Source organism: Schistocerca piceifrons, chromosome 1, assembly GCF_021461385.2.
Source record: "Schistocerca piceifrons isolate TAMUIC-IGC-003096 chromosome 1, iqSchPice1.1, whole genome shotgun sequence".
In the NCBI taxonomy this organism is placed as follows: domain Eukaryota; kingdom Metazoa; phylum Arthropoda; class Insecta; order Orthoptera; family Acrididae; genus Schistocerca; species Schistocerca piceifrons.
The window spans coordinates 859,453,063-859,521,190 of NC_060138.1; the positions used below are offsets into that span (position 1 = coordinate 859,453,063).

The following is a 68,128-nucleotide window of genomic DNA, read 5'->3' on the forward strand; positions in this document are numbered from 1 at the left end:
TTCTGATTAAGGTCTATATTTATTAATGGCGTCATACCATTTACTGTACGGAACTGTATGTACTGTGTCTTATCAAAATTCAGTGAGAGTCCGTTTACAAGGAACCACTTAGTAATTTTCTGAAAGACAGTATTGACAATTTCATCAGTTAATTCTTGTTTCTCAGGTGTGATTACTATACTTGAATCATCAGCGAAGAGAACTAACTTTGCCTCTTCATGAATATAGAATGGCAAGTCATTAATATATAATAAGAACAACAAAGGACCCAAGACTGACCCTTGTGGAACCCCATTCTTGATAGTTCCCCAATTTGAGGAATGTGCTGATCTTTGCATGTTACGAGAACTACTTATTTCAACTTTCTGCACTCTTCCAGTTAGGTACGAATTAAACCATTTGTGCACTGTCCCACTCATGCCACAATACTTGAGCTTGTCTAGCAGAATTTCATGATTTACACAATCAAAAGCCTTTGAGAGATCACAAAAAATCCCAATGGGTGGTGTTCGGTTATTCAGATCATTCAAAATTTGACTGGTGAAAGCATATATGGCATTTTCTGTTGAAAAACCTTTCTGGAAACCAAACTGACATTTTGTTAGTACTTCATTTTTACAGATATGTGAAGCTACTCTTGAATACATTACTTTCTCAAAAATTAAACTAACTTCTCAGGGGATGTGATGGCAGCTCGTAACACTGTGTTCCTTTCAGTAATTCTGGATGTAACTTGACGTAACAAATGGAAAATCTAATGCTTACATTTCCCAAAATATAAAATGCAGATTACTCTTCCTCAAGCTCTTTGTATAATGTGGGAAATTCCCCTTGTGTTCGACTTAATGCCTTTTTTTCGGACCCACGCACTTTCTTTGTGTTGTTTTGCACTTCCGTGTTCCTTCCCTGAAAGTTGTTTTGCACTTCTGTCTTCCTTGCCTGCAAGTTGCGACCATTTTAGTCCAATAAATGTCATTTTCGTACAAAAAGTGCGCTCCAGCATCCATACATATAAGCTACCATGTTGTGCAAGTGCATTGTGCAGTTCACGCATAAAAACAGTTGAAAATGGCCTTGCGAAGATCGCGATTCTCGCGAAAAGAACAGTTGAGGACAGCAATTCAAGTTGACGGTGTTGTGACGGACAGTGTGGATTGGCCTTTATTAAATAATTGTATGTTTCAAGTTTTTGAACTTGTAAACAGAACGACATACGTACCTAGTGCGAAGTCAAGTGAACATTTTAATTTAAATCTTCAGTGCTAATCTTTCATACGGTCGTTATCATTTCACATAATCTGATTCAATTTCTTTTCAATTTATAACAAGTGTTACGATATCAGTAGCGCTGCTATTAACAACATCTCTATAGATACATCGAATAAATTGTGTATGCCTAAACACTTGCAGTTAAACATCAAGACTAGTGAATAGAAAAGGAATTGGGGACTAATAAACATGAAAAGAATTTCACTGGCATGCTGGAAAGTTCACACAATCGATTTGGCATCGGTGCAAAATGTAATATATGCCATAAAGTAATCTACGGTTCCCAAGAAAAACGTTTCAAAACAAGTTTAATAATTTATGTATTTAATTTATGTTTTGCAAGTATTCATGGTGATACGGAAATCAACTGCAATTGCTGCTAACCGTAGTACATTTTACACAGCAGAACTACTTGATATAGTGACGCACATTATATTAATTGCAATTGCTTGGCAAGTCTCTCGTGTGGGGGTGTCGAGGCGAGCGACCGATTGCAGGTGACATCGCAGGCAACGGATCGCTGTGATCCTCCGCTCGTGTGTGGGGCCCTTTTAAGGGCGTCCCTCGAGTGGCTCCAGAGGAATTTGGGCGTCTCCCACGCAACTTCGATTACGCCATTTCACTACGAGCTACGACACCTCACTTTTGTTGCATGCAGGGGGATGAAAATCATATAGGGATTTCCTGTAATACGACTTATTTTGCTGCTAGGCCATTTGGAGCACTGCAAGCTTATCAGCCCTTCCTTATTTAGTTCTTATATTAATTTAAAGTTGTCCGTATTTGTTTTCATCTTGTAGTAAAGAGAAAGTGATTTCATTCCACTGTTTTTATGACTACGACTTCTTGTGTGTATTGTACTCTTTGAACTGCATTGTTGCTGGTATTCTGCCACATTTTTCTCACATCCGTAACACTGGGCGAAGTAAAGCATTCCACATTTGTTTTTGTTTCATATGTAACAGAATTTGATTTCGTCACATGATGTCTTGTGGACTCAAGTATAATTTATCCCTGATGGTGTATCCGTGTGTCAACTGCTCGATTTAAATATTTTGTTCTAGTCTGCTTTATTTTTGTTCGCATCCACTTTCCCAAACCCTCTCACACTTAAACAGGGTTCACTCAAATGCAGATTTCAGTGGCGCAACTTAAGAGACGCAACTTTTGTCACGCCACAAAAAGTTCAGCTATTTGTATTAACATTTTGTTGCGCCACTCTCCCACCACCATTCTCCTTGGTGGCAGTATTTCGAAACACGAGCATTCTGTCGCAGATATAGTGCAGTAATTGCTGTTCTACGCCATGCGATTTCAATGTGTTTTTATTTTATTTCTGGAAAAAGTTAAAACAATGGTCAGCAGGTACAGGTACACTTCCACAAATTCTAGAACTTCAATAACACCAACCTGTGTATGTGTGTGTGTGTGCGAGGATATCCCACAGTCTTAAAAGGTTTTTGAATGAACAAATAAATAAATTTAATATATGTGCCCAAAAAAGTGAGTCGTACTAACTTCGTAATTTGTGAGCCCTGGTCATAGGTTGTGTTCCAAAAATGGACAGCATGGAGACAGAAGTGATGACACTTTCAAGAAGACCTGTCCATCATTTTGCAGAGCAATGCTCAAGCACGTACAATGAATGCTGTTGCTGATTTGTTTGACTGATGGGGCAGCTAACTTGTAAGTGCTATACCACTTACTGCACTCCCCAGACGTAAGCCCTCGTCATTTCAACTCGATTTCTAAACTGAATGACACACTTCACGGCATTCGCTTCAGAACTGCTACAAATCTGTAGGGCAATAGACAGCGCTGCTCGAACTGTTAACACAACTGGCAATGGTAAGAGTATCCTACGATTTCCACATCGCTGGCAACGGGTTACACACAATGCTGGTGATTACTTTGAAGGTCAGTAAAACTTTGAAACATGTATCTATTTTGTACGAGCCGTAAATAAGTAGTTGCTATTATTAAAGTTACAACCCTCGTGTTTACATGCCAGCAGTTGGTTAGTTTGCCATTGCAGATAGCATTTTCGTCTATGAGTGTTATTTCTTCTAGAAATGTATTTGTTTCCCTTGATTTATCCCTGTGCGTAATCTATTTTCGGATCCAACATTTGGGTTTACTCTTCCCTGTATTTAAATCTTGTCACAGCTCTAAGACCATAACCATCACTATAACATTTATACCCGCCTACATGATATCAGATGACGTCAAAGCGGAAGGTGTGCAACTATGTAAAATTTGCAGCAGCCTGTGTGGACAGAATTGGCGAAGAGGCTTCTGACAGGAATGGCATTCGGTTTTATTACTTCTTCACGGAATGAGTATGTAATTCTGCTTTGTATGGTGTTGCTTCTTTCCCAGAGTCTTCGTAGTCTTAATGACTAGAGCATTCTTCTCTACAAATTGTGTACGTGCAACAGTAGTTACACAAATTTGTTCACACTGTTAATAACAGATACTGCAAACTCTACATTTTAGCGAGAATAAATGTATTAGTATCATCTGCTCACTGCAATGAAAATTTCGTTGGCAATCATGAACAGCGAGAAAATACGAAAAGCGTATGCAAACGTATATAATGTATGAGTAGATCCCAAAACAATGATAAGATTAGGATCGAGTGTTATATCGATATCGACTTCTTAATAACATCGATGACTTCTTATCGATATCACGATTCTTTATTAATTTTTTGTAGTGTTTTCTTTTCTGTTCACTCGCTACCAAGTGCCAACCTTGCGATTGGCGTCACTCATTATTTCTCGATGTGTTCAGATTCATTGTGAAACAATGAGTGCTGAAGCCAGTTCCTGATTTGTCTGAGCGTAACACACAACTCTTTCTCGAAGAAGAAAGGTTACCATCACCTACTGTCAATGTTGCTTGGTGTGAGACGAAATGAATCATGAGTTTGGTGGCTATTCTGCTTCAAGGAGGTGTGCCTCGTTTCTTCTGCAAAGTTGCTCAAATGCTCAGTCAATTGACAACCTTTTTCTGCCACCACTAGGGACAAATGCGTGTCTGTTTCTACAGGTTCACGTAAATGGGACTTGAAGTCTGCCAAGAAAAAAAATGTTTTTTTTAATACCTGAGAAAATTTCCCATATGAAATCTGCTAATAGTATACACGACAGCTAACAACATTTGTATGCTACTAATAAAATTAAAAGACAATCAATGTAATATACGAGTGGCTAGTAACACCACATCAAACATTAAAGACGTTATTAAGGTTTCGACAGAAACCGCGGTTTTGTGAAAATTGTTTTAACGAATAACAAACAGAGAAATGAATGCAGTATCATTAAGACTGGGATACGTTACAACTTAGAACCACGAATGGGCATCATTTTAGTTGATCGTCAGTAAACGACAAATGCTGCACACTTTCCACCTCAAGGTCATACAATGAATTTGCGCGCTACGGAGGTAGATATTAACTAGACTGACAGTAATCTAAGTAGCCTGAAGGCCTCGCTCTTGCGTAATTGAACGAGTTTGGTAGGTTTCTAGTACGACAAAAAAAGTGTAATTAGTGGGCGTCTGCCATTCAACTGTGAGCAGCATTATCCTGTACGAAATCAGTCTGTTATCTTTCTTATAAATTCTAACAATAAAAACAGTCAAATGAGGTCGGTGCTGATTACTGGTTGTAGCAGAGGCATTGGTCTCGAGCTGGTAAAGCAACTGACTGCCCACAAATCAGCCCCAGAATTCATAATTGCAACATGCCGCAAACCGGAGGAAGCAAGGGTAATGTTCCACAATGTTTTATCATAGTAATTTTCAAAGCTGTAGCACAGAAATCGCAATAGGCGTAGCTACAGAAACATGTCTCTACGTGAACTATAAAAATTGTAATTTTTTCCCCCTTCTGTGTATAATCATGGGGTGTATCACTTTCTTTCTCTTTCAGGCTCTTCAAGATCTGTCTAAGAAACATAAATCTATCCACGTGTTAAAGTTAGGTAGGTGATCTAAAAACTTACCTGCACGTCTATAATTTTCGCTTCTTGTACCTTCCCAGTTAACTGCGGAACACCAATTTCCGGGAAGAGGGGGGGGGGGGGGGCGGAACAGTCGCATTATTACCAAACCATCGTACCGCAAATTTTACTCCACATATTATTAAAAGGAATCATAACTTGGGTTTGCCATTATAAGGTCTCCTGTGGTATGTCACATGCAAAATAAACTGTTTAGCTACTTATATCGACACACAAAATTGGTAAGAATTGCAATCATATATTTTACAAGAGTTAGTAATCTGCGGTCAAAAATGCTGGTTAACGTACCAATAAAATAATAGAAACATATTAATGTACAAGGACTAGGCAACAAAATGTGTGAGCTGGAAGTAATTTTTAACTGTAACCTTAAGGAGGTTTCTGTGCTGTTCATTAGTGAGCACTGGATTCAGGACACCCAGATTTGTGCAGCAAATATACCAGACTTTGATTTAATAAGTAGCTTTTGCAGGGAAACTTATAAATGTGGAGGTGTATGCATCTATGTTAGAATTAATGTTAGATCTAAGGAGGTAAAACTTAGCGAGACGAAGTGCGCAGAAAAAGATTTTGAATGTTGTATTTGCGAACTTACACACTGTCAAACTATCATTGCTTGCATCTATCGGTCCCCATCAGGTGACTTTACCCAATTCTTATATTATATAGATGATCTTTGAAATGAATTGAGAGGCAGGTCAAAATGCACAATAGTTCTTGGTGACTTTAACATTAATTTTAACAAAAGTATTAAGAACAAGGTACAATTATTAAATCTGTTTAATACATACAACATGCAACCTACAGTGCAGGAAATTACCAGATTTGGGGATGGGTCTGAAACAACACTTGATCAGATACTTACCAACAAACAGAGCTGTGAGTACAGTGTTGAAGTTATAGATACAGGCTTTTCTGACCATATGGCTTTAAAAATGATGATAAGGAATGAGAACAATAAGAAATACACAGTCACTGAAAAATATGCAAACAACATAAGGGTATTTAATAGTATGCTAAAAAGGGTGCAGTGGGGCATAGAACAAACTGATGATGCAGACAGAAAGTATGACAGTTTTCTCACTGATTATAAATGTTGCTACGGTGTAGCATTCCTGTTATAAAGAATTAAAGGCAGTGAGATGACAAACACATGGGTAACACAAGGGATTAAAAAATCAGCAACCACCCTTAGAAACCTAAGCTAAAATAAATACAACAATAAAACCATACTATAGGAAATATAGAAGGGTCTATAGGAAAGTTTTACAGCCAGCAAAAAGGGTAACCAGTGATTCATACATTAATAAGGGAAGCAATAAATCAAAATCGATTTGGAAGCTTATAAACAATAGCTTAGGAAAATGTAAAACCAAGACCCATAATTTCAAAATTAAAAGTGAGGGTAAAGTGATAGAAGATGGTCAACAGGTAGCCAATATATTCAATGAACATTATGTGAAAATAGCACCAAACTTAATTAAAAGTCTGTGCAATTCAAACAACAAAAACATAAAAGTACCAACTTGTGAAAAGACAATGTTTCTGTACCCAGTAACAGAATGTGAAGTTACAAATGCTATTAGTAAACTACAAAACAAAATGTCTTGTGGGACTGATGGAATTCCAGACAAGGTAATCAAACATAGTTCTACCAGTATAGATACTCACCAAACTGACATTATTAATACTTCTTTCAGGATAGGGGTGTTCCCATCAAAACTAAAACTCTCCATAATAAAGCCACTTCACAAAAAAGATAGTACAGCTGACATAAATAATTATAGGCCAGTGTCATTACTGTCAGGTTTCTCTAAAGTAATTGAAAGAGTAATGTATGAAAGGCTGGCTGACTCACTGAATAAAAATAAAATACTGACTAATGCTCAACATGGGTTTAGAAAGAATAGATCAAAAGAAACAGCAGTCTTCCAATTCATGAAAATGGTTCTAAATGCCTTGGACAAGAACGAATTAAGCTGTGGAATGTTCTTAGCTTTATCTAAAGCATTTGATTTAATCAGCCATGACTTATTGCTTATGAAATTAGAATGTTATGGGGTCCGGGGACTTGCCTTCAAAAGGTTCAAGTCTTATCTCTCTGACAGACAACAGAAAGTACAAATATGTCACAAAGGCAAAGAGTATCTTTCAGATTTCAAAAAAACTAGCTATGGAGTGCCCCAGGGTTCCATGTTAGGCCCTCTGTTGTTCTTGGTGTACATAAACGATTTGCCAAACCATCTGACAGTTGCAGAAACGGTGATGTTCGCTGATGACACTAGGATTTTTATGAAAGGATACACTGAGGATGATCTACAGTAGAGTGTCTCTAGGACAATAAATGTCACAGGAAATGGTTTAGTGATAACGTTTTGATCATAAATAAGGATAAAACAGTATTCATGAGTTTCAGCAATATTAAAAGTAAAACTAGAAGAAGAGTAAAAGCTGAGTTAGGGAACTGTGTTATTGCACAAGCTCCTTACACAAAATTCCTCGGTATATGGGTGGATGAGCACTTGAGATGGGAAAAGCATGTAGAATTTTTGAGTAAAAAATTAAGTAAATGCTGCTACGTGCTAAGAATGCTTCAGGAATGTTGCAACACTGCTGTGTGCCTATTATGCTTACATGAACAGTTTGCTAAAGCTTTCAAACTTCAAAAATGACTATTAGAATAATGAAAGGGGTACCTTGCAGAGTGTCATGCAGGGAAATATTTAAAGAATTCAAAATAATGACTCTTCCTAGCTTATACATTTGTGAATGTGTATGCTTTGTGAAAACTCACCAGGAATTTTCAACATTAAATAATCAGGTTCGTAACCATGAAACAAGGAACAGGGATGATTTTCACAGAGACACCCACAAAGGAGTGCTCTACCAAAAAAGTGTAAACTACCAACCCAAAATACTTTTTAGTGCATTGCTTTCTACAATAAAGAAAATTAAAGAATGTCATAAATTCAAGGAAGATCTTAAACAGTTTTTACTAACACACAGTTTTTATAGCATTGAAGAATATCTGAATATGGAAAAGTAATATTATTTATATATACTGATATAAAATATTTGTATTTATTATTCACATTTTGAAACAAATTTAAGATAAGAAACTATATAGTAATTGACTACATCCATACAATGTATATTGTTAACGGATGAATAAAGAGACGGATTGTTTGATTGGTTGCAGTATGAAAGGAAGCGGAATGTTAACAGAATTAGTTACAGTAAAAGTAACGAAGATCCTGTGTTTAGAACAGTTATCCCTTGGGAAAAAATGTTGATTTACAGTAATGAGCCTGTATAAAAGGATTATGCTATTCCTGCTACCAACCACAACTATCAGCAAAGAGTAGGGCACAAATCATTTTACGTTATCATTATTAGTATACAAACAGCATAGTGAACACATTATTGTGGCCAAGATAGACACGAAGCCCACGCCTACTACAGTAGTACAAGTTTATATGCCAACTAGCTCTGCAGATGATGAAGAAATTGATGAAATGTAGGATGAGATAAAATAAATTATTCAGGTAGTGAAGGGAGATGAAAATTTAATAGTCATGGGTGACTGGAATTCGAGAGTAAGAAAAGGGAGAGAAGGAAACATAGTAGGTGAATATAGATTGGGGGTAACAAATGAAAGAGGAAGCTGTCTGGTAGAATTTTGCACAGAGCATAACTTAATCATAGCTAACACTTGGTTCAAGAATCATAAAAGAAGGTTGTACACATGGAAGAATCCTGGAGATACTAGAAGGTATCAGATACATTATATAATGGTAAGACAGAGATTTAGGAACCAGGTTTTAAATTGTAGGACATTTCCAGGGGCAGATGTGGACTCTGACCACAATTTATTGGTTATGAACTGTAGATTAAAACTGAAGAAATTGCAAAAAGGTGGGAATTTAAGGAGATGGGACCTGGATAAACTGAAAGAACCAGAGGTTGTTCAGAGTTTCAGGGAGAGCATAAGGGAACAATTGTCATGAATTGGGGAAAGAAATACAGCAGAAGAAGAATGGGTAGCTCTGAGGGATGAAGTAGTGAAGCCAGCAGAGGATCAAGTAGGTAAAAAGACAAGGGCTAGTAGAAATCCTTGGGTAACAGAAGAAATATTGAATTTAATTGATGAAAGGAGAAAATATAAAAATGCAGTAAATGAAGCAGGCAAAAAGGAATACAATCGCCTCAAAAATGAGATCGACAGGAAGTGCAAAATGGCTAAGCAGGGATGGCTAGAGGACAAATGTAAGGCTGTAGAGGCTTATCTCACTAGGGGTAAGATAGATACTGCCTACAGGAAAATTTAAGAGACCTTTGGAGAAAAGAGAAACACTTGTATGAATATCAAGAGCTCAGATGGAAACCCAGTTCTAAGCAAAGAAGGGAAAGCAGAAAGGCGGAAGGAGTATATAGAGGGTCTATACAAGGGCGATGTACTTGAGAACAATATTATGGAAATGGAAGAGGATGTAGATGAAGATGAAATGGGAGATATAATACTGCGTGAAGAGTTTGTCAGAGCACTGAAAGACCTGAGTCCAAACAAGGCCCCGGGAGTAGACAATACTCCATTAGAGCTACTGACGGCCTTGGGAGAGCCAGTCCTGACAAAACTCTACCATCTGGTGAGCAAGATGTATGAGACAGGCGAAGTACCCTCAGACTTCAAGAAGAATATAATAATTCCAATCCCAAAGAAAGCAGGTGTTGACAGATGTGAAAATTACTGAACTATCAGTTTGATAAGTCACAGCTGCAAAATACTAATGCGAATTCTTTACAGACGAATGGCAAAACTGGTAGAAGCTGACCTCGGAGAAGATCAGTTTGGATTCCGTAGAAATGTTGGAACACATGAGGCAATACTGACCCTACGACTTATCTTCGAAGAAAGATTATGGAAAGGCAAACCTACGTTTCTAGCATTTGTAGACTTAGAGAAAGCTTTTGACAGTGTTGACTGGCATATTCTCTTTCAAATTGTAAAGGTGGCAGGGGTAAAATACAGGGAGCAAAAGGCTATTTACAATTTGTACAGAAACCAGGTGGCAGTTATAAGAGTCAACGTGTATGAAAGGGAAGCAGCTGTTGGGAAGGGAGTGAGACAGGGGTGTAGCCTCTCCCCGATGCTATTCAATCTGTATATTGAGCAAGCAGTAAAGGCAACAAAAGAAAAATTCGGGGTAGGTATTAAAATCCATGGAGAAGAAATAAAAACTTTGAGGTTCGCCGATGACGTTGTAATTCTGTCAGAGACAGCAAAGGACTTGGAAGAGCAGTTGAACGGAATGGACCAGTGTCTTGAAAGGAGGATGTAAGATGAATATCAACAAAAGCAAAACGAGGATAATGGAATGTAGTCGAATTAAGTCAGGTGATGCAGAGGGAATTAGATTAGGAAATAAGACACTTAAAGTAGTAAAGGAGTTTTGCTATTTGGGAGCAAAATAGTTGATGATGGTCGAAGTAGAGAGGATATAAAATGTAGACTGGCAATGGCAAGGAAAGCGTTTCAGAAGTAGAGAAATTTGTTAACATCGAGTATAGATTTAAGTGTCAGGAAGTCATTTCTGAAAGTATTTGTATGGAGTGTAGCCATGTATGGAAGTGAAACATGGACAATAAATAGTATAGACAAGAAGAGAATAGAAGCTTTTGAAATGTGGTGCTACAGAAGAATGCTGAAGATTAGATGGGTAGATCACATAACTAATGAGGAGGTACTGAATAGAATTGGGGAGAAGAGGAGTTTGTGGCACAACTTGACAAGAGGAAGGGATCGGTTGGTAGGACATGTTCTGAGGCATCAAGGGATCACCAATTTAGCATTCGAGGGCAGCGTGGAGAGTAAAAATCGTAGAGGGAGACCAAGAGATGAATACACTAAGCAGATTCAGAAGGATGTAGGTTGCAGTAAGTAATGGGAGATGAAGAAGCTTGCACAAGATAGAGTAGCAAGGAGAGCTGCATCAAACCAGTCTCAGGACTGAAGACCACAACAACAACGTGGTAATGAGAAGGAATTTGATATCCACATCCATGATCTGGAAACCATATTTTGATCTTATAATTTGATCTCTGTAAGTAACTTTACAACGCTTATGGATAAAGACAGCAGAGCCTTAATTCTAAACGCAAGAAATTAATTGTTTATTCAGTAACAAATGCTCTCTCTGACCACGGTGCACAGTTATTAGAATAAGTAAGATAGTGCTTCGTAATGTGGATACCTTTCAGTAGAAATCAGTTAGAATAATTAATGACTCTTAAGAATAGTTACAAGAGATGACCTGGGATGAAATTTATAATGAACCAAATGCTATCAAAAAATTTAATCTACTCCATGATAAATTCGTATCATTATTTGAAAATAGCTTTCCACATAATCTAATCAGAAAGGAGATTAAACAACCATGTAAAAAAATTATCACAAGAGGTATTTAAGTACCTTGTGAAAGGAAGAGTGAAATGACTGGCAATAACCAGTAGTTACGCACTACAAAAACTATTCAAAATGATTAAGAAAAATCATTAAAAACCTAGGAACATGCACAAATAAATAAATACATGATGTCAGAAATCTGTACTTCTGACAACAGACCTAAGGCTGTATGGAATGTAGTGAAATGAGAGACAGGACAACCAGCCGCAGAACAGGACAACATCACTATTGTACTGAATGGTAGGGCTATAAATGAAGAGTCACAGGTAGCAAATATATAGTGTAGGGACTAACAGTTCAAGAGAAAAATCGCGGCAGTATGTTGAAAAAGCAGCTCTCATAAAATTCAAGCATCACCTACTTCTCCTTCGCGAATTAAGTATATTATATATTTTCTCAAAAATAAAAGCTCGCCTGATATTGTTGGTGTTTCCAATAGAGTACCAAAGATTTGTTCCCTTACAATAAGCCCCGTCTAATGTGAAATATGTAATGCATCACTAATGTAAAGCATTTTTCCAGAGAAACTGCAATATGTCCTTGTTAAACATCTCTTTAAGAACTGTGATAAGAGAGACATTAATAACTACAAACCTGTTTCCCTTCTGTCATCCTTTTCCAAAATTTTTGAGAAATATATTCCAGAATAGTATCTCACTTAAGCAACAATAATATCCTCAGCAAATCACAGTTTGGATTTCAGAAGTGTTGCTCTACTGGAATGCCATTTACATGTTTACTCGCCAAATTTTACAAGCATTAAGTGGCAAAAAGAGCATCAGTTGGTATTTTCTTTGAAGTATCTAAGGCATTGACTGGATGAATCAGTATTCTTCTAGATAAATCAAAGTTTTATGGTATTGATGGTATAGCCAACCAATGGATAATGTCATATTTAACCAATAGAATGCTGAAAGTTGTACTTACTAATGCAACCAATGTTGTCTAGGGACATTCTGACTGGGGAAAAAATCATGTATGGGGTTCCCCAAGGTTCAATCTCTAAGTTCCACATGTATGTAAACCATCTCCCAAGCAACATAAAACAAACAAAATTAGTTCTTTTTTCAGATGACACTAGTATTGTAATCAATCCAAGCATCCATACATAAATGAAGAAATTGAAACAGTTTTCAAAAGTATCATTGACTGGTTTTCTTTGAAGAGTCTGACTCTTAGTTTCAAAAGACACAACATATTCAGTTCTGCACATCTAAGGGTACTACACCAACAATAAGTGTAATACCATGTGAGGAAATAATAAATAGAAATTCTTAGCTGCCCATACTGATGAGAATTTAATCAGGAAAAGCACATTTTTGTATCTCCTAAAACAACTTGGTTCAGCAGCGTTTGCACTTAGAATCATTGCAAATCTTGGGGAGAGAAAAATCATTTAGTGACTTTTTATTGCATATTTTCATTCAGTATTGTCATATGGAATAATATTCAGGGCTAACTCATTGCTAAAATATGTGCTATAAGATTAATATATGGTGCTCACCTACGACAACTTGCAGACATCTGTTTAAGGAGTTGGGCATTCTGACTATTGCTTCACGGTGTATTTAATCTCTCGTGAATTTTTTTGCAAACAGTCCACTGTAGTTCAGAAGGAACAATGATATACATAGTTAAAATACGAGAAGGAAAAATGACATTAATTACTCCACATTAATGTTGTCTTATGCACAGAAAGGGATGCACAATGCTACAACTAAAATTTTTGATAAATTATCCTGTGATACCAACTGTCAGACAGCCACCGAAGAAAAATTTGAAAACATATTGAAAAAGTTTCCAGCTTGACAACTGCTACTCTGTAGAAGAATTTGTATTATTGTAATTTGTAAAGGATGGTGTGTAACAATTACTAACTCACATCTGTAAATAATGAATGTTTAGTAAGTAGCCTTATTTATAAATTAACTTGCAATGTACGGTGACTCCTTCCATATGCAAATGATCCACAGAACATGAAACTAACTAACTCATCCATGACTGAGGACATGAACCTGCCCAATAAAGTAAGGTGGCACATTAGTACGCACTACATTCACACGTGGGAGGATAGGTATCCAACCACTGTCTAGCTTCTGGGTTGTGTGATTTCCCTTAGTCATGAGCACACATATTTCACACGGCTATTATGGTAAATGTACATTCTGATGTTGGTGATATAATATAGGACACACTTGGTAGATACCTGAGTACTCCTGCCCTGTCCTTGCTTAATCCAGTCCAAGTTTGTATATATTTTATATGTAGGTATTATATCTGTGATGTATCTGACACAGACACAGATACACACACACACGCACACACACACACACACACACACACACACACACACACACACACACACGAGTTCACTGTGGGATATAGAAAATATTAATATTGTGATGTTGGTAGTGTTACATTCAGTGTTAAGATACAGGAGACTCTTGATTGATAACTATGGTTGACTATGTTTGTCACAGAGACCACTATAAAAATTGTGTTAGAACAAATAAGCCCTCGGTCACAAATATAAAGTCAAAATTGACCAGGTTTCGACACTACTGTGAGTGTCGTCTTCAGAATTAAACTAACTGTTCTAAAACATATTAGGTATATAATACATTAATAAAATTAAAGTTTGTACTGACTGGAAAGAGTTGCAGTACTTACAAGTCACATTTTAAAAAATCTAAACCGGAAAGGCGATGTCATGAATAGTTGTAAATAAGATGGCGAGCCGCTAAAGGCTGTTCGTACTTGAGTGAACAAGGGTTGCAACAAGACCCTGTCATATCCTGGTGTTGTAATGTTGTGGGTGAGGGGTGAGCAGAGAGAAACTGGAGGGGAGAGAGAGAGAGAGAGAGAGAGATAGAGAGAAGGATTAGTGAAATGTATGCAAAATTTAACTACATATAGCTATTTTGGATATCATTGGTGGACCAACACAGTATTAAGTGAATCTTCACTGTTGTATATGGAGGCTCATGTACTACAGCCAAAAGATGTTTGTAATCATGATGTTTGAATATAAATACAGATGACAGGAAGTAATTGACTAATATTGTTAATTCAGACTGCAGGTAGAGGTTAGCTGCTTGAAGCCACTGATGTGTGTCTTTTATTTGTTACATGAAGAACTCATAGTAGAATCTATAAGTTAGAAAATTTTTGTGTAATTGGATGAAATAGACTATCAAAGAAAATCACATGAACATTTAAAATTACTGAGCTTTCTATAACTAACAGTAACCTCATTACTGAAAGTTTACAGTACATGAAGCATCTTCTAAAACTTTGAAATTGTTGTTATGTTTCCGCACTTATTGAAATAATCTTTTTAATCCTTTAAATTTTTAGAAAGACAATTAGATAATAAAAACTGGATAAGGTGCACTTACAGTGCCTGTGACTCTTGCATCACATGCAATCTGTTTACATTGGTTACAGACAGTCAGGTGACAGTATATGGTAGCCGTTGAGAATCACTGACTCTAATGATTTCTTTCAGTGGAAGATATGAATTGATTAAGTTTGTTTTCAATATGAATGAAAGGAAACTACACTCCTGGAAATTGAAATAAGAACACCGTGAATTCATTGTCCCAGGAAGGGGAAACTTTATTGACACATTCCTGGGGTCAGATACATCACATGATCACACTGACAGAACCACAGGCACATAGACACAGGCAACAGAGCATGCACAATGTCGGCACTAGTACAGTGTATATCCACCTTTCGCAGCAATGCAGGCTGCTATTCTCCCATGGAGACGATCGTAGAGATGCTGGATGTAGTCCTGTGGAACGGCTTGCCATGCCATTTCCACCTGGCGCCTCAGTTGGACCAGCGTTCGTGCTGGACGTGCAGACCGCGTGAGACGACGCTTCATCCAGTCCCAAACATGCTCAATGGGGGACAGATCCGGAGATCTTGCTGGCCAGGGTAGTTGACTTACACCTTCTAGAGCACGTTGGGTGGCACGGGATACATGCGGACGTGCATTGTCCTGTTGGAACAGCAAGTTCCCTTGCCGGTCTAGGAATGGTAGAACGATGGGTTCGATGACGGTTTGGATGTACCGTGCACTATTCAGTGTCCCCTCGACGATCACCAATGGTGTACGGCCAGTGTAGGAGATCGCTCCCCACACCATGATGCCGGGTGTTGGCCCTGTGTGCCTCGGTCGTATGCAGTCCTGATTGTGGCGCTCACCTGCACGGCGCCAAACACGCATACGACCATCATTGGCACCAAGGCAGAAGTGACTCTCATCGCTGAAGACGACACGTCTCCATTCGTCCCTCCATTCACGCCTGTCGCGACACCACTGGAGGCGGGCTGCACGATGTTGGGGCGTGAGCGGAAGACGGCCTAACGGTGTGCGGGACCGTAGCCCAGCTTCATGGAGACGGTTGCGAATGGTCCTCGCCGATACCCCAGGAGCAACAGTGTCCCTAATTTGTTGGGAAGTGGCGGTGCGGTCCCCTACGGCACTGCGTAGGATCCTACGGTCTTGGCGTGCATCCGTGCGTCGCTGCGGTCCGGTCCCAGGTCGACGGGCACGTGCACCTTCCGCCGACCACTGGCGACAACATCGATGTACTGTGGAGACCTCACGCCCCACGTGTTGAGCAATTTGGCGGTACGTCCACCCGGCCTCCCGCATGCCCACTATACGCCCTCGCTCAAAGTCTGTCAACTGCACATACGGTTCACGTCCACGCTGTCGCGGCATGCTACCAGTGTTAAAGACTGCGATGGAGCTCCATATGCCACGGCAAACTGGCTGACACTGACGGCGGCGGTGCACAAATGCTGCGCAGCTAGCGCCATTCGACGGCCAACAACCTGGTTCCTGGTGTGTCCGCTGTGCCGTGCGTGTGATCATTGCTTGTACAGCCCTCTCGCAGTGTCCGGAGCAAGTATGGTGGGTCTGACACACCGGTGTCAATGTGTTCTTTTTTCCATTTCCAGGAGTGTAGATGTTCTGACAGCCTGACCTGCACAAAGTCCAATGTCTTGGTTGGGATGAAATGTGACCATTGGCTTGTTAATTGGCAAAGATAACAAATCTCAGCCAGGAAAAAAGATTATCACAATAAACTGATGTGTAGTGTAGGCCCAAGATACATATTCATCATTCCAATAACTTACTTGTATGTCTTATTTCTGATTTTAACAATAATTTCAACAGTATGGTTAGGATTAATTACCAGTTAACTTTACTTACGAACTATAAGAGATTGCGAGTGAGAAGTTCTGATTGTCAGCTGACCACTGACTCATTGCTTGATGTAATCAGTTTCCATTTTTCACCATGCCAGTTGTTACCAATATTGGTGCACAACACAACCAGCACCTGCTTGATGTCATCAGCTGCATACCTTATCTGTCTAAATACTATTAATTGGTAACAGTAACAACAGTATTATGAGAAGGAAAGTTGCTATTCACCATATAGTGGAGAACCACACCTGGTTTCAGTTGCATGAGACTGCAGCCGTGTGTGTGAGTTGCGTTTGCGTGAATGTGTGTTTGTGCGCTTATGTGTGTCTATTGTTGACGAAGGCCAATGGCTGAAAGTTTCAATTGTGAAAGCCTTTTTGTTGTGCGTATCTCCGACTCACCATCTCCGTTATATGGTGAGTAGCAACTTTTTTCTCATAATATTGTTGCTATTAGTTGGTTTTATTCTCAGCAGATGGAACTAAAAACTTGATGATGTAGGGCCTATTACCTTTACAAAAAATTGACGATTTAACAGTGTTCATTCTACTGATTACAAATACCCATTTATTGATATGTTGAAGAATAATTCTGACTTTACAAAAGAAATAAGACTTTTTGCTTTGTAATTAATGGGACAAGAAATAAATTTGGAAAAATGGTGTCATTTAAATACAAAAGTAGCTTCTGTCACTGGGCGAACAGAGGAAACTGACTGAAATCTCAAGTAGGACTCATTTTATAGATTTAATATGGACAGATAGAAAATCATCTTACCTAACAGCAGCAGGAGAAAGGCATAAAATATGTGGAAATACACAAGCTTTCAGTGTCAGTGGCTCCTCGTTCTGGAAGAAGTGTGGAAGGGAAAGGAAAAGGAATGAAAGAAGAAGACTGGTGAGGTTTAAGAAATGGGAAGAGTTACAGAAAAGTCAACCAGAACTATGGGTCAGGAGAGACTTACTGAAATGGATGATAATTGAAGACTTTATAGCAAGCTAAACTATACTCAGCAGGAGGAAGGGGTTCATAATAGAAACAGACAAGTTATCTTTATAAGTTGAGTTAAATTCATTCAAATAAAACAGAAATAATCAGTTGGGCTGCAATTGGAGAAATACAATGACATAAGGTATTATCTATGCAGAAATGCCTAATCTGCATTGTAATGAATATGTCCTGATAAATGAGAATTTGCTTCACACAATTTTTCAAACTTGGATTCTACTTATCACAAGCTTTCACCTTTACACTGGCCATCCATGTTTCCTTTCAGGAATGACACAAACATTGGTCATTTTCCTGCTATCTTTCCGAACTAAGCCGTGGAAGTTCTCCTATTGGAAGCAACATTACCTGGGGAACGTATTTGGCTGGAGCATTCAAGACTGTTCATATACTAGTAACCACATAAAAGGGGCTGCTATTTTACAAACTGGGTTTAGTGGTTGTGTGATTATTTCCACCGTGTGAATGAGTGTAATGTAATTTGTCAGGAATAAGTAGCGTAAAATATTTTAGAAGGAAAGGAGATCATTAGCTGAGAAGCATAAGCATTGAGGCATCGACAGGTACACGTGCGCGCGCCCACACACACACACACACACACACACACACACACACACACACACACACACACACACCTCTCTATCCCCCTAACACACACACACACCTCTCTATCCCCCTACAAGGAGCCGACTGGATGCACAACACCATTGGTGCATTTTGGCTGGCAGGCTAGATTGAAGTTGGGGAAGCATCAGGTGGGATGGGTAGAGGGAGACATTGTTGGGGGTGAGTGGCTAGTAGCTTATAGGGGGGCAGCTAGTTTGCCAGCAAGGAAGGCCAGAGGAATGGGTGGCAGGTGTAGGGGCTATGTGTCTGATACATGAGTGTTTGAGCTGGTAGGGAGCAGTGCACAAGGTGACACGGTGATGTGAATTGGGAGGGGGTGATTGGATGGAAGATAGGGAAACTGTTGGGTGGAGGCTGGGGGGGGGGGGGGGGGGCAATGGGTGACTAGAGACTGAGGCCAGGACAATTGCGGAAGCAAAGGATATGCTCCAAAGATAATTCCCATCTGCATAGTACAGGGAAAGTGACGGTGGAGGGAAAGATCCAAATGGCCTGCATTGTGAAGCAGCCACTGAAATTGATCTGGTTATGCTCACATACATGTTGTGCTACTGGGTGATCAAGATTGTTCGTGGTAACATTTTTGATAGTGGCCACTGATGGACAGCTGATAGGTAATCATACCAATGCAAATACCTGTGAAGTGTTTACAAGAGAGTTGGTTTATGACATGGCTGCTTTCACAGGTGACCCGGCCTCTGATGGGGTATGATGTGCTTGTGACAGGACTGGAGTAGGAATTCTTGGTGGGTTGATTGGGCAGGTCTTGCACCTGGGTCTTCCACAGGGATATGGTCCCCTGTGGCAAGGGGCTGGGAATGAGAGTGGCATAGGGATGTTGTAGAGATTGGGCGTCTCACTCCCTTCCCAACCACTGCTTCACTTTCATGTCCCTCAACTCTTATAACTGCTATCTGTTACATTTGTCCTCTAGCCATCCCTGCTTAGCCATTTTGCACTTCCTGTCAATCTCATTTTTGAGACGTTTGTATTCCTTTTTGCCTGCTTCTCTTACTGCATTTTTGTATTTTCTCCTTTGCTCAATTAAATTCAGTATTTCTTCTGTTACCCAAGGATTTCTACTAGCCCTCGTCTTTTTACCTACTTGATCCTCTGCTGCCTTCACTATTTCATTCCTCAAAGCTACCCATTCTTCTTCTACTGTATTTCTTTCCCCCATTCCTGTCAATTGTTCCCTTATGCTCTCCCTGAAACTCTGTACAACCTCTGGTTCTTTCAGTTTATCCAGGTCCCATCTCCTTAAATTCCCACCTTTTTGCAGTTTCTTCAGTTTTAATCTACAGTTCATAACCAATAGATTGTGGTCAGAGTCCACATCTGCCCCTGGAAATGTCTTACAATTTAAAATCTGGTTCCTAAATCTCCTTCTTACCATTACATAATCTCTCTGAAACCTTCTAGTATCTCCAGGGTTCTTCCATGTATACAACCTTCTTTCGTGATTCTTGAACCAAGTGTTAGGTATGATTAAGTTATGCTCTGTGCAAAATTCTACCAGGCGGCTTCCTCTTGCATTTTGTAGCCCCAATCCATATTCACCTACTACGTTTCATCCTCTTCCTTTTCCTACTGTTGAATTCCAGTCACCCAAGACTATTAAATTTTCGTCTCCCTTCACTACCTGAATAATTTCTTTTATCTCATCATACATTTCATCAATTTCTTCATCAGCTGCACAGCTAGTTGGCATATAAACTTGTACTATTGTAGTAGGCGTGGGCTTCGTGTCTATCTTGGCCACAATAATGCGTTCACTATGCTGTTTGTAGTAGCTTACTCGCACTCCTATTCTTTTATTCATTATTAAACCGACTCCTGCATTACCCCTATTTGGTTTTGTATTTATAACCCTGTATTCACCTGACCAGAAGTCTTGTTCCTCCTGCCACCGAACTTCACTAATTCCCACTACATCTAACTTTAACCTATCCATTTCCCTTTTTAAATTTTCTAAGCTACCTGCCCGATTAAGGGATCTGACATTCCACGCTGCGATCCGTAGAACGCCAGTTTTCTTTTTCCTGATAACGACAGCCTCCTGAGTAGTCCCTGCCCGGAGATCCGAATGGGGGACTATATTACCTCCAAAATACAGGGTGATTCAAAAAGAATACCACAACTTTAGGAATTTAAAACTCTGCAACAGCAAAAGGCAGAGCTAAGCACTATCTGTCTGCGAATTAAGGGAGCTATAAAGTTTCATTTAGTTGTACATTTGTTCGCTTGAGGTGCTGTTGACTAGGCGTCAGCGTCAGTTGATGCTAAGATGGCGACCGCTCAACAGAAAGCTTTTTGTGTTATTGAGTACGGCAGAAGTGAATCGACGACAGTTGTTCAGCGTGCATTTCGAACGAAGTATGGTGTTAAACCTCCTGATAGGTGGTGTATTAAACGTTGGTATAAACAGTTTACAGAGAATGGGTGTTTGAGCAAAGGGGAAAGTTCTGTATGGCCGAGAACGAGTGATGAAAATGTAGCACGCATCCAGCAAGCATTTGTTCGCAGCCCAGGAAAATTGACTCGCAGAGCTGGCAGAGAGCTGCAAATTCCACAATCAACTGTATGGAGAGTACTACGAAAAAGGTTAGTTATGAAACCTTATCGTCTGAAATTGGTTCAAGCACTGTCTGCAGCTGATAAGATTAAAAGAATCGATTTCTGTGATTTTATCCTTGCTCAAATGGAAACAGATGAATCTTTCGTTTCAAAGATTGTGTTTAGTGATGAAGCAACTTTCCACACTAACGGGAAAGTCAGCCATCACAATGTCTGTATATGGGGCACTGAGAATCCGCGGGAAACAACTCAGTATGAACGTGGCTCGCCTAAGGTGAACGTTTTCTGTGCCATTTCAGCCAATAAAGTTTTTGTTCCCTTTTTCTTCGAAGGTGCTACTGTAACTGGACTACAGTATCTGGAGATGTTAGAGAATTGGCTGTTCCCTCAGCTTGAACAAGAAGCACAACAATTCATTTTTCAGCAGGATGGAGCGCCACCACATTGGCACTTATCTGAACGTCAACTACCCAAGGCGATGGACAGAGCACTTCATCACTGGCCTCCAAGAAGCCCTGATCTTACCCCCTGCGATTTTTTCTTATGGGGGTATGTTAAGGATATGGTGTTTCGGCCACCTCTCCCAGCCACCATTGATGATTTGAAACGAGATATAACAGCAGCTATCCAAACTGTTACGCCTGATATGCTACAGAGAGTGTGGAACGAGTTGGAGTATCGGGTTGATATTGCTCGAGTGTCTGGAGGGGGCCATATTGAACATCTCTGAACTTGTTTTTGAGTGAAAAAAAAAACCTTTTTAAATACTCTTTGTAATGATGTATAACAGAAGGTTATATTATGTTTCTTTCATTAAATACACATTTTTAAAGTTGTGGTATTCTTTTTGAATCACCCTGTATTTTACCCAAGAGGACGCCATCATCATTTAACCATACAATAAAGCTGCATGCCCTCGGGAATGGCAGAAGGAAATGGGGGCCAGCAGAAATGGCACAAGAATACTCTGAAGTCTAGTGAGAAGTGCCACATGAACACTGATAACTGGTAGAATATTACTCCTGTTTGTCCAGGTTGGCATCAGCTCACACAGAATGACTGACAGCATTTTGGAGAACAAATGCAAAAATGTGAATCAGACAAGTAGACTGCTAACTAGAAACAGAGGCAGTGTCCCCTGAACAACCTCCTTCAACTACTACCAGATGCACCCAACACAAGTCACTACAGTAGACAAGTTTTCAATTCGAGACTTTGACTGCATAATCACCTAAAGTGTCATAAACACAAGAGGCAAAGAAAGGTTACCATTTGCTGGGTTTACAATATTACTTTATATCAGAAATTATAATTAACATTCACAACCAATAGAGTAAAAGCCATAGGAATGAAATTTTATTTGTCACCATTGAAATTTGATAATGAGAGAGAGTCTTTATATCAACCAAGAAGTGTTGACCTTGCCTCAATCCTAAACACAACTGCACATATCAGTAGTATTTGGGGTTAAAATGAATTGCTAGTGGAGCACAGTCAGACTGCCTGGGTGCTACTCATGTGTAATGTCTGACCTTCTTAGTTTCCTGGGCATACATTTCCACTGCAGTGAAAGCTGGTTTTAATCCATTAATTGAGATCATGGTAGTCAAAACTTATGTCTTGTTATCAATTATTTTTTCACAGAGAACTTGAAAGGGCTCATCATATGGGGACTCGATCAACTTAAATGTCACATCATGTATGCACAGGTCTTTGATGGTGGAAGTGGTCCAACAGTATATATGTAGACATGCTCAAATTATTTGTTTGGCAGAACAAAAGTTTCCTAATAGGGAGGGGGGGGGGGGGGGGGAGGGGAGGTTATATGCTATTTCAGCTGGCAAGCATCTCACTGCCAGATATAATTCAAGCAGTCCTTTTCTGTATTCGGCCAAGCAATATATTGTCATTTTAAGTCCTGGATATGAGAGATTGTGAAGTGAAGAAATGGCCTGATGTCACAGCTCTGTGGTAATAAACATATGTCCAGTGGATACTGAGACATTGAAATATAGTCTTGAGTTTGAGTCTGGTATGCTTATGTGCAGAAGTTGCATGCAGGATAAAGAAGAAAAGAGTAACTTTAATTCTTCATCATCCTCCTATGCACTTGAAAGTGATTCAGAATTTGATTATTTTGCCGTGACCTCATTGTTAGAAAGGACATGTGGTGGTATACTCCGTGCACCATTAACACACTTCATTGTTAGAAAGGACATATGCTGGTATACTCTGTACACCATTAACACACCTGACATCAGTAGTAAATTGAGCTGTATAGTCTTGATGTTGTGGCTGGTATGATATGCTTTCTCAAATTCCGAGTGGAAAATGCATATCAGCAGTTTGTGATATGTGTAAAGAGTGAGCTGTCGATCTTCAAGCATGTATCAGCTTTTTCTTATACTAGTACATAGTTGCTAATGTGTATTGATTTATGTATTAACACGATTCATGTTGTCCGTCGCACTTCACATAGTGTAGACCGGGAACTGTCTGCTAGGCATGCCCGATGTAAAACTGACTGGGCACGGCCCATGCTGCCTGAGTTGTTCTTGTTCCACTGGCAGAGGGCGCAGCCGAATTCTCGCGTGCCCTCTGGTGGACGGGACTTTACATGCGGCAACTACTGTCCGTGACGCGCCGTGCCGATGTGTGCCTCCCGCGATCTTTCTGGTGGCTACTGCAATTTATCATGATGATCGTGGGCAGAAGCTTGTGTGTCATTGTAAGCATCTGATTCCACCTGTCAGTTTTGACCCATTGTGTAATGACAGTGTAGTGTGTGACGTCACTTGGCATGGTATTTTTGAGTTGGTTTGTGTTTGTAGATGTTGTGTTGTTGTATTTGATGGCACTCTCTGGTGTCGGATGTTGTGCTGAGTTTAGCGTGTGGTATTGGGTTCATTTAAATTTTGGTTATCACTGTGGTAACCTGAGTTTATTTGAGTCTGGATAGTCATTGCTGCAACATGGATATGGAATCATTTGCTTTGTTTTCAGTGAGGTTTTTTTTGTGTTGGTCTGATTAGTTTGGTGTTTGTCATTGTGTGTGTGTGTGTGTGTGTGTTTGTTTGTTTGTTTTGGTTTTGTTCTATAGTAATTGTGATGTTTTGTCTGTTTTTCATTTATGATATGTTGGTTGTGTTTTAATTGATCTCATGAATATGGGGATTTTTGGGTTTCTGTGTTGTTGGGGCTTAGGTTTCAGTGATGTTTTGTGAGTTATGTAAGTGTGCAAAATTTGTTGTTTTTTTATTTGTGGTTTGCCAAGAGGTATCGAGAGTTATATAGGTCAGGGGAAATGTCTGATTCTGTTTTTCATAGTTGAGGTTGTCATTTTTTCGTATTGTGGGCTTTGTTTGAGCTATATAGGCCGAGTGAAGTGTACGATTCCTATTGGTTTTGTGACTAGCGTTATGTGGTAACTTGAGTTTTTTTTTTATTATTGATAATATTTGCTCTGGAATGCTGCAGTCTTTTGCATTGTTATATATTTAGCTTGTCTATGCCCTTAATCCCCTTTTTCCCACAGTTGCCCCATTAGTTTCATTTTATTTTTGGAGTGAGAAGTTCTTGTGCCAGTTTTATTTTTGTTCGCATTTGTTGTCATGTGCATGTAGTGATGACATCGTCAACATTTTATATATGTTGGAAGTAGGTGTTTCTGCCATAATTATGATTTCACAGGTCAAAGCAGTCAGCTGGAATTGGATGCTCCCCTAATGCCCAACTTGTAAATAGTTTACCTTTGCTCAATTGTGAGCTAAAGAAGCTAATGCTGAAATTTTCAGCTCTGAATCTGATTTGTCTCCTAATTAAAGTACATTAATATCAAAGTAATAACAATAATGTAAAAAAAAGCTTTCAAATTCTGTTTTTCTGACAATAATTGGAATTGAAAAAACTCTTATTAAAATATGTACTGCAAACGTGTTGCTGTCAAATAGTTAATATGTTCTTGTAATTTCAGATGTTACAGATTTTTCCAGCCTAGGGGGGTTTGCAAAAGATGTTGAAGGAATTGTTGGTGATGAAGGCCTAAATCTGTTAGTAAATAATGCTGGAATAAGTGGAAACAAGACTGCTAAACTAGCAGATCTTAAAGCAGAAGAACTTGCTGAAATATATAAAACCAACACAATTGCTCCCATCCTGTTGACCCAGGTAAGAAACTTTTTTTTATATCTGGTGGACAATCTTAGCATAAATGGTCTAGTTAGTATTTATGACACAGTATTGTAGTGATATGTATCCTGTAACTACAGAACTAGTTTGTCACCATAATTATCTCTACATGACTATGCTCATCATTAGTTTCTACAAAAGCTTAGTAGTACCAGGGACATACAACTTTATACTTGTTTCAGCTAAGTGATGGCAAAAAGATTGTTTGTACAAAATTAAGCTGTGAAATTTAATGTTGGTTGTTAGTTTACTTGTGCATTGAATGAATGGACATATTTTGCACTGTACATTACAGCCAAAAATTACATTGTCATTCCCCCCTTCCTCCCACCAACTTCACTGTCTTTACATGTTTTTGCCAGAATGTGTAAATCCAGAACGTTGTAACACCTTCCTAGTTCCTTGTGTGCCTCATCCCTAATGATCTAGAAATGTTAGTTACAAATCCCCTACTGGAATGCCCTCAATTAAAGATACTGCTTTGTTTCTGTGGTTATCATAGGTATAAGTCTATTGGATAATACTGAATGATATTTAATTATGAAAGCTCTACTATGAGTGCAAGACTTCAGTGAGTACTTGAAAGACAAAATTATACACTACGTTAGTATTTCCTGACTAATTCTACAACAAAAGCAATATGTATGTGATCGTGCTAGCTACCAGCCTTTTTTTTTTTTTAGATGCAATACTTATGCATTTATTGCACTTGATTTACCCCCAATATGTCTCCTTGAAATATTATTTTAACTTTGTGTATACATCTCTCAATACTTTTACATCAAGCTTGTGCTTTTGTTTCTCCACATAGCTGTAAGGCAAAGATCAAACCCGCTCAGTAATCAGAGATGTTACATCCTACAATAACTCCCTTTGTAGTTAGAATTACATATAAACTTTTTCTTCTTCCTTTAAAAAATGCTTCCCTTCATCTGTTCCTTTCTTTCTGTTTGTTTTACTTTTTATTACTTCATCTTTCCTTCTTCCCAATACATTCTTCCAGTTATCATTTGACTGCAATGAGTATTTCTCAGCTCTGTTGTTCTCACTCTCTTTCAAGTAAAACCAGCCTGTTACAAATGGGTCTGTCTGTAGAATACACATATATTTGTGTATCCTTTTTAATTAAGAGTGGTGAAGTGCCTGCTACATTTCTGCAGGGGGAAACAGCTATGGAAGTAAGAAACAGTTAGACAAAGCTTTTGTTGTTGTAATTATGAAGTACAGACCTTTATTCTCAGTTGCACCATACATTTGCAGAAAGCGAGTCCCCCTTCTACCCATATCTACCGCTTGATCTGTTCTAACAAACAAACAAAATGTCTGTAATTACCACCACCACCTTTGCCCTGTCCCTTAATTTATTTTTCAAATCTCACCTCCTTCAGGCACTGGCTTCTGTCTATCTGATTTATCCCACTCATTTGTATATAGATATTGTGGAAACTCAATCCAGCATCAATACCAAGTGACTAAAACCACCTTCTGTGGTTTTCAGTAGTTCCTTTTCTTTACAGAAATTGACCTAGTCAAAACATTGGCATCTATGGAAGGAATCTGATGATTCAGCCAGCTGCTTAATATGTTCAGTTGCTAAAAATAGCCATTTTTCTGTAGAGCATTTGATACTATTAATCTCAAGGGTACTCACACCAACCTGCATCATATAAAAAGCAAACAGCCCTTTTTGTAAACAATATTCTGAAATGGCAAACTAACCTGCACAGAATGCCCATAAATCTCTCTTCAATCTACTCCAAGATTCAGAATTGAGTTGTGCATAAAACAGTAAGCATTCCAAATCATGAAAGATTGTTTCAGCCTGTTTCTTTCGTAGTCATGGATTTTGAAGCTAGAATTATATTCAAATTTGGTTACTTTACTCTTACAAAATCTTAACTGTGACCTGCCCCTGATCAGAACTCCATTAAACAGGAACTTAAATTCTTCAACAGACTAGATTCCATCACTGATTTAGTCCAACTTAAAAGAACTCTCTTCAGTTGAGTCACCCTCCAGATGTTAGTGGCTTCCATCTGAGCAGACTTAGTATGTCAATGCAAAAAAGATATTGTCCTTTCAGGATCAATGTCCCAATTCACTGCTACTAAGACCTTACAGAAAATATGCTATGGAACTATTTTCAGTCAACAGAAGAATGATGTTTTTAACCCTTTTTAATGATAATTCTTTTTTTTTGTGGATGGCTGTCATTGGCCATTCAAGTGGCCAGCTTCTTAACTGTAGGTGATGACTGTCAGCCAAGGATTTTCCATTCTCCTGTTGCTATCTCGCATCTACATTTATGCCACTTATCCTGTCTCTTTATGTACCTGCTAGCCAAAAACATACAAACATAAACGCAATAACATATTACCATAAAATTAATCATTCATCACTGGTCTGTTCTTGAGACTGCAACAACTCTTTTTCATGACTGTGACTCTCCACTTTGGTCCATCAGAAAGTGTGACAGAATAGTGAGGAAGAGATTTCAATGCGAAGTCCATTCACATTGTCCCCATATGGGATTTTTTGTTGCAACTTACTAGTAATACTTATAACTTGCCCTATGGAGTTGTTAGAGATGGAATATGCAACTGAAATAGATTTTCTAATTTGAAATGTTCCATGTGGTGAGTGGAATTACGTGTAAAGGACCTACTTTCAATATGGAAAGCTCTGGTAATATTCTGCTTGCTACATGTTATATCATACAGTTGGCCCACAAAAGCTTAATTGAAATACAAAATTCAAGATGCACTTATATAGAAGTGACTCTGAGTTTCTTTTAAACATAATTCAAACAGTCAATTATTTCAAACTTTAAAAAAACTAAAATTTTATCATCCAAGACATTGTATCTGTAATGCAACCGTATGAGGCTCACAATGTAGATTCTTATCATGAATGACTGACTTACACATGCTCCTCACAAAGACTAATAGTTAACGCATGTTATCTCAGTCAACTACTATTGAGTGGCTGCTCCAGAGTGTTCTGAGCAATGCTCACAAGTGCTAAGAAAGCTCCCTCTCATAATAAAAAAAAATCAGTCATAACTTTCATAATTGTAATCTTAAACAGTTGTCAAATTTTCCATGGTTACGGAGGTTTTCAGAGAAGATGGATTAATGTGAAGCTACTACTTAAATAAACATAAACACTGTAACTTTTTAAATAGAGCTGGTTATAGACTCCAAATTTGCGTAATTATAACATACCGTACCTTGAAGTATTACATTTTCAGAGTTAAAAATTGGCACAGCTTCATGATTTTATGAGGTGGAATCCAAAATTTTTCGGTCTGGTGCTGCCATCTGGAATATAGGAGTAGTAGATCTTTGCACCGCTAGGTGGTGAGAGCTGCATATCTGATGAGTCAGTGTGCGGAGTGGTGTTTAGCTAGGAGGACATGTTGCGTGTCCACTGTGATTTCTGTAATACTCTGTGTTTGGTGTGTGGCAATTTTACAATGGATCCATGAACAGAACAGTGCATGTGTATCAAATTCTGTGTGAATCTCAGGAAAAGTGCTACAGAGACCCTTGCAATGATTAAACAAGTGTTTGGGGGCAGAGCATGAGCTGTACGTGTGTTTTTGAGTGGCATGCTCAGTTCAGGGCAGGCATTACAGATGTCGGAGATGATGCTCACACTGGAAGGCCCATTAGCCGCACAACACCAGACATTGTTGCCAAACTTCAACAATTCGTTCGTGCGGATTGACATCGAACCATTCAAGACATGTGTATGAAATGGGTATTGGTTATGGAACATGTCAATGACTGTTGATTGGTGAATTGGGCACGCATCATGTCGCCGCAAAATTTGTGCCAAGGATCTTAACTGCTGATCAGAAGGCACAGTGTGTTGAAGTGTGCACGGACATTCATCAGACCGCATGTGACCTTCTTGTCACGGGTTATCACTGGCAACAGGAGCTGGATTTATGGTTATGACCCAGAGACAAAGCAGCAATCATCCCAGTGGAAGAGTGCAGGCTCTCCAAGACCCAAAAAAGCGAGACAGGTGAAGAGCAAAGTGAAGAGCATGATCATTGTTTTCTTTGATACCAAGGGAATTGTGCACAAAGAATTCATCCCACCCAACCAAACACTGAATTCCGCGTACTACCGTGACATTTTGCGACGGCTCTGTGGAAACATGCGGCAATGACAGCCCAAACTTTGGCTTCAAGGAAACTGGCTGCTGCATCACAACAATGCGCCCTGTCACACGTCCTTGCTCACCAGGATCTTTTTGGCAAAAAACAACTTGGCGGTTGTACCCCACCCACCATACTTGCCAGATTTGACACCTTGCGACTTCACGCTACTCCCAAAACTGAAACTCAAGTTGCAAGGCCGTTGGTTCAACACTCGAGAGAGGATTCAAGAAGCATTGCTGGCAGTGATAAACACCCTCAAAGAACAGGACTTCCAGAAAATGTTTGACCAGTGGCAGAAGTTGGGATCAGTATGTATGTGCAGATAGGAACTACTTTGAGAGTAATGGTGACCATTAGTCCAAAGGTAAGGTTTTCAACAGATGGCAGCACCAGTCCCAAAAATTTTGGATAGCACCTGGTACATGCCAAATATTATGTTGACATGCCTAATCTCTAAGTTAATCAAAAGGGATTGTCAGTCTACCTTGTTTTGTGATTTTCTACCAGAATTTCTATTTATTTTATGATTTTGAAAAATAATAAAAATGCTTTAAAATTGACTCCAAGACAAGGTTTTTATAATCAACTATCAAACCTGGTAATGCTATGCAATTGCTAAACATGTTTGGGAATTAGATATAGATGCTAATCTCTTCCCAATCTCCTTCTCCCCCTGTCTCTGTTCACCACCTTCTCCCTTTCTCTTCCTGCTCCTTCACCCTGTCTATGTCCATTACTCCTCCCCTCCCCCTCCCCCCCCCCCCTCCTCCTCTCTGTCCATCGCCTCATCTCCCCTTTCTCTAGCCTTGAGCCTTGTTCAGCAAATGAGACCTTGATTGGAATTGAAGTTGCTTCAAATGAATGAGTAAATCAGATGGGATCATTGGTATATGGTGTGTGAGAAAGGCCTCTCTGGCTGTTGGATATGTGAGGATTGTAGCTTCATTGACAGTATTTTGCATGGTTTTAATCTGTGAACAAGTAGGATTACAAAGATTCATACAATTAGATTGCATAGTAATATTCCAGTCTTAAGCCAATAAGCAATACATACAACTTCCTGTTTTCTGTTGAGACTGACTGCAAGGAAGAAAACAAAACAGCACTTTGTTGTGCAAACAATTTTTGTTTAAAATTATATATAAGAAAAAATAATATATGTGGAAGAAACAATTTGTCTAATGATTTAAATGCCCCATTATCATAGTTAAAGCTGACTGCAAGAAAGAAAACAAAACTACATATTTTCATGACACAGCAAAAAATTTTCTTTTCGTAGTCAGTTTTAACAGAATACCCGTACATTGTTGTTTAAAAAGAGTTTAGCTTATTTCTGTCTAAATGTTTATTAGAATACCATTTAAAAGCTTGAAGTAAATTGGTGAAGAACTTCTTCAGATGTTTGGTAACAAAAAGTCTTGTCATTATGTAGTAGTATAGATTACACATATTATTCAATTTTCAAGTTTACAGTTATTGTTTTTAACACACTTCAGCATTATGTAAACATCTGTTTTCTTGGAACTTACTACATGAGTTGGTGGCATACTCAGGACACCGTACTTTTACATAACTCTAAACATAACAAACTAAAGTTTGTTACATAACAAAGATCTTAGTGATGTGGTGTAAAACAAATGCTGCCCACCGGTACCAGGTTACAGCTTGTGTGGTGGGAGGCTGGGGAAGTGCTACAGGGTGGTAATGGTTACTGTGTCTGTGGCATTCAACAAACCACACATGCCTCGTGGGTCATGCCAAATAGTGAGCACCTCTGGGGCTTCAGCATTCATTGGCTGAACCTTCAGTGAACACCATGTGATGTGGTGGTGGAACATTGTGTGACACAGAGAACTGGAATCTTGGTTTAACTAACCATATCCAAAAAAGGGTAGAAAACTCTATTTAAAAAAACCTAAACCTCAAGGTATGGTGCATGCCAGTGGGGTGGATGGCTGTGGAAACAGAAGAGTCATTAGTGGACAACCTCAGAGGAAGCTGCCATACCTCAGTTGTATAAGACTCACACAGGAAGTGGTGTCTTTGTCTTGGTGGACTCTTATTTCCCTAGCTCTATCCATTGGTTCAAGTCACATGTGGAGGAACTACTACTATTAATGCAGGGAGGATAAATCTGTACATGTCTATAGGAGAAACATTTTAAACTATCCAATGCCCTTGAGCTGCATGCCTGCATCCTTCGCAATTAAGATTACCTTAATTGAATGAGAGCTACAGGAGTGGCTATGTTTATAACCATTCCTTGCTTCTGTGTCTCACTACCAGTCTGAAAGCAGTCACTTCGTCAGTACATGAGTGTCATGGGTTGACAATATGTTCTACCCACAGATTTACAAAACATTGTTTTTTGTGAAACACAACTACCTCTTAACTCACATGAAGTGTTGAGTGCTGAAGGGATTTCAAATTGATTCCATATTTCTAGATTTCCAGAAGCTTCTCACACTGTACCTCACAAGTGGCTTGTAGTCAAATTGTGTGCCTCAGTTATGTGAATGGATTTGTGATTTCCTGTCAGAGAGGTCACAGTTTGTAGTAACTGACAGAAAGTCTTCAGGTAAAACAGAAGTGATTTCTTGCATTCCCCGAGGTAGTGATACAGGCCCACTCTTTACAGATGCCACCAGAATAACAGAACTGTCATCTTCTCTTTTAGACAATATTTTCTCAAATATGGAGAATGGTATCACTGAGCCACTAAACGTAAACTTAGGTCTTTCGGATCAGAATACACTATTAACATACATAAATTACTCTATCCTCAAGCAGTAAAATATAAGTGGGGATACAAAAGGCACTTCTATACAGAAAAAGTAAATACTTTCATCCAGTTGTTAGCTAATGAAACCTGGGAAGATATCTTTGCACAAACAACAACCGAGGAATCTTTCAATGCTGTTTCTAGTACATTCATGTCCCTATTTGAGATGTGTTTCCCAAAAAAGCTCACAAAGGTCAATGTCATGCCTAGGAACACAAGCCAGTGGAGAACACCTGCTATTAGAGTATCTAGTCAAACACTAAAACATATCAGTCAACTCAAAAAAGATAACAAAGATGAACACTTCACAGATTACGTTAAGACATACAAGAAAATTTACAGGAAGGTGATCAAAAAAAGCCAAGACAATGCGCAATGACAGTGTAATTGCTGGGTCAGCAAACAAATCGAAAGCTATATGGAATGTAGTAAAAAAAGAAATAGGCCCAAGCAAAAATGTTAGAAATCCAGATGACCTTGTTTTAAAAGATGATCAAGGTGTGCTAGTCAGAAATCCTACTTTAGCAAATTACATTAATGACTACTTCACAAATAGTCCAATCAATCTGAGTAAAAATTGTTCTAAGATTAGTAGAACATCAATCCCAGAAGAACAAAGTGTTAATTCATTATTGCTACCTCCCACGAACAAATTGGAAGTTAATCGAATAATAAAAATAATGAAGAATAAAATGTCCTCAGGGATTGACGAGATACCTTGCTCAGACATGATGAGATGTGCTAGTGTCATATCAGACCCACTCTCACACATCATAAACATATCATTTTCAGAAGGTGTCTTTCCACAATGATTAAAAATTGCAAAAGTAAAACCATTATATAAAAAAGGCAATATACATGAAGTGGGGAACTATAGACCAATAGCTTCATTATCGGTATTTTCAAAAGTAATAGAGACAGTCATGAAAAACAGAATTACAAATTACCTCGAGAAATTCAATCTATTGTCTGTAAACCAACACGGCTTTCGCAAAGGAATGAGTACAGAGCCAGCCATCACCCAATTCATTGAAAATATTGTAGCGGGGCTAGATAAGAACAACAGTACAACAGGAATAAATTTGGACCTCTCAAAGGCATTTGATACTGTCCAACATGATATCCTGCTAGACAAATTAGAATATATCGGTGTACGAGGAGTAGCTAAAAAGTGGTTTCAGTCATATCTCCATAATAGGAAACAGGTAGTAGAAATTGCAACAACAAACAGTAAAAACAAAAGTATTATTTACAGATCGGATATTCAGACTGTGCCAATTGGGGTACCTCAGGGGAGTGTTCTAGGACCTCTCCTATTTCTTCTTTACATAAATGATATCAAGATTCCAGTAAATGGTACTCATATAACCCTGTTTGCGGATGACACAAACATTGTAGTAACTGACATAAACCGGGTATTGCCAACATCTGCAACCAGAGTTATAGAATATTTGCAAAATTGGTTTGAAGTGAACAAATTACCATAAATATCTCTAAAACTAATTATATCCATTACAGGAAAGCAAAGTCACACTCTGATCTAGATCTCAGAATACAAAATAAAGAAATTGTGAGAGTTGCTACCACAAAATTCTTAGGTGTACATATAGACGAAAATTTAGACTGGAAATCCCATATCCTGTATCTCTCGCGTAAGTTAAGCTCTGCTTGCTTTGCTTTACGCGTTATTAGCTTTGTATGTAGTAGGGAATGTAGCAGAGCTGTTTACTTTGCTTATATACATTCTGCTATTACCTATGGCCTCGTCTTCTGGGGTCATAGTAAGAAAAATCTCAAAACCATCTTCACTCTACAAAAACGAGCTGTTAGAATAATTACCAGCAGTTCAAGGCTAACTCCTTCAAAGCAATTATTTAAACAGCTGAATATTCTACCCCTACCATGCCTCTATATACAGAAAAGCGTAATTAATGTAAAATGAAATATTAACAATTTCCAATCCAACTCGGATCTACATACTTACAACACAAGAAAGTGCAATGACATTCATATAAAAAAAGTTAACAAGGCTTTGGCGCAGAAACAAACAAACATACAAGGAAGCAGATTGTATAACAAACTACCGGTAAAGATAAAAGAATTTAAAAAAATGACTTCATTTAAAGAAGCAGTATTCAAATTTTTAATGACCAACTGCTATTATAGTGTAAAAGAATACCTGGAATAGCTTCATACTAAACAATTATATTTATGTACTCTGTGCCAATAGTAATTTTTATCTGACTGTTGCTATGATCTAAATAAATAATATGTACAAAAGTGCTAGAATTGTATGTGTTATATCCAAATATCAACTGTGTATTCCATGTAAAAAGTCTTTCTCATACATCAATGTAAATAATCAAAGTTGTACATGCTATTTCAATGTGGTCTGATGTTATGTAGTCTACTATGCACATCTGTATTTTGTATAGTATTGTTCACCCTATATGTGTGTGTATATATATATACTATGTATTTTTTGCGAAATCCATGCAGTGTAAATTGTCTCTGGATGAATAAATTACTAGTACTACTACTACTACTACTACTACTTCTTATCTGTGTAATGATTTAGGAGACAATCTAAGCAGCTGTCTTGTATATTGTCTAGTAAAGTCATCAGATGATCAAAATAAATTGCAAAACAATTTAGAAAAGATATCTGTATGGTGCAAAAATTGGCAATTGCCACTAAATAATGAAAAGTGTGAGTTCATCCACATGAGTGCTAAAAAGAACCTTTTAAATTTTAGTTGCGTGATAAATCAGCCAAATCTAAAGGCCATAAATTCAACTAAATACCTAGGAATTACAATAGCGAATGATTTAAACTGGAAAGAACAGATAGAAAGTGTTGGGAAGGCGAACCAAACACTGTGTCTTATTGACAAAACACTAGAACATGCAACAGATCTTTTAAAGGGACTGCCTACGCTAAGTTTGTCTGTCCTCTTTTGAAGTACTTCTGTGGGATGTGGGATCCTTACCAGATAGGATTAATGGAGTACACTGAGAAAATTCAAAGAAGAGCTGCACATTTTGTATTATAGAGAAATAGGAGAGAGTGTGTCACTGACATGATACAGCATTTGTGGTGGAATAATTAAAGCAAAGGCATTTTTCGTTGTGGCAGAATCTTCTCATGAAACTTCAATCATCAACTTTCTCCTCCAAATGCAAAATGTTTTGTTGACACCAACCTACATAGGGAGAAGCGATCATCATAATAAAATAAGGGTAATCAGGCCTTGCACAGAAAGATATAGGTGTTCATTTTCTCTGTGCAGTGTTCGACATTGGTATAATAGAGAATTATTCTGAAGGTGGTTCAATTAACCATCTGCCAGGCACATAAGTATGATGTAGATGTAAAATTCAGTGATTTGTTTGCTCCATTTTTCAACCTGTACTTCATGAAAGGCTTTTAAATACTGCATTGTTCTTTGATGATACAAGTGTACCACTGAAAAGCCTAAACTCTTCTGTAATAATACAAGAGATGGATTGTGTTTATAGCCATTTGTGTGTTACAGAAGTCTGCAGGTGGAATTTCTTTCATTTGGTTTGTATTTTCCCTTTTAAATGGCCATTGAGTGCATAACAACTACCAAACAATAGACTATAATTTAAATGACATTTAGTTCTAAATTTTTGGTGACACTGTTGCAGGCTCTGGTTCCACTCTTGAGGAAAGCTGCAAGCCACAATGCATCTGCTCAGCTGGGTATTGGGAAAGCTGCCATTGTCAATATTAGCTCTGGCCTTGGTTCAGTGTCACGAAACACTTTTGGAGGATATTATGGTTACAGAGAGAGCAAGGTGCTGTACACTTCTATTAATTTTACAATAAGCCTACCTTATTACATTCACTTGTAAGCTTTCCTGATCCTTGTACAGCAAGCATTTCTTTGTAGACCAGAACTACTTTGTACCAGTAATGTTTGTTTGCAACAGATTGCACTGCCTGCTGTCAGGCCTACAGCTGCTTTTGAATCATCTGTAGGGGTAATTTCACTACATAAAGGAAAACACTTGTGTGGAATTTATACTGTAAACGACCACCTTTATTGTACCGCACAAAACACACTTGATACATACGTTAACGCGGGAAAACGAACACTCCTCGTGTCCTCGAAAGAACCCCGCTCGTAAAGAGAATTTCTCAGTGTCTTGTCGACTATCGACTTGTCACTCCCACACAGCCCCCCCCCCCCCCCCCCTGAAGTGCGGAGCACCCGGTATGGTGGGGTGCTTAAACTTCACCTCTCGGCCTGCCCGAGTGCGGGTGTGGGTGCTGCTTGCTGATTCTGTTGCTGCATTAGGTCCCCTGGTGTGGGGCTCATGTGGGACACAGCTGCCTGGTTCTGCGGAAGGTGTGGGTTCGTTGCAAGTTGTGTCTGAAGTCATCTGTGAGACTGTCGTCGGTGCTGGCATTGTCCAAGTGGGTTTCACTCGCTCAATGGAAACTTTGGTCGACTTTCCCTGGAGGAGGATATCCATTGTGTGTGTGTCCCGTCCTAGCACTTGGTATGGTCTAGTGTACAGTGGCTGTAACGAATGACGTACCAGGTCTGTGCGGAGCATGATGTGGGAACAAGTATCGAGGGACTTGTGTATGAACACTGGATGCGTGCCGTGCTGAGACGTTGGGGCTGCACGTAGTGTCTCTGCCTGCTTCCTCATTTGTTGCAAGAGGTGGGGTAGTTGTGTGTCATCTGGGAGAGGAACTGGTGCAAGGAATTCTGCTGGAACTCGGAGTGGTTCTCCGTATACCAACTCTGCCGAGGAACAATTGATGTCTTTTTTTAATGCGGTCCGTAACCCCAACAAAACCAATGGCAACGCTTGAGTCCATGAGTCCTCGTGGCACATCAGGGCAGCCTTTAAGGTCCGGTGCCACCTTTCCACCAAACCGTTGCTGGCCGGGTGGTAGCTAGTAGTACGGTTTCGTTGGAAGCCGCAGAGTTTTGACAGTTGTTGGAACAGTGTTGACTCGAACTGGCGTCCTTGGTCGGTGGTAACGAAAAATGGGCACCCAAAACGAGCCATCCAAGTTTCCAAGAATGCGCGTGCAGTAGTCTCTGCAGAAATGTCCCTGATTGGTGTAGCCTCTGCCCACCGCGTGCAACGATCCACTGCCGTAAACAAGTACCTGTAACCTTCTGAAGGGGGGAGGGGTCCAACCAAGTCAATGTGTACATGCCCAAAACATGCCGTTGGTTTTGGGAATTGTCCTACTGGAGCGTGAACATGGCGTCCCACTTTGCTACGTTGACACTGATAGCAGCTGCGGGCCCACTCCTGTGTATCTTTCTTGATTGAAGGCCACACAAAACGGTCCGTCACTAATTTCACTGAGGCATTGGTTCCCGGATGTGCCAGGTTGTGAATGCTGTCGAATACCTTTCGTTGGAACGGGGGGGTGATGTATGGGCGTGGTCTAACCGTGGAGGTGTCGCACCATACCTTACATGGGCTGCAGGGGACGTCCACAAGTTGTAAATGTAGGCCAGTGGATGGGTCCGCCAACAAGGATTGCAGCTGCACATCTGAAGCCTGAGCCCTTGCCAATTCGGAATAATCTAACATTGGACTTATCCCATTAATACGTGAGAAATAGTCTGCCACAATGTTTTCGGCACCATGGATGTGACGCACGTCTGTCGAAAACTGGCATATAAACTCTATATGGCGGGCCTGGCGGGGGGAACATGAATCGCTGACTTTGTAGAAAGCTGCCACGAGAGGTTTGTGGTCGGTGTATATGGTGAATTGCCTGCCCTCAGCTAAGGGGCGGAAGTGCCTGACGCTTTCATACACTACGAGGAGTTCCCTGTCATATGCACTCCAACGAGTTTGACTCGTCTGTAGTTTTTGTGAGAAGAAACTTAGTGGCTGCCAATGACCCTTCACTCTCTGGTGCAGTGCTGCCCCGATTGCGACTTGGCTTGCGTCCACTACTATGGCTAGCTGAGCTCCTGGTGCAGGGTGTGCAAGCCCCACTGCGTTGTGAAGGCTGTTTTGCAGTGCCTTGAAAGCCGAGTCCATCTCGGGTGTCCATGGGAGTGGGCGCTTGCCAATTTTGTTGTGTCCGGCCAAGGCATTGTTCAATGGCGTCTGGATTGCTGCTGTTCCGGGGAGGTGGCGACGATAGAAATTTATCATCCCTAGGAACCGTCGGAGATCGTGGTAGGTTTGAGGCCGTGGTAGGGTTCGCAACAACTCCAGATTCTCTGGCAGTGGGAAAATGCCCTGAGCTGACACTTTATAACCCAGGAAGGTTACAACGGGTTCCCCAAACACGCACTTGTCCTTGTTAAGTGTAATTCCATGAGCACTAAGCCTGCTTTGCACCTCGCTTGCGTGTTTCTGATGGTCAGAAACATTCTCCGAAAACACCAGAATATCGTCTAAATAGGCGAAACAATATGGTAGTCCTCTTAGTACGCTGTCTAGGAACTGTTGCCATGTCTGGGCCGCATTTTTCAGCCCAAATGGCATCACCAAAAATTCAAACAGCCCGAATGGGGTTGTCACTGCAGTCTTTGGTACGTCCTGCTCTGCCATTGGGATCTGATTATAAGCCTTACGGCAATCCAAAACACTGAATATGGATGCCCCGGCCAGTGAATGGGTGAAATCCTGTATATGTGGCACAGGGTATCTGTCTGGAACAGTTCGGGCGTTCAAAGCTCGATAATCACCGCACGGGCGCAATGACCCATTCTTTTTACGGGCAAGATGCAGAGGAGAGGACCACGGACTGTTGGATGGCTGTATAGTTCCTTCCTGTAGCATCTCGTTGAAAATGGCCTTGGTTTCCCGCAAGCGATCAGGTGCAAGCCTGCGAACACGTGAGGAGACTGGTGGGCCTGGAGTTGTCCGGATGTGGTGCACCGTCTCATGCTTCGCCCTGCTCTTTCTTGTTCCCTGTTGTGGTTTGGGTGTCGCCTTTGTGGTTGAAACAGCAGGAGCCTGTGTTGTGTCATTAAGTGTTTTGATGTCGTTTGAGCCATGTGCCGGTCAGCTTCCTTCGTTGCTATGGTGTCCTCCCAGGTGGGTGCACTGAGGTTATCTACCCTTTGGCCTGCATGAGAAGTCGGACGTCCTTGTATTCCCGGAATAACAAATCCATTGACAGAATGGACGAGTTGTGACTTGTGTAAGTCTACGGACAATGCATGTTTTGCCAGGAAATCAGCACCTAGTATAGGTTGATCGATATCGGCCATAACGAAGGTCCAGTTGCATTCTTCTGGTAGCCCAATGTCCACTGGCAGTGTTTTCTGTCCATATGTGTGGATGACTGAGTCGTTGACTGCTTTCAAAGTGGTCTCTTCAGTGCGTTTATCTGAAGGGAAGAAATTTGCAGGCAGAGTGCTGACATCTGAGCCGGTGTCGACCAAGAACATCCATCCTGTAGAGCGATCAGGAACGAAAAGTCTTTGTGAAGCAGCGTACCTTACAGCTGTGGGAGAAGTCGATCCACATAACGTAGGCTCGTGCTGAAATGGGGGTGTTCCCCTTCCATGCGTCTGTGAGTTTAGGCGCAGTTGCTTGTTGTCACGGTCGGCTGCGCCTAAAGCAGGCTGTGGGATGCGTTTGGGTGTGAGCACGGCGTCGTACACTTCGTAGCTTGCGCGCCGAAGCGCTGGTGGAACCAGCAATAACCGGTGCCGTTGTTGGCGTGACGCGGCGGTCGCGTCGGCTGGCGACGACGCGTGTGTGTGTCAGCCGCCGCAACGTCGCATGGCTCTAGCCGCTGCAGCTGGGCTGATCGATGGCAGCGCGGAGAGATTGGAAATCTTCGGTCGCGTCCGGCGCTCGTCGTGCGGTCGTGGCAGCACAAGCTGGAGGTGCCGCGTCGACCGGCTCCGGCCGTGCTCGGCTGGTGTCGTTGGCCGAGGTGGTTGCGGCGGCGGCCACTGTGGCGCACGAGTCGAACAGGGAGTGCGCTCTATCGGCTACTTGCAGCAACTCGCTTAATGGCCGGCCCTCGTAAGCAATTAAGGTTAAGCCCACCTGCGGAGGTAACTGCTGTTGCCATATGTGCAAAAGTAATGTGTGAGAACACGGAAGGGTCCACCATAGCACGTAAATGCCGGTAAAAGTCTGAAGGTGACCTGTCACCGCATTTCTCGTGGTACAGGAGCTGTGATATCCGCTGATCCACAGGTTTTATACAACGCGAAATTAAAGCCGTCTTGAGAGTGGCGTAGGCTTGTTGTGGTGGGGGTTGCATAATTATATCAGATACCACTGACGACGCACGTTGGTCCAGGTTGCATATCACTAGCGTGAACTGTTCAAAATCGTTGACTATTTGTTGCTGCACGAAAATGTTCTCCATAATAGCGAACCAAATTTCCAGACGCTCGGGGACGAAAGGTGGGGGTCGAATTTGTAACCGCGACATGGGTGGCCCACGATCACTGGTGAACGGAAAGTGCGAAACTCGTGGGAGCGGTACCGACGCGGGTGATGAAGACGGGAGCACTTTGGGTCTGATATCGGCGTGTCCTGCGCGCTGGTTGTGCGAGGCAATGTCCTGCGGCGGCGGCGCGTGACCCGCCGGCACACGCGGCGCGGTTGGAAACGTAACGTCGTGGGCGAAGTCGGTTTGAGATGTAGGCGTCCGTGGCACTGTGAACTGAGGGTTTTGCTGCATCATGTCGAGCTCCTTTTTGATGTTTTGGATGACGCCGTCGATGTCGCGGAAGAGGTTCTGTGCAGACGACATGTCGATACGAGACGTCGCGGAAAATATCTCAAGAAACTTGCCTACTGTCACACTGCTTAGATACGGGGTCACCACTATTGTAGGGGTAATTTCACTACATAAAGGAAAACACTTGTGTGGAATTTATACTGTAAACGACCACCTTTATTGTACCGCACAAAACACACTTGATACATACGTTAACGCGGGAAAACGAACACTCCTCGTGTCCTCCAAAGAACCCCGCTCGTAAAGAGAATCTCTCAGTGTCTTGTTGACTATCGACTTGTCACTCCCACACATCCAAGCAACAGTTTATTACCAAGCTTCTGCTGTGTTTCAGAAATGTTGCTTTGTTCATACATGATAATGAGGTTGTGCCCATGGGCAAAAGTGACCTACTTCGAAAGTGACCAGCTGAAACTCTACGTGAGTCGGAGTAGTGTCCTGCAGATACAGACTGCAAGTTTAAATATCAACATACACTGCTCTCTGAAGACTACACAGTAGATAGGAGATGAAATGTCAAACAGAAATCACTTGTAATGCTGTTACGACATATAAGAATGTTCTCAGCAGTGCATATTTTAAACTTGCTCTCAGAATTTGATTTGTAAAATTTGCAACCTGTTCACCATTATTATGTGGTTATAAGGTAGCCCCACTATTGTTGACTTCTCAGAATATCATGACAGAATAAGTAGCACATAAAAGAGTTCTCTGAAACGTAACTAAAGGCCTTAAATTGTTACATGCTGCAAAGAGAAGAAAACCTATTTCTTTGGGTGACCTTATGTAAAATCCAAAATCCTGGTACTAAGTTGCTCTTCGATGGTAAAATAAAAGGCCAAAGAAATAGGGCCAGAATATGATATCCTGATTGGAGAATATAAAAAATTGTCAACTACTAAACTCCTTCTATACGTGACAGTGAACAAAGATAAGATGAATCATGTGATAACAAATGGATATGCATACAAAGAAGGAAAAACTAACTCTACAGTATAGAAGAAATGGTCAGGGAGAAATAACTTTAATCTGCCTTTAAAAGCCTTACCACTTAGTAAGACATTTTGCTTCCACAGGTATAATATTAGAGTTGTGCAGTTAACACTTTTTCTGTCATTAGACTGTAGTAGCGGTCATTTTTCCTTGTCCAGAATTTTTGAAAGTATAAAGTAACCACATGCATGCAAAACCAGTTATTAACTTTTATTAATATGTCATTTACAATTTCTTTTGCCAATACTTCTATGGCATGACATTAATACTCGCCCTACCTGAAGAAAAACAAAATATATTTTACATCCTCTAATTTGTACCAATGTGTGGCATCATTCTGTGAATTACACAAATAACCTTGTATAGTTGGCACTGGCAAGCTTTTTCTGATGTAAGAATTGATCCAGATGTGTACTGTATTTGTATTCAATAAGATTCTAATTTGTCTAACAGAATATTAGAATTGACAAAACCAAATGCCTTGGATAACTCACAGAAGATCTCAATTGGTGTTGTTTCATCACTGAAAAATGCTGTGTACCAGTCAATGTATGAATAACTGCCTCAGCAGAATAACTCTTTTAAAATCCAAATTAATGTTACTTAAACATCATCTACAACAGCGTTCATTTTCTGATGGTACTGTTCCTTCCACATTAACGTGAGAATGAGTGACCACCCAAATAGGCTCTTTGGAAAGCTGATTGTCACCCTAATATTTGATGCTACAGTACAAGGGAAAATGCTTGATGTGCTACAGGGCACAACTGCCACAACAACAGAAATAAAAAAAAATAATGATACAGACAATAAAGTCCAGAATGGAATAACAACAGTGTTATGAAAGGATAGATACCTATTTGGTGAGTAGCATGGTGACCAGTGTCTCTAAGCTGGCCAGAGGCAGTAGTCGTGTGAGCTGTGAATGTGTGTGTGTTTTCTATTTTGGGAGAAGGCTGTTGTCAGGAAGCTTAAATGATTAACAGTCCTTTTGTAATGCCTGTCTGCAACTCAGTGTCTGCTCTATACAGGGTGAGTCACTAACTATTGCCACCAACAATAACTCCGAAAGTATGATAGGATCTGAAAAGTTTGTGGGACAAATGTCGCATGAGACAATAGGGGCCATAATATGACATTTTTTTTTTTTTTTTTTTTTGCTAAGTGAGGTCAACTTCATAGATATGAAGGTCAACTTTTTTTTATGGGACACTATAGTTTGGTACTTATTTTCTGCTAGCAGCTATTGAGACGAATCCAATGATGCATAGCACTAAGGTCTTGGAAGGTCAACGAAGGTCACAAAGGTGGCATGAACGTCCATTTACAGAAGGTGTTTGAAGTGATGACCATTGGTATCAATGCAGTGCTGCAATCTTCTAATCATGCATTGAGTGGTATCTTAACACTTCAGCACTTATCGAAGCACATGCTCCGACAATTCTCTCTCACATATCTTCAGGTGTAGTTGGTACATCTTTATTAACAATGTCTTTTATCAATCCCCACAAGAAAAAATTTAGAGGTGTCAAGTCTGGCAAACGAGCCGGCCACGACACATCTCCTCCACATCCAATCCAATGATTTGGGAATTGTCTCTGCAACTCATTTCTAGCCATCAGCAAATAATGTGTCGGACATCCATCATGTTGATACCACATTCTGTTCCTTGTTCCTAAAGGTATTTCTTCCAATAACAGACCTAATGTTTCTTGCAGGAATGTGGTGTACTTCCTACCATTAAGATTTCCTTCGATGAAATAGGGGTCTATAATTCTGTCCTCCAGAATCCCACATCATACATGCACCGATCACGGTTTTTGGTGTGCAACTTGCCACAGCCAACATGGATTTTCAGTTGCCCAATAATGTATGTTATGCAAATTAACATTTCCATGGTTCATGAATGTAGCCTTGTCAGTAAATAAAATCAAATTAATAAATGTGTCATGCCTCTGAATCTGAAGTTGAGCCCATCCACCAAATTCAATGCTATGCAACAATCTGTCCCAGTTAATTCTTGGTGGAGACTGATATGGTAAGGATGATATTTATAGCAATGCATAACATGAACAACACTACTCTGGCTCATGCCACATTCCTTTGCGATTTGACGTGAACTAACACAAGGAACTCGAACCACAGTGGCAAGACTACCAGTTTCCGTTTCATTGTTAGTAGCTTTCCTTTGATGGATATTTTTCTGATGCATTAAAGATTCAGTTGTTCTCAATTTATCATACACATATTTAAATGTATGACGTGTAGGGTGAGTACGTTGAGGATATCTTTCATTGTATAAGTCTCTAGCTTTCACTGAATTTCGTTGGCATTCTCTATAAATGAGAAACATATCGACTTGTTCTTCAAAGGAATACATCATTCACATGCACTTGATTCAATGATACTAGTCTTACCATTCCGATTAGTGTTGTATTGCAAAAACGTCAAATGGTGTTTACATGTCAGTGGCATGTTAGATGGATATGCCATATTCGGCGAATATTTACTATGTGCACGATATACAAGAGAGAATCATCAGAGCATGTGCTTTGATAAATGCTGATGTGATAAGGAATACCACTCAATCCATGATAAGAAGATTGCAGCACTGCATTGATACTAGTGGTCGTCACTTTGAACACCTTCTGTAAACGGGTGTTCATGCCACCTTTTTGACCTTCGTTGACCTTCAAAGACCTTACTCTTACACATCATTGGATTTGTCTTGATAGCTGCTATCAGAAAATAAGTACCAAACTATAGCATTCCATTTAAAAAAGCAAAGTTGACCTTCATATCTCTGATGTGACCCCGCCTAGTAACAAAAAGCCAATGTCATATTATGGCCCCTGTTGTCCCATGCAACATTTGTCCCACATACATTTCAGCTACTATCATACTTTTGGAGTTATTCTAGGTGGCAATAGTTAGTGACTCACCCTGTATAGTGAGTAGCAATCTGTGTTTTTCATAACAGAATTAATGATGCCCTTTTCCTTGTTGAGGGTCCAACTACTACCTCCCTCTAACCAGTCCTGTTGAGAAACAGGATACTGCTATAGCTGTTGATGATCATAGCAGGTGCTCCAACAATGCAAGCATCACAAATCAGTGGTCAACCTTACCACTTTTAAAAGACTCTCTGTGTTTGAGCATGCTACTTTATAAAATGGCAAAAAGTGAATGCTGGGAAAGATATGTAGCCACCATAAGGACCATGTTCTATTTCACCTTTGGTTGCCAAGTGGCAACTTCTCAATTGGTATTGTTCTTACTGAACCTACACTTCTCAAAACATATTGCAGTGTACTTCCACTGAAGCAACCGCATCTTAGAATATTTCCCCCAGTTTGCAAATACACAAAAGGGAGTGGAGAATAACAATGTCTACTTACTTCACAATATTTTTAATGATATAATGTCCCTTTGTGTGGCTAGAAACTCCTCTGCACTTTGGCTGTGTGCCACAACACTCATTTCCAGAATCAAATGCAGTAAAATTTAACTGTGGATAGCTAATGCTAAATCCTTACAATCTATAATTGCATTTAGCATTAGCATGATTCCACAACCCAGTGAAGGGAAGCCACAATTGATGCAGTCTTGAAACTGGCTAAAAACCCATATGAGAGGAACGCACTGAGAGTAATTAGTTTTCTTGAATGAAAGTATTTTAGAAAGGCCAGTCTACTACTGACTACTGAGTTCACATATAGTGAACTACATAGGTGGCTTCTGAGCATCGCAACACCACATCACTGTCCTCTTTCATATGAGAAAAGGTGTTGTCTTAGCATACTGCTACCATATCGTCATCCTATTGTAAGGGTGAGGCATCAGAGGCCTGCTTCCAATCTTTAACTGGAGCTTTCACTCCCACTTGTCATATTGTGTTCATGTTGCTGCATCCCACAGTACTCCTCATGTCGTACACAGAAGAATGGGGTCTCACAGGGATCTGTGCTGAATTTGACCTCTTTTCCAATTGTAATCAGTGGTCATATGAAGCCTTTGGGACCTATGATATCTATTCCTCTATGTTTGATGACATTTGTATTGATTACAGCTCTTCAGCTATGAGTTTCATGGAACAACAGTGGCATTACTCCATAAGGAAAGTGCGGTGTTGATCTCTCACCCATGGTTTGCAAATTTCCACTATCAAAACAGTTGTTACGTACATATCCTGCTATACTTTCCTTAATTGATTTCGGAAATTCCTTATATACTAATTCAGTTTGATCAGATATCTCTTTTTGGATGACATAATTATTCATAGCAATTTCATCATATATCTGATTTGTAAGGCCTTCTATTGATCTCTGCAGACTTAGCCATACAGATATTTAATCCACTGGAAGCATCTTAAACAGCGATTATTTACTTTACATGAAAATTAATCAGAAAATTTATATTAATTTTTGCTGTAAGAACTGAAAAAATGCTGCAAAATTTTAGAAGTGTCAAGTATTGTTTTTGGTGAGTTTGTTATGACTAAACAAGGATTTACAAGTGGTATAAGTGTTTCAAAAAAGGCTGTGTGGACATTGAAGATGACAAACACCCAGGAAACATCATCAAACATCGAAATTGTGGGAAAAGTGAAAGAAAAGGTTATGAACACTCACTGAACCACAATCAGAGAAATTGCTAATGATTTTGGCTTGTCAGCTTACTGATGTCATGAAACTGATTCCAATGTTTTGCAGATGAATGTGAAGGTATGCTCACTGTGTTCTTCAGTTTTAAAGGCATAGTGCATTATGAGTTCTTACCACAAGGATGAATGGCTAGTAAGGAGTACTACTTTCAAATACAACACCATTTGCATGCATGAGTCTGAAAAAAATGCACAGGTTTGTGGGGACATTATCCATGGCATTTGAAAACTCAATATTCACCAGACAGTGTCCCATGCACCTTTTTTCTGTTCCAGAAAATAAAGAAAACTGTAAAGAACCATCTTCCTATAAACATGAATGAGGTTAAAAAACCTGTCACAAAAAGAGCGGAAAGTTTTATCTAAGGTCGACTTCCAGAAGCGTTTTGGGAGATTAGAACAAGTACTGCGATGAATGTATAGTATCTATTGCAGACTATTTTGAAGGGGATAACATTGATGTAGACAAATAAATCAATTTCTCTCCAAAAATCAAAAAAATCCATTAACACACCACTAATGTAAGACTGTGTATCTTTAATGACTTCAAAGATATGAGGGTTGTTTGAAAAGTCCTCGGAATGGATAGTAAAAAAGTACCTACATCACTAAAACTTTTCTTTATTTTACAATGTAGTCTCCGTGTGGTTTAATGCACTTGGTCCACCAATATTCCAGTGCCTTGACCCCATCTCGAAATTGACTTTCCTCCAGGCCTGCAAAATAGTTGTCAGCTCTGGCTATCAGTTCTTTGTTTGAAGTGAATCTTCATCCACCAAGAAAACTTTTCAGTTTTGACAAGAGATGGAAGTCTGATGGAGCCATATCAGGCGAATAAGGTGGGTGTGGCAACAATTAATACCTTAGTTCGTGTAATTTTGCCATGGTGACAGCACATGCATGTGGGCGCATATTGTCTTGATTGGAAGATGACTTTCTTCCTTCCTAAAATTGGTCTTTTTTCAAGCATCTTTTGTTGCAATTTGTCCAGGAGCTTAGCATAGTATTCTCCAGTAATTGTTTGCCCAGTGGGGAGATAATCTACCAACAGAATCCCCTTTGCATCCCAGAACACTGATGCCATGACATTTCCCGCTGAAGGAATTGTCTTTGCTTTCTTTGGTGGTGGAGAATCAGCATGTTTCCACTGCTTTGACTGTTGTTTTGTCTCTGGGGTATAGTAGTGTACCCAAGTTTCATCTATGTTCACAAACCGGTGCAAAAAATCTTGTATGTTTCTCCTAAAACATGTCAAACATTGTTCCGATGCATCCATTCACATGCGTTTTTGATCCAGTGTCAAGAGTTGTGGCACCCATCTTGCAGATAATTTTTTCATTTCTAATTCTTCAGTTAAAATATGGTATACCCTCTCAGATGACATCTGGCAAGCATGAGCAATTTCACACACTTTCAATCGGCCATCCTCCATGACCATTTTGTGCACTTTTGCAATGATATCTGGGGTAGTGACACATCTTGGCCAACCACTGCACAGATCATCATCTAAGCTCTCCCAACAAAATTTAAATTCATTTGTCCCCTTGGCAACAGTTGAATATGAAGGAGCAGTATATTCTGGAAATCAGCATGGATGTCCTCTGCTTTCATACCTTTCTTTACAAAGTTCTCAATCGCTGCTTGAATCTTGATTTTTTTTCCATCTTCGCAAATCACTACGTGGGAACAACAACAGAGCCACATCACTGCCACAGCTCTCTTCCAAGAGCAATGACATGGCACGTTTTTACAGGCAACAGTCCAATGAGTATCACATGAACAACTCATTGCACTAGCACTGACCTCTCGTGATGATTCTAAGAACCTTTCAAACCACCCTTGTAATTTTTGTTACAGGTACATAATAACACACAGAAGAATCAAGAAGTTTTCTCCTATTAAATTCTTCAAAAGTCATAACATTTTATTATTTGTCTACATAGGACCCTAAATTCTCTTAACTCTGTGTTAATTAGTTATCAAAGATTTCACATAAACTCTTTCAGTTTTTGTATTCACATAGTTTTAAGTATTCTTTTTTAATAAAATTTAGGTTAAAAGAGCATTTACACTGTCCTCGGCTGCCACATTGTATGCTTATGTGGGTAGCAATTAATGAATGATGGGAACTAAATACATTGAATCTTGAATTGATTATCAATAGCCAAGGAGAAAGCCCATTCATAATTTCGTGTGGTTCATAAATAAAGTTGGCTGGTATTTTGTTCTATTAGATTAGAATTTAACCACATTGTCAAAATTTTCAGCAAAATGGAAGTAAGGTAAACTAATAGGGGTCAATTCTAGTGTGCGATAAACTTATGGGTGCAATTGTATGCTAGAACTTATCGAAAAGTAACACATACTGTAAGAACCTCGAAGTAACAGTAATAGTAAAATGTAGGAAACACAACAGACAGTAACAAGATGTAGCTAAAAATTACAAAAAAGTATGAAACATGGAATTGACAACTAGAATTGAGCTATATAGCTCAAGTACACAGAGTGATACCAAAAAAATTAAAACCTAAAATAAATCACACTACACATCTAATAAGAACTTATGAAAAGTAATAAAATGTGGAATGGACCACTTGAACTGAGTAGACAGAGCTGACAAAAAATAAATCCTAAAAGGAGTTATACCACATTTGGGAAAAACAGTCAAATATTTACAAGAACCCAAATTATAAATGTGATTGCTACTTGTTTCACACACAACAATTTAAGCTGTGCTCTTAGATTCCTGCTAACCACACCTTGGAAATCGTGACATATTTTGAATAAACAGCATAATTTATGCTAGTTATTAAGACAACCACAGGTAACATTTAATATCAAACTGCTTACAGCTTTCACATCATAAACTTAGGATGTCATAGCTCAAAGCTGAGAATTGGAATCACACACTAGAATTTAACCCTTAGTTCCTCCCCACTCAGAACTCCACTTTTCTGTGGGTGTCCCATTAATTTGTGTATTTAGTATTAAGAATTTCAGCACTTCTGTAATTTGTGATTACTTTTTGTGCCACATTCACCATTTTGAAATTTTGTGTGTGTTGCACCTTTATGTCCGGTGTGATGTCAGTGGTCAAAGCTGACAGATGGAATCATACTCTAGAATTTATCCCAAATGGTTTATTGCAATAATGAACGTATATCTTGGGCTACACTACACGTCAATATATTACGGTACTCAAACATCTGTGTTGAAATTTGTTCGCTTCACCAGCTCACAATCGAATTGCCACATTCCAGCCTAACCTAGGCCTTGGGTTTCCTATAAGTCAGCCTACCAGCACATCTAGGTTTTTACACCTACTCACACAACCAAATTGTCATATTTCATTCTAACACAGGTCTCAGGCTACACTATCGGGCAGTCTGTCAGACCATTTAGCTTTCTTCCATTCTCCATAGTGAAAATAAATGCACTCATTTCATATCTTCCACTGGAAGATTATCATTAGATTCAGCAGTCTCATTAGCTACCATGTCCTATCACTCAGTTGTCTATAACTGACATCAACAAAATGCTAACATTGGCATGCGATGTGAGAGTCACAGACACCATAAGTGTACTTTAGCCGAGACCTCACTTAATAGCACGTTTTTTGTAATTGATCACTTTGAGTAAAAAAGTGTTTATAATTGGTGTGCAAAGCGTTTTTATGGTCATGTTTCTGTCAGTGATGGATTTCGTTAAGGTTGACGAAAATCCATTGTCATTCCAGAAAATAGGTGTGGAATATTACCTACCATGAAATAAAGGCTTTCTTAAGCATATTGAAGGCTGTAGTACATTTGTTGTAATGGTAAAAAAATACCTGTTCCCAGTGTATCCTTCACAGTTTTTTGCGAAGCTCAAAAACAGTATCTTCCCAATTGGGGTAAGGAAATGTTCAAAAAATTCTTCCAAGGAAATTCAAAATCTTGTGCATTATCGAAACAGGGGATGTCTTCCTATGATCCAGAAAGTAAGTAGCAGTCAACTGCTTGGGTGTACCAAAATTAACCAAAACCAACCAAAGCAGTTCATTCACAAAACACTTCCAAGGAAATGATCACTCAGTGCTCAGTTACACACTGAACACGTTGTGACCATTTCTTTAGAGGACCAAAGGACAGTTAATGCTAAATAGTATACAACAATTTATTTTCTGCAGATCTTTGATGCAATGAGGAAAACAGTCGAAAACCCCATATTGGTCTTTATCATGACACTGTCAGCAGCCACAGAGCAGAGAAAGTGGTGGGTGTCAAAACAACCAACAATTGAATTGAGTGTGTGGTCAGCTAATGGATATGTTGACAACAGGAAAAGCAAGATGTCAATATTTACGTCAGTTTGTAAAGTGAAAGATATTGCCACAGATCAATGAATGGTTGTTGAGTCCTGAGTGAAATGCAAAATCAAATACCTTATTTTTTTGTTGCCAATAAGTCTCACCTGTCATTTTACAATAAGCTACTTCAGTGCGTATGTAGCTCTACAGAAATGCCCTGTGCTGCAGTGAAAGCTGGGCAATGAAATACTGTTCCAGGGAATGATCTTTGAAGAACAAGTTTTGTAGCTTAGGGAAATAAGAGTTTTGAAACACTACTATTGGTAAATAGCATAAGATATGTTGATCCCAGTTAAGAACTATTATTTCACTATTGATACATTGTCTTCTGCTTAGATGAGCACTAGCCTAAAGCAAGCTACATCATTTCTCAGAAGCCCAGAAATCATATTTTTGGTATTCACATAATTATAACCATCCTGCATGCTGAGACAATACAGAAGCTCTCTGGCAGAGAAACTGTAATGGACCCACCACCGCTCAGGCAAACAAGAACATACAGAAACATTGCTATAGATTCATTTACATTCTTCCATCATCAACACATGTAATCATGTAATGAAATCAAAATAACTTAGTTGAAGAGTAGCTCTTCATTTAAATGAATGAGCACACAAAGTACTAGATATGTTTGAAAGAGGCTGACTTTTAAATACATATGTTCTGAAGGGTAGTAGAAACCTGAACATATTAAAAAATGCGTCTAAAGAGATATATTGACTATGCCATACTGTGGAACTTTATAGTTGAGAGTGTTTAATTTATTCATAAAATTTTAAGCTCCCATGATAAAGGAAATGTCTCAATGATGTATAAAGCATTTGGGTATGGGTATATATTGCTTGAAAACAAAGATAACAGCAGCAAGCTCTCTACTTGAAAAACTCCTAGATGTCACATAAGGCTAGAAGACAGCACTATATTAACCACACTACATGATTTGTCCACTCTTGAACTCATCTAGCTGGCATCCTGCTGTCAAACGTGTAGTCTAGGCATCGTGCACATTCTTGTGATGCTCTGGTGACACTATCCACTTTTATATTGGCTGGAATAGCCATTTGCAGCCTTCTTGTATTAAAAAATGGGTATAATGTCATGGCATCACCCATGCTCCCCGAATGTGCAGCCAACTGTGCAAAGGGAATATTGGCACAGTTGACGGTGTGCAACGTATCTACCTGTTTGCAGTGGATTGGTTGTGTCCTGGGTGCAGCTCTTTTTATGGTGATCAGTTAATAAAGATATTGTGACTTTTCAAGCTGACCGAATAGTTGTCATTTCCTCAGGATTTGTTTGCAATGGTAAATTACATGTTTTTATTGTTACTTGTTCTTTGGTGTGAATTAAATTATCCACATTCCAAAAACTGGTGCATTTAGCCTGGAAAGTAATGTTATGTAATACTTGTTCTGTTTTAGATGTTTACAATCATAATATCCATCTTTTCAACAGATTCATTACGTCCAGAGGTGTGATGGATGCAAATACTCAATCAGTTTTAGATGTTGGCTATCTCCACCATGAGGGACTAAAATGAGTACACTATAATGACATTCAAATGAAATTAGAAACTGATCTCTTTGGAGATGCCACATTAGATTTTGTCATGTTTCGTTGTTTAATATTATAATCTTCTGCTTATGACAGTATGCTGTTTGAAGGCAGTTTTGCATTTCAACAAACACATCACTCTTGGTACAATTTGTTATAATTAAATGTCAGTTAATGAGACAGCCGCAGTAAATGCCTTCGGGAGATCCAGAAATGTATAATAATATTGTTGAGAGTTGTATATTTTCACCATCGTATTGTGGTTACAGACGTGGAGTTGCAGAATCAAAGAAAGTAGGCTCCCATCCTGCTATATGCTAATAATTGTGTCCACTTTTGCAACAGGCTCTTCAACTTTCTTATTAATGTAATGTAAATATGTTTTGGAGAACATTTGATGTTATTTAAATATAAGAGCGTGCTCTCTCAGGAATGAGTTTCTTCAAGTTTGGAAAATCCAGAATGGAATGAAACAATATTATGAAAAGGAAAGGTGTTCCACAAAATTTTGAGAGAACTGCTGGATGTTTGTAACTTCCTGCCACAATAGTTTGGTGCAGAGTCTTCTGGCCATCTTCATATGATACTGAAGATGACCAGAAGACTCTGCACTGAAATATTGTGGCAGGAAGTTACAAACATCTGGCAGTTATTCCGAAATTTTGTGGAACAATATGTACACCGGGAAAGTTTTAAATCTCACAAAAGGAAAGTTGCTACTCACCATATAGCAGAGATGCTGAGTCGCAGATAGGCACAACAAAAAGACTGTTCCAAATAAAGCTTTCGGGCCATAAGGCCTTCGTCAAAAATAGAGAACACGCACGCACACACACACACACACACACACACACACACACACACACACACACACGCGCGCAATTGCAACTCGCACAGTCTAAAGCAGCTGTAGCCACACAGTTTCATCTTTATATGAACTTCCTTCAGGTAAAAAATTGCTACAGTCTGGAAGATAACTATGCAGGGGTGGACAGAAACACACCAAAAGCACAACATGTTGCCAGGCTCATTATGTTATAGGAAACCAGTTGGCATTTAAAACAGCTCCTAGTCATCTTGGAATGGATAAATACAGGTCCTGTATGGTTTTCAAGGGAATCTTACACCATTCTTCCTGGAAAGCAGTCACAAGTTCCGGTAACAATGACAGAGGTTGATGGCGAGCATGCACACGTCTTTCCAAAGTAGACCATAAAGCCTCAATAATATTTTGATCTTATGACTGTGGTGGCCAGGAGAGATACAATAACTCATCCTTGTATTCACAAAACCAGTTCCGGATTATGTGAGCTGTGTGAACAGAGGCACTGTCATCTTGAAACAAAGCATCACCATTGGGGAACAAACATCGTGCTGTGAGATAGTCCTGATGAGTCAAAATGGTCACATAATCCTTGGCAGTAGTGCGACCTTGCAGAGTAACCATGGGATCCATGGAATACCACACTATGGCCGTCCATGTCATCACAAAAAGGCCACCATGTTTCACTCTGGGGACATAAACTAGGCTATAACTTGGAAACAGTCTAAAACAAGGCTCATCCAACCAACTGATTTTCTTCCTTTGCTTCAAAGTCCCAGTTGTATGGCATCGGCACAACATCTTTCCTGTTACATGCTTTTGGAATTCCAGCTTGCCCTGCAATTCCAAGCTCATGTAGTTCCCATTGTGTTGCTTTAGTGCTAACAGGGTTTGCTAGTGCAACATTTAGTTCTGCAGTGACTTTTGCACTTGTCATCCTCTTTATTTTTCATCACAGTCCTCTTCAAAAGCAGTCTGTCGCAGTCACTCGGCACACAATTTCATCTATGTTGTGATGTAGTACTTTCACTGATCAAATACTAAATGCAATGAATAACCAACCATCACCCATTGGGATATTTCGTGATCTCTCAAAGGCTTTTCATTGTGTAAATCATGCAATTCTTCTAGATAAGCTTAAATATTGTGGTATGAGTGGGACAGTGCACAAATGGTTTAATTCATACTTAACTGGAAGAATGCAGAAGGTTGAAATTAACAGTACAAATAGTCTACAAAAACCAGCAGAGTCCTCTAACTGAGGCGGTATCAAGAATGGTTACCACAGGGTTCAGTCTTGGGTCCCTTATTGTTCTTAATATACAGGGTGTTACAAAAAGGTATGGCCAAACTTTCAGGAAACATTCCTCACACACGAATAAAGAAAAGATGTTATGTGGACATGTGTCCGGAAACGCTTAATTTCCACGTTAGAGCTCATTTTAGTTTCATCAGTATGTACTGTACTTCCTCGATTCACCGCCACAATTTTCACAATGAACATGTGTGGGCTGACGAGAATCCGCACGCAATTGTGCAATCATGTCATCAACACAGATCTTCTGTGAACGTCTGGGCAGGCATTGTTGGTGATGTCTTGATTGGGCCCTATGTTCCTCCACCTACTCTCAATGGAGCATGTTATCATGATTTTATACAGGATACTCTACCTGTGCTGCTAGAACATGTGCCTTTACAAGTACGACACAACATGTGGTTCATGCACGATGGAGCTCCTGCACATTTCAGTCGAAGTGTTCGTACACTTCTCAACAACAGATTCGGTGACCGATGGATTGGTAGAGGCGGACCAATTCCATGGCCTCCACGCTCTCCTGACCTCAACCCTCTTCACTTTCATTTATGGGGGCTTTTGAAAGCTCTTGTCTACGCAACCCCGGTACCAAATGTAGAGGCTCTTCGTGCTCGTATTGTGGACGGCTGTGATACAATACGCCATTCTCCAGGGCTGCATCGGCGCATAAGGATTCCATGCGACGGTGGGTGGATGCATGTATCCTCGCTAACGGAGGACATTTTGAACATTTCCTCTAACAAAGTGTTTGAAGTCACACTGGTACGTTCTGTTGCTGTGTGTTTCCATTCCATGATTACTATGATTTAAAGAGAAGTAATAAAATGAGCTCTAAGATGGAAAGTAAGCGTTTCCGGACATGTGTCCACATAACATATTTTCTTTCTTTGTGTGTGAGGAATGTTTCCTGAAAGTTTGGCCATACCTTTTTGTAACACCCTGTATATTAACGACTTGCCACTCTATTTTCATGAAGATGCAAAGTTAGTTCTTTTTGCTGATGATACAAGTATAGTCATCACACCAAAGAAGCAAGAATCAGCTGAGGAAATTGCAAATAATGCCTTTCAGAAAATTATTAAGTGGTTCTCTGCAAATGGACTGTCACTAAATTTTGAGAAAACACAGTTTATACAATTCTGTACAGTAAATGGCATAACACCATTGATAATTATAGACTATGAACAGAAGTCTGTTGCTAAGGTAGAATACTCAAAATTTCTGGGTGTGTGCATTGATGAGAAATTGAATTGGAAGAAACACATCAGTGATCTGCTGAAATGGTTAGGTTCAGCTAGTTATGCTATTAGGGCTATTGCAAATTTTGGTGATAAACATATCAGTAAATTAGCCTACTATGTCTATTTTCATTCACTGCTTTCATAAGGCATCGTATTTTGGGGTAATTCGTCATTAAGAGAGAAAGTATTAATTTCACAAAAGCATTTTATTTATTTTTATTTATTTATTTATTTACATCCTGAATCTTTGTGGTACATATACCATACCTTAGATGTTGGACAAAATGGTATTACATTAATATACTGTTACATTGGTGTATACATTACATTTATAAATTGTTACATTTTTATATTGCTATATTGTTACATTACATTTTTATATTGTTACAACCAACTTATTTTTCAAGATACTGTGTTACTGAGTAAAAACAGTTTTCCAAGAGATATGATGTTACAGATTTTTTAAAGCTATGGATTTTGTTTATGGCCTTTAGGTTACTTGGCAGCTTATTAAACAAATGTGAACCTGAGTGATATACACCTTTCTTGCACAGTGTGGTATAACAATGATGTCTGTGTATGTCACTATTTGCCCTTGTATAGTGTTCATGTACAGATTTATTTTGAATAAATACATTTCCACTTTTTAGCATGCTTTTTTTTAGGAATATTACAACTTCTAATATATAGATACATGGTAGGGGTAGAATCCCCAGTTCTTTAAAGAATGGTTTGCATGATTTTCAGCTGTTGGCATTTTTCATTACCCTCACAATCTTTTTTTGTTTCCGGAATGTGGTTATGCAATGAGGAGAATTTCCCCAGAATATGATGCCATATCTTAATAGGGAGTGTATGCAAGAGTAATACACTGCTCTAACTGTTTCAGGACTTGTGTTGTTCCATATAATCCTCATCGCATAAGTCATTTTGGATAGTTTAGAATTTAATGAAGTGATGTGGGAATAATTGCTGGAGCCCACCCAAGATCACCTTGCAGACATTTATTTAAGGAACTCGGGATATTCACAGTACCTACACAATACAAATATTCACTTATGAAATTTGTTATTAATAACCCATCCCAATTCAGAAATAACAGCAAAGTGCATAGCTACAACACTAGAAGAAAGGACGATATTCACTATTCTGGATTAAATCTCACTTTGGCACAGAAAGGGGTGATTTATGCTGCCACAAAAATCTTTGGTCATTTGCCAAATAGTATTGAAAGTCTGACAGATAGCCAACCAACATTTAAAAGCAAATTAAAAGAAATTCTGAATGACAACTCCTTCTACTCAATAGATGAATTCTTAGATATGAAGTAGCTAATAAATTAATTAATTAATTATTTTGTGTAAAGGAAACTTATGTTAAATTGACACGTTCCACATCATTACGAAATGCTGTATTCATGACTTACAGAACAAGGATTAATGTATGTATGTATGATGTTTTTCCACTTTTGCCATATAAAGTATAAAGCTTCATCTACTGTGGCTACAGACCCACCCACCTTACAAGCACCAATAATTTGCCTGAATTCGAATTCACTTAGCTCTAACATAGTGCACTTACAATGACTCAGAACACTGCTCTGATCATGACTGACACTTGCAATGTATTTAGGACATTGGACAGGTACTGTTCATGTTCAAATATAAGAGTGCAACCTGTCAACTTCTGCATTTATGTTCAAGCATGCATTTCTTGTGGTGTCTCCATATTTTTGTCCAACCCCATGTTTTCCAACATCAATTTTAAAGTTACTGAGAACTGTCCAGTTAAATTGCTTTCTTTTGTTTTGTTTTCAGGCTGCTTTGAACACATCAACACGTTCTATTAGCCATGAATTAGCTGCTGATGGCATACTTGTAATGACCTTACATCCTGGTTGGGTCAAGACTGATATGGGAGGAAAAGAGGCTGATCTTACTGTAGAATTTAGTGCTGCAGAGATAGTGAAAACACTCTTCAAATTGGGCAAGGAGCATCAAGGAGCATTCCTCCAGTATGATGGCTCTGTTTTGCCATGGTAACGAATGCTTTCAAAATGGTTTCATGGCAAATATTTCTGGCTATATAAAACTTTTTCTGTAATCATTGTCTTCTATATTTTTGTCTATAGCTCTCACCCCAGAAATGTTGGGATTTTGATTCATTCTGATTTCATTGCACATTTCATGCTTTATTTTCAGCTTTCCTGAAGAGTAATACCTTTCCTCCTCTGTGTGCTTTTCAGTTGTAGTGAAACAACCTCTATCCTCCCTCTCCTCATGCATTTGGTTTTCCTTCCAACATTTTGTAGTACTTTTATTAACATTCCCTAACAATGTTTTACATTAACTAAAAAAAAGCCATGGGCCATTATCACTTTCTGTCCATAAACAATGTGACATTGTAATGTATTTTCAACACTTTTATCTTAATCAGCTTTCAACAACAGGGCTGTTTAGTGCCTTAAAGCTATGCTGAAGCTGCACGCCAGATATCAGCTGCCTTTTCTTCCCCTCCCCCCCCTCCCCACCCTCTTTTCCCCTTGGTTGGTTGATCAAATCACTCATGCTTTATCAAAAATAAAACAAATGTATTATGTTGATATTCATATGAATAAAAAAACACATTGAGGCAAATTCTAAAGCTTTACATTTGGCAACCCTATATGACCCATAAATAGATATGGCCAAATACTAACACATGAAAGTAACAGTTAAATAAAATACAATTTCTAATGTTATCTCAGTAGTAATTTTCATCTGAAATATTTTACGCCAAATGAATTCTTGTTATGGTACAAAATAAAAAACAATGAAGAAAAAGTATGTAAGGAGGAAATACCTTCATTTTTAAGGGGAAAATAAAATATTGATCGTGACTTATACATTGAATGAAGCATATAAGTTACTATCAACACAGTGGTTTTATCCACATAAAAGGTAGTTAATGCTTGTGATTTATCAGAACATGACAGCACAAATGAAGTGGGATAAAAGCTTGAAGTATTCTGTTCAGCTGTAAAGCAGTAGTTCAGTTACGCAATGTGGTGTTTTGTAGTGGTTTATTACTTAAGTACCTTCAACCAATTGATTTCTGTAGTATACATTTTGTCAGTTTGTTTCAAAAATATGAATGATGTGTAAATAAAAGTTATGTTGAAATACTTTACATATACATAATTTTTTAAAGAATAACAGGTAAATACTTAACAAACAACACACAAACATGCAATAGATACATGATTTTGTTCTGTGAAATATCAGGTCACTTGTTTCAGTTTTCAGAATTGTGTATCACTATGTTGTTAATTGTTTTATTTTTATATATAGTCACACATTTACTTTTGCAAAAAGCATATATTTTTGTAAATGATAAATTTTTTAGGGACTTCGATTCACTATGAAACTAAGATATTTGAGAGCTTTTCTTACCTGCAGTTATTGACTTGCTTTCATTGGACATCACTAATAGAGTGTGTACTCTTGACACACCTTCTAGAAAAATAGGTTCAACAGTTAAGAGAGCTTAGAAAAATTGCTGTGTATGATTTTTTGTCAATGCACGATTTATCCTTACTTTCATTTCCTTACACCCTTTGAAAAATCTGGATTTCAATGCAATAATAAAATAAAAACATGACTCCAGTGTAGCAAATCTTTCCAAACAAGCTTTTTTACTTTAATTTGTGTCACAATGATGTGAGGCACAAAGGTATTTTGCTGAAACACGGTGGTTGTTCCTGTCATATTTGTAGCCGTTTTGTGTGTGATTTATTATCCTTATTGCACTGTGTTGTGTTGACCAACATGCCAAAGCTATGCAGTATGTTTAAGATTGTGCTGCTGTTTCATCTATATTTTATGTGTATTTGCCTCCACATGAAATTTTGTTGATTTTGGAGGACGAGATTTTGTACAGATCATTTATTAGTTTAAAGAGGATCCTCCTCTACTCTTAGTTGATCAGTACACATACAATGTGATTGATTTTGTCCCAGTGTCAAACTATGTTAGTTAGTTTTTTGGCATTTCATGGTATCTATCATCATTAACTGTAAGAAAGTAAAGTATGGCTTAAAGCTATCATCCTTTTCTGACACAAATACATGATCTGCCACTGTTTATTGAAGTTGTACAGCTAAATGTGTATTACATGACATGTGGATTTCTATATGTCAAGACCAGTAATACATCATGATGATCGTGGTGGTGATGATGATGATGATAATTTCATGTGGCTCAATTGCTGGTCTTTCAGCTAACCTAACCCCATTATTCCACTGCAGCAAGGGGGTCTACAGTTTAAATTGGAACCTGAAGCATGTGTCATTTTTGGAATATTTATTTATTTATTTACTTATCGCATCATTGGGAGATGAATGCTAGGTTAAAAGACAGACAGAAAAATCTTTGGTCCAATCAGGGCTAGATCCCACAATCTTTCCAAGTGCACACTTTATCACCAGGTCCAGCTGTAATCTGTGATGTATACTATTGAGATGTAGTGGCATATCTTTCAGTCACTGTGGTGACAATACAATTTTCTTACATCTTTGGCTGCAAAGAGTATTGTTACTAGAGTAGTGTGGACATCATATCATACAGTAGAGTGTTTTCAGACAGGGACAGTAATACTAAATTTTTTAGTTATTTGTTAGTTTATGAACTTGTGTCTCAGTAAGAGTACAATTCTTCTGTTGCAATGAAACTTAGTCATACAATGGGGAGTACTGGCAAGTGCAGAGTCAGTTAAATTGGGCTGTGTCAGGAGCTTAACTGCTAAGGCCACCTGCCATTGAAGCACTTTTATGCTGCATTTGTTATGCCGTAGAGCAACCTTTACATTGGTCTGAACACTGTATTGCATTACTAGGCATGGTGGTGTGCTCTTGACTTCTTCCCACAACCTCAACCGACCTGGACAGCCAGTTAGAGAGGGACCTACAGTTCAATATGTAGTCCAAAACATGGTGCAACTGGACTTTTACATCTACCTACATACTCCACAAGCCACCATACAGTGCCTGACAGAGGGTACCCTTACCATTACTAGTCACTGCCTTTCCTGTTGCACCCGCAAATAGAGCAAGAGGAAAACAACTGCCTCTATGCCTCCGTATGAGTACTAATTTTTTTTTATTTGTGTGGTCCATCAGAAAAATGTGCAGCGGTGTAAGTAAAATCACTCTGCAGTCAACTTCAAATGCTGGTTCTCTAAATGTTCTCAGTAGAGTTCCTCAAAAGGAATGTTGCCTTCCCTCCAGGGATTCCTGTTTGAGTTTCTGAAGCATGTCCGTAGTACTTGTGTTTGCCTACCAGTAACAAATCTAGCAACCAACCTCTGAATTTCTGCAATGTCTTCCTTCAATCTGACCTGGTTTGGAGCCATAAAACTCAAGCAGGACTCATATGCAGTCTCCTTCACAGATGAAACACACTTTCCTAAAATTCTCTCAATAAATTGAAGCTGATGATTCGTCTTCACTACTACGGTCCTTACTTGCTCCTTCCTCATTTCATATCACTTTGCAATGTTATGCCTAGATATTTAATTGACATGACTATCAAGCACACCAATGCTGTATTTCAAACATTATGGATTTGTTTTTCCTATGCATCTGTGTTAAATTACATTTTATATATTCAGAGCTAGCTGTTATTCATCACACAAACAATAAATTTTATCTGAGTCACCTTGTATCCTCCTTCAGTCACTCAATGACTACACCTTCCCCTACACCACACCATGATCAGCAAACAGCTGCAGATTATTGCTGACCCTGTCCAATAGATCATTTACATACATAGAAAATAACAGCGGTCCTACCACACTTCCCTGGGGCACTCCTGACGATACCTTTGTCTCTGATGAACACTTGCCACCGAGAACAACATACTGGGTTTTGTTAATTAAGACATTCTCAAATCACTCGCATATCTGAGAACCTATTTTGTTTGCTCATAACTTTCTTAACGATCTGAAGTGGAGCTCTAGGGATATGGAATTTGCTGTTGCCCCCTTGATTAATAGTTTGCAAGATATTCTTTGAGAAAAGGGAAAGCTGAGTTTCACCTGAGCAATGCTTTCTGAAACATTGCTGATTTGTGGGCAGATACTTTTCCATCTCAAAGGAAATTTATTATACCTGAACTGGTGATATGTTCAAGTGTCTGCAGCAAACTGATTTTAAGGATATTGGTCTGTAATTTTTGTGAATCAATTCTTTTTTTCCTTTCTTATATACAGGAGTCACCTGTGCTTTTTTCCGGTTGCTTGTGACTTAGCACTGGCTGAGAGATTCACGTTAAAAGCAAGGTAAATAAGGGGCTAATGCCACAGTGTACTCTCTGTACAACTGAACTGGGATTCCATCTGGACCTGGCTACTTATTTGCTTTCAATTCTTTCAGCTGTTCCTCTACACCAGAGATGCTTATTACTTTGTCCTCCATAAGGGAGTCTTTACAATGATCAAACGACAGTATATTTGGTTGATATTCCTGTGTGAGTGATTTCTTAAAAGCAAAATTTAAAACTTTGGCTTTCCTTTTGCTATCTTCTACAGCAACACCAAACTGGCCAACAAGTGACTGGATAGAAGCCTTAGACCCACTTAGTGATTTTACATGGGATCAGAATTTTTTCGGATTCTCAACAAGATATTTTGCTAAGTTATGACCGTGGTATTTGTTGTATGCTTATCGCATTGATCCTTTTACAACCATCCAAATTTCTAGTAACTTTTGCCTGTCATCATATGTGCATTCTCTTATGGTTCCTCAGAATTTTCCAAATTTCATTGTTAAACCATGATTGTTCTTTCCCATCCTTAATTTGTTTACTCAGCGCAGCTTCTCCTGAGCATGATTTACAATCTGTTTAAACTTTGCCTATAATTCTTCTATGTTCCATCATACTGGAATTAAATGATGTCAATTCATTGTCTAAGTAGAATGCTAACAGCTGCTTATCTGCTCTTTCTAGCAGAAATTCTCTCCTTGCTTTCTTGATTTATTTACTAGCTTTCATAACCATCGTCCCTATGATGACATCTTGGTCACTAATGCCTGTCTCTATACTGATGCTGCTAATAAGGTCAGGCCTGTTTATAGTTACAAGATGTAAAATATTTCCATTGTGCGTGGGCTGTGTAAAATATTTCCATTGTGTGTGGGCTGTCTAACTAGCTCCTCAAGACAGTTTTCAGAAAACATGTTCAAAAGTAATTTACAAGACTGTCTGTTTGTACCCCCTGTACTGAATCTATAATTATCCCAGTCTATACTAATTAGGTTAAAGTCGCCTCCAACTAATATTGGATTATCTGGGTATTTCCATGATAGTGACCACAGACTTTCTTTGAATGACTCTAAAACTGTCGCAGCAGAATCGGATGGCTGGTAAAACCTAGACCTGTTACATGACCAGATAATGTTACTGTCAGGCTCAACTCCAACCTCAATAATAACAATATTTTTGTCAACTGCAATGAACACTCCCACTCCTATGTTATCTTTGTGATATACGTTCCATAGATCATTAAATATCTCAGAACTTTCTACTTTGGATCTCTGCCAGCTCTCAATTCCAAGCACAGTCTGAGTGCAAGATCTTTCCTGGAGGACAGTAAATTTGGGAATTTTATTACAAATACTTCAACAATTTACTGATAAAATTTTGGCAGTGAAAGTGTCATTACTCTGAACATGGTCTAGTTTCACTATCTTAGTGTTATCTGGCAAGTGTTTATCGGAGTACCACAAACTACTGCCTAGCCTGAAAGACCCCCATGGGCACTTCACAAGTGCTCTGCTACACGAGTAACTGCTTTCTTTGTGTAGTGTACCCGAGACCTATCAAGGGAGTCCTACAATTCCCCATTCAATTACACAGGTCCACAAATCTGCAGCAAAGACGGTCACAGTGTCAGTGAATCCTTTGGTTGAGCTCCTCCATTTATCTCCAAACCACAGACACCAATGAACTCTGGGAACAATGCTGCAAATTGTGAGCTCTGCCTGCACCCTGCGTGCAAAGCCAGCAGCCTTCACCATTTCCGCCAGGCTCGTGTATGGACTAGGGAAGGCCTCAGAACCCAAGCAACAGGCATCATTGTTGCCAACATGAGCCACAACTTGCAGATGACTTATAAAATAAATAAAATAAAATAAAATAAAATAAAATATTAATTATTTTTATCTGTCTGATTGGCTCTCCTATGAGTCGTCAGGTTTTGATTATTCGGTATCAGACGCTTGACAATGGCTTTTTCGTAAAGGCAATGTTACTCGTAGTTGACCGTGAAATAAAACTGAAATAATCGGACTTCGTAATTAAATCGTTTCCAAAGACTGCTGCGGTAGGTGCGGACTCATAATCTAAATCTCAATATTACAATAATTTGCCAGCCATGCCAAAACGTCGTACAGAGGTGATTGTCTACTAAACAAAAAATTACACAGTTAGTTAAATCAGATATATTCAATGAATAAGCCTACAGTTCATAATCCTACTTACTTTTATAAATATAAATTCTTTACAGAATCGAGTGCCTAGTATGGTTGCAATTTTCTATATCATGAAATATGGCGGTGTGCCAGACAATAAACTAAAATACGTGCTTCTCGCACCACTTCAACCAGGGCTCTTCCTTTTTTTTTTTTTTTTTTCAAACATACGACTAACGAAAATGTACTTTTGTTTTATCAGCGACACAGCGCTGCAGTTGTGTGCCATAGGCTTTATTTATTTGTCACTGATTATTTATTTAATTAATATCTCGCGTTTCCGAGGAAACTCACGCTCGGCATGCAAATGTGCCTTTATATTGCCCCCTGAATTGCGAGGCGAAAGGACACACCTGCAGGCGAGCAATTCACCTAAAGGCACAAGAAAATCTAAGTTATCTACAACTATTTACATGACTTACATTATACTGTATATTATACACAAAATTTGAATGACGCGCGTGCGCCGAAAAAGTTCTTATGTTGGCAAAACAGAGTGCGCGCATGCGCAGAAGCGTCTGTGTAACTACGGCACTGCCGTTATTTCGTAAATTTAGATCACGCGGCACAGTATTGCAGTTCATATTGTTCGTGTGCGCGCGCATTTCTTAGTCGTTGCACAAAGAAAATATTCCACCAAGATTACATATGAAGACTACATTCTATGACAGGTAACTTAGTTTTAAAATTACAATATTTGTTATAATACAATACAACTTTAGATTGTTGAATGTTCTTAGTTACATAGCATTGCAATGAAATGCTTCAAAGAAAAATGTCCGTATTTTTCAGGTGCGTTGACCTATACACATGGTGTCGTTATCACAGTTCATATTCATCTGCTGCACAATAATTTTTTACAGGTTAGTATCGTCGTGGTAAAGTTTTTTTGATCACAGTAACATCGTTGTATAACAACGTGATTGATACATAAGCATGTCCATTTCCTATTTCCATTATAGTCGTTGTGATGCAGTTCGTTGTGACAAAAAGCATTGTTTATTACAGATCAGACGTGACCCGTCGAGTAATTAGTCCATATGCAGTTCGTTTTCGATATTCCGTGGAAGCTTGGTTGCAGAACCTCGGACGGCACATAGCTGGCGTCGATCCTTGGACAGTCCAGGTAAGCGTGTCCGTCACATTTCGAGAACATTTCATTCCCTGAAGTTCCAACCAAAATTCTTCCACCCGTCGTGTTGTTTTCTGGACAGGCACTTTGTGTCCATTTAATCCAGTTAACATCTTGAAGTTGGGTACTGTAGTAATGTCGCTAGACGATGCACGAATTATGCACTTCACATATTCAGTTTTTTTTTTTTAAATATAGCTCACCTAAATGTTCGTGGTTACTCATCGAAGAAATCGTTCATCGCGTTAACAAAGGTACGATGCATCATGAATGTCATTAACAGTTTCTTTCACATAGGTTTCTGCGTAGTTGCAGACTTAGTAATGTACGTTAATGTCCGTGAATAGTGGTTCACTACGCAATTTTTTTTTTTTTTTTTTAAAAAAAGTTTTTCACATTTTGGCACTCGTTATCGTTCAAATTTTCACACAGTAACAGTTACATTATACATCAGTTTAAAAAAAAACATAAGTAATAATACATACACACGTCACATATTTTCTTAGCATAAACATAATACAGTTGCACATAAACATGTTTACATCATCATTACATAGCTATAGGTTATTACATTGTGTCATATTTGATTACATGAATTGCAGATATTTACATCCTCTTTAGCGGTTTTGCTGGGATATTATCGATGTTTTTTTGTGATGTCATCTGAAATTAAGATAGGTTAGACACAACATTCATTACATCAGTAGGCAAGACCAGGCGTTTTCACTACTCAATAAATATTCAAAATAGTAAGAGAGAGAAAATGTTCGATTCCTCGCGTTTTGTGCGTGTGTGTAGTGTGTCTGTGTGGCCTTGACTACTGGTAGATGCTTTTCTTGCTGAGAGATGTGCGTCTAATCTATTTCTCGAAGTAAAAGATCGCTTCACAGATGACGTCTGTCGGTTCGTCAGGTGTCATAGCAAGTCAGTGGTACCTACAGTCACAAATATTCCGTGAAAAATTTATCTATCATTCACTGCTACGTAATCATAAATTTTACTTTAATATTCAGTCTTCTCGGTGGAACCACGGCGTTGAAAGAAAAGTTCTTCTGTCTTCAACTGCGTCACTGGAACCGCTGAAATGAAAATTTCTATACTACTTATAATCTATGTTGTAATTTGTTTTAGTTCTTGCCACACAGCAGGTCGTTGAGATAACGGTACGTTATATGTCTTATGGTAGAAGATCTTGTGAGGCTTAACTTCAATCTTGTACACATACGTGTTGATAACACCTAATCGTTTGGTAAAAACTTGTAAATATTTGGATAACACTTCCTGTAGTTTTATACGTTCATGTACACTGAGAGCTGTAGCTTCACTTATCTTATGATCAAGCAATGTTTTCAAGTCCATTAGCTCTCTGTCAGATGAGTGTGTTTGCATGTCTTGAATGTCTTTGTCAAGTACTAACTGTACCTTGTACCCTGTACAGTGTTTGTCATGCTTTAGAGTTCTCCTGTCCAAATCAATAATAATTACACTGCCTTTATCATTTAAAATACATTTACCTTTGGAGAAGTCTATAATGCAGTCCTTCTCGCTCATAATATCTATTCCTAATATGCAATTTGTCACAAGGTTTTGTACAACCAGGAATGGCCATTGTACGGTTCCATTACCTATTTTAACGTTTACAAAAACTTGCTTCGTAACCCTACATGACTTATTACCTAGAGCGGTAGTTATTTTACAGTTTTGGGCAGGAAACTCAGGCACAGGTTCCAATTCACACATCTTTTTATAAAAATTAAAAGATAAAACGCTCACAGCTGCACCTGTATCTAGGATAATAGTAGTTGGAATCCCACCTACTACACCAGTAGTGGATGCTAAAACAATTTCATTTGTGTTTAAACGACATTGTGTGCTGTCTTGTAAAAGTTCATCTGATATATTGTTATTGTGGTTGTATCTTATAAATAAAACAGGTAGTTTTTGTTTAGAATTACTAGGCATATCATTATTCTGTTGTTCAAGTGTGGTGTCAAATAACTGATTAACATTGAAGCCGCCCCCCAAGGATTCTTCAGCCACGACCTGGGGCAAAGTAGTGACTGTTTCTAGTTTGTTGGATTATCATTTGTACTAGGTACTGACACAGATTGAGGTTGTGCATCAGGTGTCATTTCTATTATATTCACATTCGGATATTGCCTATTATGATCTCCAAACTTTTGCGGTTGTTGTTGCTGTTGCGCATTATAACTTACCTGTCGGTCGTAAGGTATGCTCCAATTTTGACCTGGTGGCTGCTGTGGTAAAGCAGAGTTTGAATGAAAGTACTGATCGTTACGAGTCCAACCTTGATGCTGTCTTGGCTCGTAGTTATTATTATTTCTATTTCTGTTTGTGTTTTTGTTATTACCTTTGTATCCGTTGTTACCGTTGCAGTTATTACCGCGGTGCCTTTTGTATGGATTGCCGCATGAAATGTTATTACTGTTGTAACTATTGTTCGTATTGGAATACGCGTGTTG

At 39.1% G+C, this 68,128-nt stretch overlaps 1 protein-coding gene across 1 annotated transcript; it reads left to right on the top strand.

Annotated features, from left to right (window-relative positions):
- Positions 1-4,587: 4,587 nt before the first annotated feature.
- Positions 4,588-59,179, top strand: LOC124791809 (C-factor-like). Its single transcript, XM_047257889.1, has 5 exons — positions 4,588-5,040; positions 5,204-5,255; positions 25,172-25,365; positions 36,012-36,161; positions 57,825-59,179. Exons 1-5 carry the CDS (start codon positions 4,915-4,917, stop codon positions 58,047-58,049), a joined length of 747 nt encoding a protein of 248 aa, XP_047113845.1. The 5' UTR covers positions 4,588-4,914; the 3' UTR covers positions 58,050-59,179.
- The last annotated feature ends 8,949 nt before the right edge of the window (positions 59,180-68,128 follow it).

Excerpts from the sequence above, each read along its gene's own strand:
- LOC124791809 (XM_047257889.1), top strand. The coding sequence starts at position 4,915 with ATGAGGTCGGTGCTGATTACTGGTTGTAGCAGAGGCATTGGTCTCGAG. Across the intron at positions 5,256-25,171 it reads TATCCACGTGTTAAAGTTAG|ATGTTACAGATTTTTCCAGC; the intron begins GTAGGTGATCTA and ends TTGTAATTTCAG. Across the intron at positions 36,162-57,824 it reads ATGGTTACAGAGAGAGCAAG|GCTGCTTTGAACACATCAAC; the intron begins GTGCTGTACACT and ends TTTTGTTTTCAG.